Source organism: Mobula hypostoma, chromosome 28 (assembly GCF_963921235.1).
Source record: "Mobula hypostoma chromosome 28, sMobHyp1.1, whole genome shotgun sequence".
Taxonomy (NCBI): Eukaryota; Metazoa; Chordata; class Chondrichthyes; order Myliobatiformes; family Myliobatidae; genus Mobula; species Mobula hypostoma.
Genome location: NC_086124.1, coordinates 31,306,487 through 31,378,575, shown reverse-complemented (window position 1 = coordinate 31,378,575; position 72,089 = coordinate 31,306,487). Strand labels below are relative to the sequence as shown.

Below are 72,089 nucleotides of genomic sequence, written 5' to 3'. Positions count from 1 at the left end.
ACAATTCCATAAGAATATAGCCTGATATTGAGGGGTAATAACTGTTCCTAAACCTGGTGGTCTGAGTCACCAGGCTCTTGGTCATTCTTCCTGGTGGCAGCAGAGAAAAAAGAGCATATCCCGGGTGGTGGAGGTTCCCTGATGATGGATGCCCCTTTCCTGCGGCAAAGTTTCATATAGAAGTCCCCAGTGGTGGGGAGGGTCTGTGATAGACCGGAGCGTATCCATTACTTCTTGAATAATTTTCCGTTCAATGGAAGTGTTTATATACCAGGATGCGATGTAGGCAGTCAATATACTCTCGAATACAAATCTATTGTCGCTAGTCAAAGTTCTAGATGCCATGTCGAATCTCCACAAACTCCAAGGGAAGTAGAGGCGTCGCTGTGTTTTCTTCGTCATTCTACTTACGTGATGGGCCCAAGACAGGTCCTCCAAAACAATAATACCGGTGAACGTAAAGTTGTTAATCCTCTCCACCTCTGATCCATCGATGGGGACTGGCTGTTGGACCTCTGGTAACCTCCAAATGAAGTCAATAATCGGCTTCTTGGCCTTGCAGGCATTAGGTAAGCGGTTGTAGTTATGGCACCACTCAGCGAGATTTGCAATCTCCCTCGGACATGCTGATTCGTCACCACCTTTGATTCGGCCTATGGCAGTGGTGTTGTCAGCAAACTTGAATATGGCTTTGGTGTTGTGCTTTGGCACACACTCAGAGGAGTAACGCGAGTAGACTCGCGGGCTAAGCACACAGCCGTGTGGTGTATCTGCGCTGATAGAGATCGTGGAGGAGATGTTGTTGCAAATCTCAACTGAGGGATCGATATAAACGAGCCTTTTTCATAACAAGTCTCTTTCATTGCAGAAGAGTCAAGGGACCGACAGTTTTCCACTTTGATCAGTCCTTAGAACGTGATATATGAGCAGAATTTGGGCGATTTGGCTCATCGAATCTGCTCCGCCATTGCATCATGGCTGATCCATGTTGCCTCTCCTGCCCTCTCCCCGTAACTCTTCAGGCCCTGACCAATCAAGAATCTATCAGAATCGGTCTTACATATACGTAAGGACTTGACCTCCACAGATGCCTGTTGCAACTAATTCCACAAAATCCACTCTCTGACTAAGGAAATTCCTCTCCATCTTCGAACTAAAAGGACGCCCTTCTATTGTAAGACTGTACCCTCTGGTAGTAGACTCTCCCAATATAGGCAACATCCTCTTCACATGCACTCAATATTAGATAGGTTACAATGAGGTCACCCATCACTCTTCCCACTTCCAGTGAAACCAGGCACTGAGCCATCAAACGCTCTTCATATGACAAAGGGATGAATTCTGGAATAATTTTTACGAGCCTCCTTTGCACCCTCTCCAGTGTCAGCGCGTCCGTTCTAACATAGGGACCCCTAGAGTGCTCACAATACTCCAGGTGCGTTCTCACCAGTGCTTTATAAATCCTCAACATTAAACCCATGCTTTTATATTCTGGTTATCTTGAATTGATTACGATCATCGCATTTGCTTCCTCACCACCGACTCAGCCCGCAAATTAACAGTTTAGGGATCCTGCACAAGGATTCCCTTTTTCGAATTTTCTCTCCATTTAGTAAATAGTCTTCCCTTTTATTTCTTCTATCAAAGTCCATCTGTCACTTCTTTTCCCATTCTCCTTATCTAAGTCCTTCTGTAGCCTCTCCACTTCCTGGAAACTACCTGCCCTTACACCTATTTTCGTATCGTCCTCAAATTTTGCGAAAGAGCCTTCAATTCCGCCTTGCATGTCATTGACATGTAAAAAGAACAGGTCCCTACACAGGTGCATGTGGAACATGCGTAAGCAACGGCAGCCAAGCCGAAACAGCTCCCACTCTTTGTCTTCCACCAGTCAGCCACGGTTTTACCCATGCTGGGATGTTTTCAGTAATAGCATGGGCTCTTAACTTGTTAAGCGGCCTCATGTGTAGCATCTTGTTGAATATCTTTAGATGATCCAAGTTCACAACATGCACCTAATTCATCATTTGAACCCATGTATCCCAAAAACACATCCTTAGCAATCGATTCCAACATCTTCCTAACCACTGAGGTCAGACTCTCCGGCCCATAATTTCAGTTCTCCTGCCTCTCTCTCTTCTTGAAGAGTGGAGTGAAATTTGCAATTTTCTATTCTACCAAAACTATTCCACAATCTACTGATTCTTGAAAGATCATCACCAATGCATCCACAATCGCTTCAGACCCCTCTTTCAGTATCCTGGTTGGTCCGGGTGACGTGGCTACCTTCCGACCTTTGCATATCCCAAGACCCTACACCAGAGTAATGGCAACTTCACACATTTCTGACCCCTGGCACTCTCGAACTTCCGGGACGCTGCTGGTGTCTTCCACAGCGAAGGTTTGCAAGATACGCATTCAGATCGTCCGCCGTTTCCTTGTCTCTCATTACTACCTCTCTGGCATCGTAATCCAATGGTTCACTATCCAGTCCCGCAACTCTTTGAAACTATGTATCTGAAATAACATATAATCCTCTTGAATATTATTGTCTCCTTTACTTTCGGATTCCATATTTTCCTTCTTAATTACTTTTTAAGTTGCCTTACGACGGTGTTAATAGCTTCCCAATCCTCTAACTTCCTGCGAATATTTATATGCCCCGTCTTCGTGGAGAGAGGGGCATATAATAGGGTTTGATTTGACTTCTCTTGTTATCCATGTTGTATCAGCTCGCCATGAGAATACATCCTCTTCTTTGGGATGCATTTGTCTTGTGTCTTCCGAATTGCTTCCAGAATTTCCAGCCATTCCTGCTGTGTCGTCATCCCTGCCAGTGTTATCTTCCGATCATTTCTGGCCAACTCCTCTCTCATGGTTCTGTAATTCCATTTACTACACTGTAATACTGACGCACCTAACTTTTACTTCTCCTCATTATGATCACTTTCCCCGAAGGGTTCTTTTACCTCTAATCACTTCCCGTTAATTGCACAACACACAATTCAGAATAGTTGTCCCCTTGTGGTCTCAAACATGAGCTGGTCTAAAACGCCACCTTGCAGATATTTTCGAAATTTTGTTTCTTGGGATCCAACACCAATCAGATTTCCTCAATCTAGTTGCATATTGAAGTCCCCCTTGACTATGGTAACATTTCCATTCAGACATGTATTTTCTACCTCCTGTTGTAATTTTAGACCTCATCCTTCCTGCTGTTTGGAGGTCTGTATATCGCATCAGGATTTTTTTTTCCGTTGCAGTTCCTTAGCTCTATCCAAAGCGATTCAGCACCTTCTGACCCTACATCTCTTTCGATTGATGTGATTTCATTTTTTACCATTAGCGCCACGCCACCCCCTCTGCCTCTCCTGTCGATGAAACGATGAAATGGGGGTTAAGCTCCCAGATATAAGCTTTTATGAGTCACGAGTTAGGGATGGCCACAACGTTATACCTGACGATCTGCAACTGTGCTCCAAGTTCATCTACCTTATTTCCATATACTGCGCACATTCAAACATACCACCTTCAGTCCTTTATTCACCCTTTCTATTTTGTCTTTTTACATTGCAACTTGTCTTGTTGACTGCTATTTTGCTCTATCACCAGTCTCCCTTTGCGAGGAGTCCCACTGCCTTTCTTTGAAAATCAACTACCTCGTGCTAGGCAACATCACACTTGTTCTCATCCACTGCCAAATTAGTTGATTAACTCATTGATAAAAAAACTAATTAAATTTCCTTTACTAATTTAAGAATCGTGAAGGGCTGTGCCAACTGCTACAAATTATACTTCGTTGAAAGGGATAATAAAGTTAAAAATTGTCCCGATTAATTTTCCATATAAACATCTTACATGTTGTGTCATCGAGAAGGAATGTGTGAAAAGCGGCTTTGAAAGCTTGAAGAAAAGAGAAAAGAAAATGTATTTTGTGATGTCCTCGATGAGAGATTTCTATTGCGCTGTTACACAGTGTATAGAAATAGCTCACCTGAATTGTTTGTTCGCTGGGCTGTCTCTGATGTGACTAATAAGCTGGTAAGATTAGTTTGGAGAGCTAACTCCTTTATAAAAGCTTTCAAAGTAGTCAGCAGTAGTGTTGGGCAAGAAGAACAATATAACCTGATTGTCACGTCACACGGAAAATGGAATATCCAGCAATTTACTACATAGTGAGTGTTTATTATCCTGTATTGACTGCGATTGGAATCCCCAGTAAGTAACTGGAGTCTGTGAGCGAATTCTTCTTGCTCGATCTGCTTCTCTGCATTATATTCGGTCTGATCGGGTTTCAAACCTATGTTTCTTTGTTCTTCCGGCCCTTCCTTATGGCTGGTTTCTTTATCACCAGTAACAACCGAGTTAGCACTAATATTGATGTAGTTTCTGCAATTTACCTCGCCCGACCTTCCAAAGCAATGCCTGAGTTGGTATCAATGCCCCAAATGGAAGCTTTACAGCAACGAAAATAAAACTTCACCGTCACCACAACGTGTTCGGGAGCATTCCGGTTTATCCACTAAACGCAGTTAGAGCCATTGAAAAGTACAACACAGACACAGACTCTTCGGCCCATCTGCTCCATGCTGAAATTCTTTAAACTACCTACTCGCATCGACCTGCAGCGGAACCGAAGTTCATTTACACCAGTATGCAACGAAGGAGAACTCATTTTCAGTATAATTGCCTAAATATCTTCTCTATTGCAACAAAAACCAAAGAAAATATGACTCTTCCGTTTTCCGTTTTGGACGTGTTTTAATTCGTCTTAATTTTAATGCTGCTTGTTCCTGGACTCACACGTGTTTGGTCAGAACAAACAGTCTATCTGGGCCGACTCAACGTTTACCCGAATCCTCCCTGGAATCACAGGATAGTTTCCCTTCAGTCTGTACACAATTATTTGTATGCAAATCCGGTAACCTTGACCATATTTTGTGCACTTGAAACTAACACTGATATTCTTCCTCGCAGTTAATTTGATGGCGATTGTGATCCTGTGTCGTGAAAAATGCGGACTCTCCAAATGCATCACCCGTTACGATGGCATCAGCTGATCTATTGGGTGTTATCATTGGTGTTATATTGGAGCGGATCAATCAGATTTATGTTTTTGCGAGCTTTTTGCTCATCCGTCCGATGTGTGCTACGTCACTTGTCTGTAGGCTCGCAGCCACGGACTGTTCCGTCTGGCTGACGGTGGCTTTCACATTTGATCGATGTATTGCAATTTGTACTCAAAAGCTGCGGAAGCGAGTGTGCACCGAGAAGCCGGCAATTACAATGGCCGTGATAGTCGTCTTAGGGAAACAACAGGAATTCTGCAGATGCTGGAAATTCAAGCAACATACATCAAAGTTGCTGGTGAACGCAGCAGGCCAAGCAGCATCTCTAGGAAGAGGTGCAGTCGACATTTCAGGCCGAGACCCTTCGTCAGGACTAACTGAAGGAAGAATGAGTAAGGGATTTGAAAGTTGGAGGGGGAGGGGGAGATCCAAAATGATAGGAGAAGACAGGAGGGGGAGGGATAGAGCCGAGAGCTGGACAGGCATGAATTTCGACTTCTCTAACTTCCGCTAAGGCCCCACCTCCCCCTCGTACCCCATCTGTTACTCATTTTTATGCACACATTCTTTCTCTCACTCTCCTTTTTCTCCCTCTGTCCCTCTGAATATACCTCTTGCCGATCCTCTGGGTCACCCTCCCCCTTGTCTTTCTTCCCGGACCTCCTGTCCCATGATCCTCTCGTATCCCCTTTTGCCTATCACCTGTCCAGCTCTCGGCTCTATCCCTCCCCCTCCTGTCTTCTCCTATCATTTTGGATCTCCCCCTCCCCCTCCAGCTTTCAAATCCCTGACTCACTCTTCCTTCAGTTAGTCCTGACGAAGGGTCTCGGCCTGAAACGTCGACTGCACCTCTTCCTACAGATGCTGCTTGGCCTGCTGCGTTCACCAGCAACTTTGATGTATGTCGTCTTAGGGAGTTGTCTAAGGTGTTCTCCATTTCACTTTTCAGTAGACAATTTCGCGATTATTAACAACGTTCCACGGGGCTGCATTGACAACGCAGATTACTTTACTTCACCAGTGTGGAAAGCTTACCAGCTGTTTAATACTATCATGACCCCTTTATTGCCAATCGGTTTAATTGTATTGTTCAATGCTTTAACAGTCAGTCATATTATCGCTGCGAACAGAGTCCGCCGGGGACTCCGGAGCAGCAATGACAATAAGAAGGATTCAGAGGTGGAGAACCGGAGAAAGTCAACGATTTTGCTGTTCGCTCTATCAGCCAATTTCATTTTATTGTGGATTCCCTTTATAGTGTCTACTATGACCTGGCAGGCTCAAATTACTTTTATATAGACAGATATCTTAATTCGCCGTCGTTTATTCTGCAAGAGTTTGGGTTCATGTTGCAATTTCTGTGCACCTGCACCAACACGTGTATCTACACACTCTCCCAGAGGAAATTCAGGGAAGAGATGAAGAAAAGAGTGAAACATCTGGTCACATTGAATGGCCGACTTTGCAGATAAAACGTTAAATTGAATTGTATGTTTTGTTATGAGGTCACATACTTTCGCAAAGTCATCAGTTGGTCTGATAAATATACCATAAATCTGTCTAGTCAGGTGCATGAAGGTTAGAAGCCACTTTTTCCAACAAGGGAAGCAAACCTAATTTCCTCAAATGTTGCTAATGTGATCTTTATACGAGTAGAATTATATTTAAAATCATTGGATTTGCCTGATCGATATGGTTTCGTTCTACAAGTTTAGTCACGCCGAAGACAAGCTATATGTCCAAAATCATGATCCAATTTCGATGACTTTGAAACATGGACGTTTGTTTCCGTAGTTTAATCTCCTATTTTTCTTTATCTTTCCATTAAAATAATTTATGTTTTCAAATGTTAATTTTCACTGAACCTGTCAATAGATTAGGGTCACTTTAATTCGTACCGAAGTAAATTTTTTAATTGTTACCTCACCTTCTGTTCTTTTTCTTTGTGTTTTCGCTTTTGTCTCGGATTCCACTTTCTGCATATTTACTCGGTTGGTTTGTGTTTGCTCTGAATCTAGCTGTCTTTGTTTATTTCAGAGGAGTCCCCCTTTAATATTCTAACGAGAATCGTTCTTCCTTCTGCAGGGTGCCGAATCGTTTACTTTCACATATTTCGTGATATAAATGCATAAATGTACATTATGTGTCTTAGGATAATCTAACAGTTATTTCTGTGTTTCTGCACAAAAGAACCGCGCCGAGGAACAATCCTCCTATAAAACCGAAGCTTCATCACAGGAGAATTTACAATCCCAAATTAACCTCCTAACCCGTCGGCCGTTGGATTGTGGGAGGAAGCGAAGCACCAGGAGGAAACCTGTCTAACAATGGACACAAGACTCCGACGCCCTGAGGTGCGATGGTGTCGCGCGAACATCTACACTATCGTGTTGTCCAATTTCCGTGTGTATTTTCAAGAGTTCAAGATGTTAACATTGAATGAGGGTTTCCTCACAGCGTGCATGTGTTTCAAGTGCTTTCCCTTCCGAGAATGTCTGCAGTGCATATGCATTGGTGAAATATAGCTGGGCAGTGAAAAGAGTGTTCAGGATTTTATCAGTCATACGTAATGTACTTTGCTTCAAGCCAGACTTTAGTCCATTATAAAGTAGGAAAACTTGGTGACGACAGTTCAAATGAAATTGAAACAACAGGCGTATAATGAAACCTTACCCACCAGGAAGGGTTTATGGTCACGCGGAAGTAATTCACTCTGCCGCTCCAAGCTGTTTTGCCATTTCGCATGAATATGTGCGGTCTCTTACTTTCAATCTGGGACTCTAATCATTTCCTCTTCATGTTATCGCATATTTTCTGTTCTCAAATTTGTGGAAAACGTTCTATTACATTTTTTGTCTCATTTCACCACCTTCTTTTACTTTGTATCGAATAATATCTATTGCTGAATTACGAAATTGTCCAGCCCCAATTCTATTGCTTTTAAGGCAATATTTGTATTCATAGTCATAGTCATACTTTATTGATCCCGTTACAGTTGTACCATCAGTAATAAGTAGTAATAAAACCATAAATAGTTAAATAGTAATATGTAAATTATGCCAGTAAATTATGAAATAAGTCCAGGACCAGCCTATTGGCTCAGGGTGTCTGACCCTCCAAGGGAGGAGTTGTAAAGTTTGATGACCACAGGCAGGAATGACTTCCTATGACGCTCTGTGTTGCATCTCGGTAGAATGAGTCTCTGGCTGAATGTACTCCTGTGCCCAGCCAGTACATTATGTAGTGGATGGGAGACATTGTCCAAGATGGCATGCAACTTAGACAGCAACCTCTTTTCAGACACCACCGTGAGAGAGTCCAGTTCCATCCCCACAACATCACTGGCCTTACGAATGAGTTTGTTGATTCTGTTGGTGTCTGCTACCCTCAGCCTGCTGTCCCAGCACACAACAGCAAACATGATAGCACTGGCCACCACAGACCCGTAGAACATCCTCAACATCGTCCGACAGATGTTAAAGGACCTCAGTCTCCTCAGGAAATAGAGACGGCTCTGACCCTTCTTGTAGACAGCATCAGTGTTCTTTGACCAGTCCAGTTTATTGTCAATTCGCGTCCCCAGGTATTTGTAATCCTCCACCATGTCCACACTGAGCCCCTGGATGGAAACAGGGGTCACCGGTACCTTAGCAGTCCTCAGGTCTACCACCAGCTCCTTAGTCTTTTTCACATTATATTTAATTAAAAAAAGAGGATTTAATATGGAACGTAAAGCCAATTGTTGTTCGATAACTTGGAAAATTTAATAGCAACATTGTAGAATGTTTGTTCTGTTCCCACAGCTACGTTTTAAAATCAAAACGTATTGTACATTGCTTGCCTATTTTACGCTATTTACTTAAATCTGAATTATTTATAATTTAAATTCATATGCATGCTTTATATTGGATCATTGGGTCTTCTTCTGGGGGAGGTAAGATCTGTACAAAAAGGACGCGTTACACCTGAACCCAAAGGGGTCCAATATCCTAGCAGGCAGGTTGAATAGAGTTGTTAGGGAGGGTTTAAACTAATTTGGTAGAGGATGGGGACAGGAGTGATAGGGCTGAGGAAAGGGAAATCAAAAATAAATCAAAGATAGTGTGCAAAAGACATGATAGGAAGGACAGGCAGGAGATGAGGTATAATCACAGCCAGTGGGATGAGTTGCAGGCAATAGCGGCGTGGTGCAGTTTAAACAGAAAGCAACAAATACTCGACTGAAAATGTTATATTTGAATACACGCAGCATCAGAAATAAAATCGACGATCTTGAAATTCAGCTACAGATTGGCAAGTATGATGTTGTGGCCATCTCTGAAACTTGGCGAAAGGATGGCTGTCGTTAGGAGCCGAATGTTTAAGGATATACGGTATATCGGATAGATAGGTTCGTAGGCAGAGGGGGTGATGTGACCCTGTGTATAAGAAATAATATTAAATCATTAGAAAGGGATGACATCGGATCGGAAGGTGTAGAGTCTCCATGGGTTGAGTTGAGAAATGGAAAATGTAAAAGGACCTTAATGGCAGTTGTATACAGGCCTCCAAGCAGCAGCCGGATGTGGATTACAAACTACAGCTGGAGATAGAAAAAGCGTGTTAGAAGGGTAATGTCATGAGAATCGTTGGGAATTTTAACATGCAAGTAGATTGGTAAAAACCAGGCCAGTACTGGACCTCAAGAGAGAGAATTTATAGAATGTCTAAAGGATGGGTTTTTAAAACAGCTTGTGGTTCAGCCCACCAGGGGATCGGCTATGCTGGATTGGGCGTTGTGCAAAGAACCAGCGGTGATAAGAGACCTTCAGGTTAAGGAATCCTTAAGGAACAGTGATCACAATATGATCGAGTTCATTTTGAAATTTGCGAAAGAGACACTAAATTCCAATGTGTCAGTATTTCAGTGGAACAAAAGAAAATTACAATGGCATGAGAGGGGAGCTGGCCAAGGTTGACTGGACAGTGACACTAGCAGGAAGGACAACAGAGTAAGCAATGACTGGAGTGTTTGCGAAAAGTGAGGGAAGTGCAAGACAGATATATTCCAAATAAGAATAAATTTTCGAATGGAGGTAGGACACGACCGTGGCTGACAAGTGAAGTCAGAGCCAAAGTAAAAGCAAAAGAGAGGGCATACAAGGAAGCACGAGTTAGTGGGAAGATAGAGGATTGGGACGCTTTTAAAAACTTGCAGAAGGAAACTAAGAATGTCATTCGGAAGGAAAACATGAATTGTGAAAGGAAGCTGGCGACTAATATCAAAGAAGTTGCTAAAAGCTTTTTGAAGTATATAAAGGGTAAAAGAGAGTTGATGGTAGTATAGGGCCAATAGAAGATGACGCTGGAGATATTGTAATGAGAGACGCAGAGAAGGCAGAGGAACTGAATGCGTAGTTGGCATCAGTCTTCACAGTGGAAGACATCTGCAGTACACCGGACATTCAAGAATGTCGGGAAAGTGAAGTATGTGCAGTGAAAATTACGACTGAGAAAGTGCTCAAGAAGCTTAATGGATAAATCGCCTGGACCTGATGGGATGTAACCTCGGATTCTGAAGGAAGTAGCTGGAGAGATTGCGGAGGCATTAACAATGATCTTTCAAGAGTCAATAGATTTTGGCATTGTACCGGATGACTGGAAATTTCCAAATGTTAATCCGCTATTTAAGAAGGGTGGGAGGCAGCAGAAAGGAAACTATAGATCTGTTAGCCTGATATCAGTAGTTAGGAAGTTGTTGGAATCGATTGTTAGGGATGAAATTCCGGAGTACCCGGAGGAACATGACAAGATAGGTCAAAGCCAGCATGGTTTCCTGAAAGGAAGATTCTGCCTGACAAACCCACGGCAATTACCATAGAACATAGAACATAGAATTGTACAGCACAGTACAGGCCCTTCGGCCCACAATGTTGTGCCGACCCTCAAACCCTGCCTCTCATATAAGCCCCCACCTTAAATTCCTCCATATACCTGTCTAGTAGTCTCTTAAACTTCACTAGTGTATCTGCCTCCACCACTGACTCAGGCAGTGCATTCCACGCACCAACCACTCTCTGAGTAAAAAACCTTCCTCTAATATCCCCCTTGAACTTCCCACCCCTTACCTTAAAGCCATGTCCTCTTGTATTGAGCAGTGGTGCCCTGGGGAAGAGGCGCTGGCTATCCACTCTGTCTATTCCTCTTATTATCTTGTACCCCTCTATCATGTCTCCTCTCATCCTCCTTCTCTCCAAACAGTAAAGCCCTAGCTCTTTTGAGGAAATTACAATCAGGGTAGACATAGGAGATGCAGTAGACGTGGTGTACTTTGACTGGGTGTCGCACATCAGGCTGCTTAGAAAAATAGGATCCCATGGAATTACAGGGGAGTTACTAGCATGGGTGGAGTGTTGGCTGATTGGCAGAAAACAGATAGTGGGAATAAACGGATCCTATTCTGGACGTCTGCCAGTAACCAGTGGTGTTTCACAGGAGTCGGTGTTGGGACCGCTGCTTTTTACGATATATGTCAATGATTTGGACTATGGGATTAATAGATTTGTGGCTAGATTTGTGGCTAAATTTGTCGATGATACAAAGGTAGGTGGAGAAGCATGTAGTGTGGAGGAAACAGAGATCCTGCACAGAGATTTAGTGTCATGGTCCGGTCCGTGAAGTCCGCGTTCTGGTTCCCGGTCCGGTCAGTGGATTCCGGACTCCAGTTCTTCTGGCTGTCCCTTGTTTCAGTTGGGCTTAATCATAGGCACCTGATGCTCGTCTTGGGGCTGGGAATATAAATGGCCCTGGGTTCGAGTGTGGTGGCTGGTATGTTTCGTCAGTATCCTGTCCTCGCCTCCATGGGGTAAGGCAGATGTCTTTGCCGTTACCCTGCGGTTGGATCTGTCCCTTCCTGTCCTTGCCTCCGTTGGGTAATCCAGGCCGTCTTTGCCGTTACCCTGAGGCTGGACTGTTCCTTTTCCTTCCCCTTCCTTCTGAAGCCTTGCCTGCAACCTGTGTTGAAGCCTTGGCTACAACCTGTGTCTGAAGCCTTGCGTACAACCTGTGTGTCTGTGCCCACGCCTTCGCTAGGTAGTTCCGGCCGTTTGCTGCTACCTAGTGTTGAGAATCGTCTCCTCGTGTTCAACATTCTGTGTAGGTCCCCGGCCCCAAGTCCTGTTCCCAAGGAGGGTCCTGGTTCTGTATTACGTGTACGAGTACCGGCCCTAAGTCCTGTTCCTAAGGAGGTGTCCCGGCTCTGTCTTCCATGTCCCTGTGTTCTTGTCTGTCATGTCCAAGGCTCCGTGTTCCCGTGCTCTAGACCAAGGCTTTGTGTTCCTGTCCTCCCCAAGACCAAGGCTCTGTGTTCTGCGTTCCTGTCGTCCCAAGTCCTAGGTTCCGAGGTTCCTGTAGTCCCAAGTCCAAGGCTCGGCTTTTCCTAAGTACCAAGTCAATGCTTCGTGTTCTCGTCCTGTCCATGTGCTTCGTCCTGTGCTGCAGTTCCCTCGTCCTACCCAGGACTCTCTGGTTCTGTCCTGTAGCCTCGCCTTGTCCTGTCTCCCAAGACCATGTCATGTCTTCGCCTAGTTCCGGAGTCCGAGCCCGAGTCAAGACCCAGGTTCTGGGTCCTTGTCCAGTCTCTGGCTCGGAGTCCGAACCCAAGCCTCGTCATGTCCTCGCCTCGAGGAACCCAAGCCTTGTCCAGTCCTGTAGCCACGTCATGTCCTCGCCTAGATCCGGGGTCCAAGCCCGAGTTAAGATCCAGATTCTGGGTCCTTGTCCAGTCTCTGGCTCGGAGCCCAAGCCCAGGCCACTAGTTCCCAGTTCCTTGTCCTGGTCCCGCTTGCCGAGCCAATGTCCAAGCCCAAGTCTGTGTTCTTGTCCCAGTTCCTAGTCTGTGTCCTGTCCCGTCCCTAAACCGAGCCATGTCCAGTTCCTAGTACTTCGGTGTCTGTGTCTTGCATTTGGGTCTGCCATCAACGTCCATCTTATGACACTTAGATAGTTTAGGGGAATGGGCAAAGAAGTGGCAAATGAAATATAATGTTAGAAAGTGCATGGTCATGTACTTTGGTGGAAGAAATAAACGGACAGACTATTATTTATTTAGATTGGGAGAGAATTCAAAATGCAGAAATACAAAGGGACTTGGGAGTCCTTGTGCAGGATACACTAAAGGTTAACTTTCAGGTTGAGTCGGTGGTGAAGGAGGCAAATGCAATTTTGGCATTCATTTCTAGGGGTATAGAATACAAGAGAAGGGATGTGATGTTGAGGCTCTATAAGGCACTCGTGAGACCACACTTAGAGTATTGTGTGAGGTTTTGGGCTCCTTATATTACAAAGGATATACTGACATTGGAGCGGGTTCAGAGAAGATTCGGAATCAGAATCAGAATCAGCTTTATTATCACCGGCACGTGACGTGAAATTTGTTAACTTAGTAGCTGCAGTTCAAGGCAATACATAATTTAGTAAAGAAAAAAAAAGTAAGTAAATAAATAAATCAATTACTTACATTGAATAGATTTAAAAAATGTGCAGAAACAGAAATACTGTATATTAAAAAATGAAGGATTGTCCAAAGATTCAATGTCCATTTAGGAATCGGATGACAGAGGGGAAGAAGCTGTTCCTGAAGCGCTGAGTGTGTGCCTTTAGACTCTGTACCTCCTATCTGATGGTAACAGTGAGAAAAGGGCATGTCCTGGGTGCTGAAGGTCCTTAATAATGGACGCTGCCTTTCTGAGACACCGCTCCCTAAAGAGGTCCTGGGTACTTTGGAGGCTAGTGCCCAAGATGGAGCTGACTAGATTTGCAACCTTCTGCAGCTTCTTTCGGTCCTGTGTAGTAACCCTTCCATGGCAGACAGTGACGCAGCCTGTCAGAATGCTCTCCACGGTACAACTATAACAGAATGATTCCAGGAATGAAAGGGTAGCCGTATGAGGAACGCCCGGCAGATCTTCGGCTGTATTCCCTGGAGCTCAGGAGAATGAGGGGAGGATCTCATAGAAACATTCCGAATGTTAAAAGGCCTGAACAGATTAGACATGCAAAGTTATTTTCCATGGTAGGAGATTCTAGGACAAGCGGGCACGACTTCAGGATTGAAGAACGTCCTTTTAGAACTGAGATGCTTAGAAATTACTTTAGTCAGAGGGTGGTAAATCTGTGGAATTTGTTGCCACGAGCAGCTGTGGAGGCCAAGCCAATAAGTGTATTTAAGGCAGAGATAGATAGGTTCTTGATTAGCCAGGGTATCAAAGGGTATGGGGAGAAGGCAGGAGAGTGTGGATGACTAGAGGAATTGGATCAGCCCATGATTGAATGGCGGAGCAGACTCGATAGACCGAATGGCCTACTTCTGCACCTATATCTTGTGGTCTTATAGTCTTATATTGCCTTTAAAATTAGTTTTACTGTTCTCAAAGAACAAAGCAAATCACCTTCATTCACTGCCTGTAGAATTATCTCACATTGTGCTCACCTGTCTGAAAGGGGTTTTTCCTAAACCCAACGGCATCACCAATACTCTATCCAGAAAACAAACTTAATTACTTCCCCTTGCGGCGCCAGCGTGTAGGGGTCCTCTTGAGGGGTCCTGAATGAGAGGTCCTCTTTCTTCGTCTGTCCATATCCTGGTACACAAATACAGAAGGATTTTTCATTGCTGTTTCCGTAATTTTTAACCTGTCAGGGCTGTTAACGGTGAGCTGATCCTCCGAGCCTGCAAGACTGGTAGACCACTCTTAGACTGGCCTCTACTCTTTGACCTGTTTGCCATGTGTGGCCCTACCGAGAGCCAAAGCACAAGGCTGTGGATCCTGCCAACACAGCTTTCCGGGTTGTAGAGGCACGCCAGCCTCTAAACCTTACGACAAGGTGTGGTCGGCTTGGAGGATTTTTCAGCATTACTGGCTATAAGATAGTGGGTACTTCGATTTCTCTTAAAATGCTTTTTAAGTAGACCGCCCAACATTCATCTTCCATGCGGTCACACCAAACTTTGTTGCACTCTCTGTAAATTATTACATCACTATCGTCACACAGACCTGGATTTACCTAATTAATGCTACGTTGGCGGAACACATGTTGGACGATAAGTAGCGCTCACCAAACATCTCGCCACTTCATATTCCTTAGACCCATAAAAGATACGACTTTCTATTTAAGCACTTAAACGTTTCCCCTTATTTCCCAAGATCTGTTGCTCTTCAATGAAAAAAACCTGCTTTAGAATTTGGACCTTAACTCCTTAGCCCGCTGCAGTAGAAACTACATCTGTATATTCTTGCAATTGCACGCTCGTGGACATCATTATATTGGGTCTTACACGTCACAATCAAAATATATTCAGTACTGTGGAGCTGATTAAATTCATTGTGGTATAGAATAAATTATTGCCATATTGCCAGAATTTCCGATATTTCCACAACTTTCCTCGCTTGTTCCTCAAACTGAGTGGCTTATTTAAATATCTTGTGAATGTGTGGCTGCCGCACTGATTCGCCACCAGCATTTTAACGGAGGGCGAAATGAAGCCGGTAGCCACATCATGCGATAAGGGGCTTTCAATGCGATATTTCCACGGCATTGATGTTGGAAATAAACACAAAAATCCCGATTTCTGCACCGCCTCACAGCGCTAAGGTGTCTTTCTTTCTAGATTTGGTTCAGTCTCTCTTCTTGTTTCTACCAGCGGACGGTGCAGCATCCCTTATGCCCCACTCTGGCAGGTTTAGAAACTGTTATTATTCTACGACATCAGGGACATTACCAACGTGGATCACTCTGTGCAGTGATTCCATATTCTACGGACTCACTTTCAAGGAGCGACAACTCCATACACCAAGACTGTTCGTTGAGGGGTTATAACTGTCCTGAGCCTGGTGGTGTGAGTCCTGAGGCTGCTGTACCTTCTTTCTGATGACAGCAATGAAAGGGGATCATGTGCTGGATAGTGAAGTGTCCCCGACGATCGACGCTGTATTCCTATGGCAACGATTCGTATAGACGTGCTCAATGGTGTGATGGACTGGGCCGTATCCATCCATAAGACAGTTGTGTTCAAGGGCATTGGTTCTTCCGTACCAGGCTGTGATACATATTCTCCACCACAACTCTATAATCATTTGTCGAAGTTTTAGGTGGAGATGTTGAAGAAGTGGAGGCGCTCCCGTGCTTTCTTTGTAACTGCACAAGGACAGGTCCTCCGAAACAATAACAAAAACAGCCAGCAATCTAAAGTTTCCTATCCTCTTCACTTCTGATCGTTCGATGAGGACTAGCTCATGGACCTCTGGTTTCCTCCACATGAAGTAAATAATCGGTTCCTTGGTCTTGATGTCATTGAGTAACCGGGCGTTGTTGTGGCACCACTCAGCCAGATCTTCAATCTCCCTCGCACATGATGATTTGTCACCAATTTGTTTCGGCCTGCGATAGTGTTGCTGTCAGTAAACTAGTGTAAGGGGTTTCTTCTTTAATGTCACTGCTGAGGCTAATTAAAATGGCTTCTTTGTTAAGTTAGATTAAAATGGCTTGTTTGTTATGTTAACTGCTGAGAAAGTTCTCTCTCTAGCAGCTTGTTTGGGTTATATTACTCATAAGAGCCTTGTATTCATTTGCGAACCAATTGGGATAGATGTTATTCTTTCTTGTGTGTCTGTAAGCTATTGTGATGCGCGGGCTTTTGAGCAGAAGGCGTGATGGGGACAGAGAGAGGAGACGCGATGCTGTAAGCTGGCCGACGGGACGGCCCTGAGCGGGATTCCGAGGCCCAGGGTCTTTGGTGAAGAGAGGAGAGGAAGACAGACACGTGTGGAGCGTCTGGTCGACCACCGTGGTTGGTCCCAGCCGGCGGGTCGAGGGGGTCGGAGGGGATCGAATGGTGGAAAGAAGACTCCGTTAATAGAGCTCCAACTGTTGTGCACGAAGTGGTTGAGCTTTGATAAGTTTGGCACCTTTTACTTTCCTTTTATATTTTATCTCTATTAATTACATAGTTCCAGTAAGATCGAGAAGTGTAATTGTTTAATCGCATATGGTGTACTGTCTGTTATTTGGCGGGGTGGGGTACATCACACAGCATCCACCCAAACTTCATTACCAGTTTGGCGGGGCCGAAGACTGCTCCCCCTAGACGAAAGCTAGCTGAGCGAGCCTGAGGCTTCCCAGGGGCCTACACTTGAAAATTGCATTGGTGCTGTGCTTATCCTCACAGTCTAAACACACAGTCTCGTGGTACATATGTGCTGATGCTGATCGTGGAGGAGATGTTGCTGCAAAGCCGAACTTTGTGGGTTCGGTGCCAAATGACTATTTCATGGTAAGGGGGGAAGGGATCGAGATATTTCATTTTCATAAGACAAAAGAAATTTAGTTCGTCAATGTGGGATTGAAACCAGAATCCAGTTGTGCTTCATAGAGACATTAACAAGGTGAGGGGCGTAGTGCTCAAAATGTATATCAGACACAAGTTTGAAAAACAATTAAGCCGGTTTGTCGTCTGGAGATTAGAAGACTGTGTTTTATGGAGATGTAATGAGGCTGTGAGAAATCACGTACGGAAGAACAACTTATGATTTTATGGAGTTTTTTTCTTCTTATCAATCTATTAGATTGGACAGGTATATGGAGCTCAGGAAAAAAGAGGGCTATGGGTAACCCTAGGTAATTTCTCAGGTAAGGACATGTTCAGCAAAGCTTTGTGGGCCGAAGAACCTGTATTGTGCTGCAGGATTTCGATGTTTCTATGTTTTATTAGGTGCAACAACAAGGCGCCTTTAAGCCAAAATGGGAAATATGCCACTGATCTCAGAACTGATGGAGAGATCACTGTTTTTAGCCAGTACTTTACTAGAGACTTGAGAAAAATATACTAAATTCGGCGGCTTGTAAAGTATTTTAAAATATCAATGACTAACGCCTTAAAATATCATATTCAGAAGTAATGGTCATAGATATCAACGGTGAGAGGGGAGACGAACTGGTACTTCTCTGCTGATAAGGGTAGTACGCAACCTGTCGAACATGTTCAGGTAGTGTCATGAAAAAACACTCGTTACGCCCTTCACAGCTGACCCCATATCAGTAAGAACTTAAAGGTACATAAATACACTAACAATTTAACAAGTCAGTTTTTTTCCAAATGAACTATTACTTGTCGCCCTTAACCCACCCGAACGTAAAAAAGAGACGTGAATCTTCTCCATCCAGGAAACCGTTTAAAACCATAAGATATAGGTGCAGAAATAGGCCATTCGGCCCATCGAGTCTGCCCCGACTTTTCATCGTGGCTGTTCCATTTTCCCTTTCAGACCCAATCGTCTACCTTCTTCAGTATCCCTTCGTGTTCTGACTAATCAAGAATCTATCAACCTCTGGCATAAATATACTACGTAAATATACTCCACAGCCGTGGCCACGAGATCCACAATTTCAGCAGAATCTGGCCAAAGAAGTTCTTCATCATCTTCATTCTAAATGGACGTCCCTCTATTCCGATACTGGTCCTGGACTCTCTCATCATAGGAAACATCTTCTCCACGTCCACTCCATCAAGGTCTTTCAACATTGGTTTCAATTAGGTCACTCTCATTCTTCTGAATTCCAATAAATTCGGGTCCAGAGCCACCAAACGCTCTTCAATTAGGGGCAATTTTGAATGCTTGAAATCCAGAAAGAAAAAAGAAATTTCTTGAAGCTCTGTTTGTTCATGTTATAATCTTTATTTTATGCTCTGGAATGAAGACCAGATCTCTGCATTGAACAATCTATCAGAGAACTATTATATGTTCAGGTAATTTTGCAAAGTTTTCACCGATGAGTAAACAAACCTTTATTTCCTATGAAAATATGCACTGTGATGGTAATGACAAAATACTTTTGACATTGACAAACAATATTTTCAGTTTGACAATAACATCAATCAAACTAGAAGAAGCTACACTTACAATTAAAACACGTCCTTACAGTCTGACAGAACATTTCCCTCTACATATTTTTTGTCAGTAAGACATATGAAACATACAGATGTAGTAGTAGTTTCTCTGCCATGTTAACTGATAAGGTTAATAAAATGGCTTCTCTGTAATGTAAAGTAACATGGGGTCTCTGTTGTTCTCGGGTGCAGCTTGTTTTGGTTATAGTTAGTGATAACGGGTTTACTGTGCAATGGGGGAAGTTTTATTCTTTCTTATGTATGGGAACCTGGGTTTTCGCGCGCTTGGTCGGGGAGGCGAGCGAAGAGGACGGACATGTGGGGAGTGGACGGAGTCCCAGGACGGCGGATACCGGGATACGGCGGGTTGGAGGTTGTCGGAGGCCCGGAGGTCGTTGTGGAGCATCCGGACACATTGCACTTTCTTGTGCAAAAAACTGATAAATTAACTGATTTGGCGCCTTTACTTTATTTGTTTCTACTAACCCATCACCAAGAAATAACTATAAATTGTAATCATTTACTTGCATATTGTGTGCTGTCTGATATTTTGTGTTGTGGGTTTGTACCGCGGTGCATCACACAGTATCCACACCAACACAATTACAGTGCTGGCGGGGTCACCGCCAGTTTACCCCAGATGAACGGGAGTCAAGTAGGGCAAAGTCGCTACACAGAGATACCCCAGCCACTCTGAAGAAAGCAACAGTTGAAACTTAAAGCACCTTCTTATAAATTAACTCTTCCAGCCGAGCAGAGGCATCAATTATAACCGACGTTTCGATGACAAACTCTGCCATCTTCATCAGAGATGATGCCAGAGTTTGTCGTTGAAAGCTCGTTTATATTCGATACCTGTATCCGGCTAAGCCCGAGAAGAGCTTGTTCGCCATATACACAGGGAATGCCGGAGCCTTCGTCACCTTCTTATAGTCTCCAAATAGTGCATATGTGAAGCCTCAGGAAGATGGAGGTCATTCTGTTCTTGTTGCCGGCCTACTGGCGATTCTGCCCGTGTCTTCTCTGCTATAAAACTTTGCACTGCCTGTCGGTTCTCATCAGCGGCCCTTTTGTTTCTTTGATTAACTCTCCACTGTCGGCTCTTCTGTCACTCTTCGCACTTTGGTAATTGTGAAATGATCTTAAGTTTTCAGATTCTTATCTCCCATCTTTTATTGTATCTCTCTTTTTCTTTCAAGGAACTGCTTATATTTTACTGGGTCTTCTTTACTTGTGACTCTATTTCTTTATCTGTCTGCTGATGATTTTGAAGCCATTTTGTGAACTTCACCGCCCATTGTGAGATGGTAGAGACATGTGATGGTAATGACATTTCTCACTTTTTAAGGAAAAAAATTGGAAAGTCTCACAGTTGCTAACTGAACTGTATAGATAGCTTGTAAGTGTAATTTAAATATATAGAAATAAAGTAAAGTTAAGTGAATCCCATTTTGTGCGCTTGAATCTAATTTCTATTTTCTTCCTTGCAATTAATTTCATGGTTATTGTGATCCTGTGTCGTGGCAAATGCAGATTCTCCAAATGCATTCCCTGGTGCCAATACATTAACATGTCATTTAATGGCTGTCTTTTTTTTGCTTAGCATAGCAAAACTTTCAATTTACGGATACATTTACATTTACATTTCTTCCCCTCACAGATATCAGCTATCAGAACACTTCTATCAAAATATAGACATCACCCCAACATCCTATACAAAAGCCCTTATTTTGTATAGCAGACAGGTTTACATCTACATAATGCAGAAAAGCTTGCCATGTTTCATGAAAACTATTTGTTCTTGAGTGTACCATGCATGTCAAAAAGTCCAAAGGAATGTTTTCCATGATATATTTACGCCAACCAAAAAATCCAGGGGCCTTATCTGACATCCAAAAAAGTAATGTTAAGTAAATACTGGAATTTTAATCCACTGGTTTTGAACTTATCCCAAGGTTCAGGCAGTTTTGGGTGAAATGGAAAAGGTTCTGAAGTTGGAGTTTGGACTAGACCCAGTGTCTTTTCTCTTAGATACACTGGTGAAGTTTAAGAGACTACTAGACAGGTATATGGAGGAATTTAAGGTGGGGGCTTATATGGGAGGCAGGGTTTGAGGGTCGGCGCAACATTGTGGGCCGAAGGGCCTGTACCGTGCTGTACTATTCTATGTTCTATGTTCTATGTTAAAACAATCAAATAGTAGCTGGCTTGGTATTTACACGTAATAAACCTACTCTCAGATCAGGAATAGAAATATTTAAATTATTCACATTTCTGGACACCAAAATGTCAATTTTCTGCCAGAACGTCCACATGATCCCTTGTAAGTTTTCAATACCGTGGCAAACACAAAAGCAAGAGTTTGAAAAAACTTGATTGGTCTCTAAAACGTGTTGCGTGTTGGTAATGACAGAAGTGTTGGGGACAGCGCGCCCTTGTCATAAAAATTGCAGAACTTGTATCAAAAATAACCCACGTGAATTTGGCATATGTTTCACAAATTCTGGTGAGAAAGAACAATCTAAAACTTTCATGATTTTAATATATATACTACCTTTATCCTGAAGACAAAATTACAGGCTCTGCAAAGGAGACAAGGCCAAAACCACGACATTTTGGCACATTCAAGTTTTAAACTCATGTAAAAATTAAGAAAGTATTATTGATGAAATATACTGAAATGTTAGAGTTACTATCTTTGTGTACAAACTACTTCTTCTTGACAATCTACCCTAACTAAAAAATCGCGAATAAATGACAAGCAGGTCAATCCTGGTATAATTTTTCACAACCTCCTTTACACCCTCTCGCGTGTCGGCACATGCTGTCTAAGATAAGGGGCGCAAAACTGCTGACAACAATCCAAGTGAGGCCTCACCAGTGCTTATAAAGCCACGACATTACATCCTTGCTTTATCTTCTGGTCGCCATGAAGTGAATGCTAACATTGCATTTGCCCTTTTCACCACTGCATCAACCTGCAACTTAGCCTTTAGGGAATCCTGTACAAAAATTACCACGTCCCTTTGGGCCTCCGATTTTTTAATTTTTTCTCCATCTAGAAAATTGTCTAGTCTTTTATTTCTTCTACCAATGTGCATGACCATACACTTCCGACACTGCATTCCAACTACCACCTCACTACCCATTCTCCTAATCTATCTGCCATTCTGTAGCCTCTAAACTTCCTCAAAGCTACCTGCCCCTTCACCTGAACTGGTATCATGCGCAAACTTTGCAACAAAGTTATCAATTCCGTCAGCCAAGTCGCTAACTTTTAATGTAAAAAGTAGTCCCCAGAGCATCCCCGTGGAATACCACTAGTTACCGCAGCCAGACAGAAAAAAGGCAACCTTTACCCTGTGTCTTTGCCTGTTCCAATCTGCTCCTCCTTTAATCGTGTTAATATCTTTCCTGCAATTCTTAACTTGTTAAACAGCCTCATGGACGACACCTTGTCGAAGGCCTTCAGAGAACTCAAGTACACAACATCAAATAATTCTGTTTAGTCCATCCTGTTTGTTATTACTTGCAAAATTTCCAACAGGTTTGTGAAGCAAGATTTTCCCTTGGCGGATTCATGTTGACTGCTGCCTATTCCATCACTTGCCTCCAAGTACCCAGAACCCAACTCAATCATAAAGGAGTCTAACATCTTGCAACTGTTGAGCTCTGAAGAACTGACCTATAATTTTATTTCTCTGGCCTCTCTCCTTTCCTGAAGAGTGGGGTGACATTTGCAATTTTCCAGTCTTCTGGAAGAATTCTACAATCTTGTGATTCTTGAAAGATTATGACAAACGGACCAACAGTCTCCTCATCTACCTCTTTTAGAAGCCTGCGCTGTATACGATCTGGTCTTGGTGACTTATCTACCTTCGGACCTTTTAGTTTCCCAGCAGCCTTCTCCTAAATAATGGTAATTTCACACTTTTCTGACAAACTCGAACTTCTGGCATACTACTGGTGTCTTCCACAGTGAAGACTGATGCAGAATACTCCAGTCCGTCCGCATTTTCCTTGTCCCCATTAGTGCACCTCCACCATCGTTTCCCAGCAGTCCAAAATCCGCTCTTGCCTCGCTTTTACATTTTATGTACCTGAAAAAACACATGGTATCCTCTTGAATATTATTGGCTAGCGTACTTTCGGATTCAGTCATTTCCTTGATAATGGCTGTTTAGTTAGCTGCTGTTGGCTTTAAAAAGCTTCCATATCCTCTGCCTTCCCACTATTTTTTCCCGATTAAATAATCTCCATTTGGCTTTTATGTTGGCTTTGACTTATCGTGTTGGCCACGGTTGTGTCATTTTACCGTTAGGATGCTCCTTCCTCTTTGGGATCCTGTGCCTTCCCAATTCCTTCCGGAAATTGCAGCTATTGCTGATCTGCCGTCATCCCTGCTAGCGCTATTTTCCAACCAATTTTGGACAGCTTCTCTCTCATGCCTGCGGATTTCCCTTTACTCCAGTGCAATACCGATACATCTGAACTTAGCTTGTCCTTCTCAAATTTCAAGGTGATATATCATATTATTATCATCCTCCCCTAGGGGTTCCTCTGTCTTAAGATCTGTTATCAATTCCGTTTCATTGCACACCACCCATTCAGAACAGCTGATCCCCTAGTAAGGTCAACCGCGGTCTGCACTAAAAAGCCATCTCGGGGCAATGTAGAAATTTCCTGTCTTGGGATCCAGCACCTACTTGATTTTCCTAATCTGCCTGTTTATTGAAATTCCCCATGAGCAAGGTAACATTGCCGTTTTGACATGCACTTTCTATCTCCCGTTGCAATTTGTAGACCACGTCCTTATTAATTTTTGGGCGTCTGTACATACCACCTATCATGTTCATTTTACACTTGTAGTTCCTTAGTTTCTCCGCACCGATCCGTCTGACCTTATGACACCACTTTTGAATGAATTCATTTAATTTGGTTTTTTGCCAGCAGAGCCACACCACCCCCTCTGCCTACCTCCTGGTCCTTTCGATAGATTGCGTAGCTTCGGTCATAAAGCTGTCAGCTATAATTTTCCTAGAGCACGACTAAGACCCACAACGTCCCGCCTGCTAAACTGTGACTGTGCGACAATTCATCGATCTTATTCCATATACAGCATGCCCTTAAATAAAACCCCTTCAGGCCGGTGTTCACCCTTTTCAATTTTGTCTGCATTTTATATTGCGACATATTCTGTTGACTACAATTTTGCCCTATCATTAGCATCTCCTTGCTAGGAGTCTCACTATAGATTGTCTCTGTTTGTAAACCGACTGCCTGATGCTCAGCACAATCACTCCGGTTAACATTGCCCTGCCCAATTAGTTTACTTCATTTTAAGGACAATTTAAATTTAGTTTATTAATTTAGGAATCCTGAAGCGCCGCACCTAATTTTACGATTTCCATTTCGCTGTTACACAGTGTATAGGAATAGCTTACGTTAATTGTTCACTGGGCTGTCTCTGATGCGACTAATAATCCGGTAATGTTCTCCTTTATAAGCGTTTTTAAGGCCATCAGCAGTACTTTTCGGTAGCAGGAGCGCTATAACCCGATCGTCACGTTATACGGGAACATGGGATATGCAGCGATTTGCTACGTGGAGTGTGTTTATTATCCTGCACTGACTGCGATTGGTGTCCCCCGTAAGTAATTGGAGTATATGTGTGAGTTCTTCTTGCTCTTTCTTCTTACTGCAATATACCGGTATTCACCGTAAAGCGTGTTTTACAGATCATTCCTTATTGCTGTTTTTTTTGTCAAGAAGAGGGAGGGGAAGATGGCGGCGCGACGCCGTTCCGAATGCTTTTGTATGTGTTAACTAGGGGCCGTGCACAATCCTGATTTGACGGAGACAGCCGTGAGAAGCACGGAGGAACAGCTGGAGAAACTTCTGAAATGCCCGCTTCGCTGTCGCTGCTACTGTGCGATCGAGAATCTCCGGAGGGGAAGGCCCCAAATCCTCGGCTTTGCCTATTGCCTGTTGCCGGGGCCGGGGTCGAAGCGCTCGGCAGAGATAGTGCTCGGTGCTCGGTGTCGGAGGGCTGTTCGGAGGCTCGGAGTTTTCGGACGGACTCGGAGTCGGACTGTGGTCGGGTGCTTCCAGGATGCTACATTGGCAAGTTGGAGGCTCTGGAGGTTCAGCGGCTGCGTGAGATGATGGGACTTTCGAGAGACTTTGAGATTTTACTGTGCCCATAGTCTGTTCTTCATCAAATTACGTTATTGCTTTGCACTGTTGTAACTACATGTTATAATTATGTGGATTTTGTCGGTTTTTCAGTAGGGTTGTCATGTGTTTCTGTGATACCATTCTGGAGAAACATTGTATCATTTCATATTGCATGCGTTACTAAATGACAATAAAAGAGGACTGAGTGTCCTCATAATCTAAAAAAAAATAACAACTGAGTTAGCGCTAATACTGATCTTGTTCCAGCATTTTACCTTGCCTGACCTTCCAAAGCATGACGGGATACATCATACAAAGTCTGATTCGGTATCAAAACCCACAACATTTTCGCTGAGATTACCGGTTTATCCACGATACACGGTTCGAGACGTAGAGTCATAAAAAAGCACAGCATAGCACAGAACCGGGCTACTCGGCCAATCTAGTCCATGCCGAATCCATTTAAACTGCCACTCCCCGAGCTGTACCAGAGACACCGCTCTTTTACATCATAACGCAACAAATGAGACCTCATTTTCAATATAATTATCTAAAAGAACGCTCAATTGCATCAATAAACAAAACCAAAATACAAATATCCCGTTTCAGCTTTTGAATTTGTCGTCTTGGTTTTAATTTTAACTCTGCAGTTTCCTTTACTCACACGTGTTAGGTAAGAAGAAACAGTCTATCTTGGCCTATGATGTTACCACTATCAACGCTCTGTTCCGTGTTCTGCAACAATGTTCGATCTATTGGAGATGGCTGCGCCGATCAGCAGTCCTCTGCTAAATATGCCGTGGGCGGTAGAATCCCGTTGCAAACTGCTGGAAATTTGCCGACTCATCTGTTACTCCGATCTTCCCTTGGACTCCAGCATGAGGGGCAACCTGGGAACCCGGACGAACCGAATGAAAACATTACGAATCGAAGCTAGTTTAACCTGGGCTGAAATCTTAAGGATGGTTTCCATTCAGTCTGTTCACAGTTTTTTTTATGGTATGCAAATCAGGTAAAATGGATCGGGTTTTGTGCGCTTGAAACTGACTCTTATTTTCTTCCTTCTAGTTAATTTGTTGGCGGTTGTGATCCTCTGTCGTGGAAAATGCGGACTGTCCAAATGCATCACTCGTTACCTGGTGGCAATGGCAACAGCTGATTTAATGGGTGTTATCATTGGCGTTGCATTCGAGCGGATCAATAATATTTATATTTTTGCGAAATTTTTGTTCATCGCCCCGATTTGCGCTACGTTAGTTGTCTTCAGGCTGGCAGCCATGGACTGTTCTGTCTGGCTAACGGTGGCTTTCACATTTGATCGATGTATTGCAATTTGCAGCCAAAAGCTGCGGAAGCGAATTTGCACCGAGAGGACGGCGATTACAGTGGTGGTGATTGTGGGCATAGGGAGTTGTTTAAGGTGTTCTCCATTTTACTTGTCAGGGCACGAGGATTAATAACGTTGCATGGCGCTGTATTGGCAGGGCCGATTACTTTTCTTCACCAGTGTGGAAAACTTACCAGCTGTTTAATACTATCATGACCCCTTTATTGCCAATCGGTTTAATTATATTGTTCAATGCGTTAACAGTCAGACATATTATAGCGGCAAACAGAGTCCGCAGGGGACTCCGGAGCAGCAATGACAATAAGAAGGATTCAGAGGTGGAGAACCGGAGAAAGTGAATGATTTTGCTGTTCGCTCTATCAGCCAATTTCATTTTATTGTGGATCCCCTTTATAGTCTCTATTATGATCTGACAAGTTCAGAATTACTTTTATACAGACAGATATCTTAATTCTCTATCGTTTATCGCGCAAGAGTTTGGGGTCATGTTGCAATTTCTCTGCACCTGCACCAACACGTGTATCTACACACTGTCCCAGAGGAAATTCAGGGAAGAGATGAAGAAAGGAGTGAAACATCTGGTCACATTAAATGGCCGACTTTGTAGATAATAGGAAGTTTAACTGTTTGTTTTCTTATGAGTTCACAGAAATTTTCTGAATTATTGGTGAGTCTGAGATGTGAACCATAAATTGTGTCGCCAGGTGCTTGAAGTATAGAAGCCTGTTTTTTTTTCCGACAAGGGCAGCGAGCTGAATTTCTTCAAGCGTCTCAAACTGCTGCTGATGTGATTATAACAACCGCTGAATTACATTTACAATAATTGGATACATACCGCAGTCTTGGCCAACGAACCGCATGATGTAGTGGGAATCATACATTGGTAGAATTATATTCTAATTGTCTGGCTCACCGATCCACTGAACAGGCTTGTACATCTTCAGTGACTGGTGAGGAAACTTACTTTGGACAGAACAATTATGTTTTAGATAAAGCGAATCCGTTATATATGTCGTAACTGTTCTTTGTTTCAAGAATTGAGAAAACACGCTGTCCCGTGAAAATGGGAGGTATACACCGATGGCTGGATCTCTCGTCTGACAGTCAAGTTGTCCTTCCTTGTAGTCATACTAGAAGGTGTTGGTATCAAAAATGCAGATGAAACGTACCCTCACAAGTTTTTCAAGCGATGCTAAGATGCCATGATCAAAACCATGATCCAGCTTTGATGGAAAATCCGCGGGAAAGATTAGATTAGATTCGATTATGAGGGCACGCAGTCCTCTTTTATTGTCATTTAGTAATGCATGCATTAAGAAATCATACAATGTTCCTCCAGTGTGATATCACAGAAACACAAGACAAAAGAAGACTGAAAAACCGACAAAAAACACATAATTATAACATATAGTTATAACGGTGCAAGTAATACCGTACGAGCCGTCCGACACCGAGCAGCGAGCACCATCTCTGCCGAGCGCTTCGACCCCCAACCCCGGCCACCAACAACAGGCAAAGCCGAGGATTTGGGGCCTTCCCTGCGGAGATTCTCGATCGCACAGTAGCAGCGGCAGCGAACCGGGCATTTCAGAAGTTTCTCCAGATGTTCCTCCGTGCTCCTCACGTCCGTCTCCATCAAATCAGAATTGTGCACGGCCCCTATTTAACAAATACGATATCATTTCACCGGAGAGGCCGCGCGCGCTGCGTCGGGCTACCACCTTCTCCTCCCTGCCCTCCCTGGTAGGGTGCCGGAGGATGGAATAAGAGCAGACATGCATGAAATGGAAGAGATGCGTTTGAGGGCAGCACTGATGGTGGAGGAAGGGAAGCCCCATTCTTTGAAAAAGGAGGACTGCTCCTTCGTTCTAGATTAAAAAAAAGGCCTCATACAGAGAGCAGAGGCGGCGGAGATGGAGGAATTGAGAAACAGGGATGGTGATTTTACAAGTAGGAGGGTGAGATGAGGTGTAGTCCAGGTGAGAGTTCCGGCTGGGAGAGTCCGTGGGTTTGTAACAGACATCGGTGGATCAGCTGTATCCAGAGATAGAGACAGTGAAATCGAGAAGGGGAAGGGACGCGTCGGAAATGGATCAGGTGAATTGAGGGCAGTGCCGAAGTTGGAGGCAAATTGGATGAAGTCGACGAGTACAGCACATGTGCAGGAAGCAGCGCCACTGCAGTCATCGATGTAGCGTGGGAAAAGCGTGGGGCTGTCACCAACGTAGGCTTGGAACATAGACTATTCCACACAGCAGACAAACAGGCGGGCATAGCTTGGACTCAAGCGAGTGCCCATGGCTACCTGTTTATTTTGAATAAAGTGGGAAAAGCCAAAGGAGAAATGATTGAGAGTGAGAACAAGTTCGGTAGGCGGAGGAGGGTGGTGGTGGAGGGAAACTGGCTCGGTCCAGTGTCCAGAAAAAGACGGAAAACTTTGAGGCCTTCCTGATAGAGGATGGAGGTATATAGGGACTGGACAGCCATAGTAAAAATGAGATGATGGGGGCCAGGGAACTTGAAATCTTTGAAAAGATCAAGAGCGTGTGAAATGTCACGGACGTAGGCAGGAAGGGACTGAATGGGGGGGGGGTGGTGGAATAAAAACAGGGTCAAGGTAAGCCGATATGAGTTCAGTGGGGCAGGAATAAGCTGAAACAAGGGTCCACCTGGGCAAGCGGTTTTGTGGATCTTGCGTAGAAGGTAGAAGAGGTGGTGCGGTGTGCGGGAACTATGAGTTTGGTGGCGGTGGATGGGAGATCCCCAGAGTCAATAAGGTTGGTGATGGTGTGGGAGACGATGTCTTGGTGTTCCTTAGTCAGGTCCCGATCGAGGGGTAAGTAAGAAGACGTGTCTGAGAGTTGGTGCTGGGCCTCGGCAAGGTAGTGGTCAGTACGCCAGACTACTACAGCACCTCCCTTTTCTGCGGGTTCTTTATATTACCATCTGAACACCACCCTCCACCCCACCGGGCCTGGTTTCCTTGGCTGTGTGTTCAGGGAATACACACTCCTCTACCACCAAACCGTGAGATTGAGACGGGTCTCCCAACACAAACCCTGGTTTGTGTAGATGATGTGTAATATGGTACCCAGTTACAACTCAGTGCCAAGAAATAACAGACAGCAGACTGCATACGATTAAAGGAATTATATTTATAAATCTTAACTTAACTAAAAGGGTAGTATAGAAAAGAAAAAGAAAAAACAAAGAAAGCCCATTATGATTAAACAGTCAAATGTGCACGAGTTGGAGTTCAACTTTTCCCAAACGTAATATTCACCGATCCTCAGCAGAGCTCGGCACCTTCGATTCACAGTCCCGCACCAGGCCGAATCCTACTCCCGCTTCTCTCCAGCGTCTTTTCCTCTCGCAGCTCACACCGGTGTCAGGCAAACAACACAAAAACCCGCTCCGCTGACTGGATGGCTCAAATTCCAAAGCACCCGTTATATCCAACCATAACCCATGCTTCTACAGAAAGACCATTACGCTAGCAGCGAAACATTTCCCAGGGTGTTACACACAAAAATAATAGCATTTTAATTAGTCACTTATCACGCACTCTGTCAACAGATTACAATCTCTGTAATTCGAACCGAGGTGATCCTTGGAATTTCAGGACTATTGTCCCCATTAGAATAGGCGAATATGGAAAGCTGTGTCAAAGAGTTAAAGTCTGAGACCTGTCGACGAATCTTCGACCAGATCTGTTAATCTCCTCTATCTCTTCATAGTTGTTAGCCCATCTTCCGTTTTTTTTTTCGTTGTGTTTTTTTTTTCTGTTTCAATTTCCACTTTGGGTTTACTCGGTTAGATTGGGTGTGCTGGGAGACTAACCATTTTGTTTATTTCAGAGGAGTTTCGCTCCACTAGAAACGTTTCTGCACGTCCAGTGTGAAGAATCTTGTAGTTTCACATATTTCGTGATAAAATTGCACGTCATTTGCCTGTAGGATAATATAGCAGTTATATGTTTTTCCGCACAGCCCCGTAAAGATAGTGTTGTTCAATGTATGAGCAACACCCCCGCAGAAGCCCCACAGATCAGAGATACAGATTATTTAGAGATAAAGCGCAGATTAGGCCCTTTCGGTTCAGCGAACCGCACCGGCCAGCAATCCACCTGTTTAGCCTCACCACAGAATAATTTAAAATGACCAATTAACCTGCTAACATTGAGGGCTTTAGACAGTGGGAGGAAAGCAAAGCGCCCAGAGGCAACCCATGCGTACAAATTTTCTTATGAAGGATGCCGGACTCCGATGCCCTGAGCTGTCATAGGTGTCGTGCTAACATTTACGTATTTGTCTTGTCAAATTTATGCGTGTATTTTCAAGAGCTTATGGTGTTAACAACGAATCAGGGGCCCTTCAAAGTGCGAACGTGTTTCAATTACTTTGCCTTTCGAGAATATTTAGAGTGCATATGCGTACAAATTCAACAAAAGGATGTTGAAGGTTTTTATGCAAACGTGATGTTCTTTGTTTCATGCAACACGTTCATGCTCTTCGTTCTCGGAGTCCAGTATAAAGTAAGAAATCTTGGCGAGGATAATTGAAATAAAATTGAAACAAGAAGAATATAATTAAAACTTACCAACATGAAAACGTTTATATTCAAGCAGATGTATTTTCCGTTGTCGCTCAATACAGCACTTTCAAAATGGGACTCTGGTTTTACCATTTCCTCTCAGGCTGCAAATGACCTTTATGACTCCATCCTACAGCTCATGTTCTCTTTGTGAATTTGTGGAAAACATTGCAAGAGGCTGTAACATTTCTTCTCATTTCACCACCTTCTTTTACTTTTTATAGAACAATATCTATTGCTGAATTGCAAAATTTCACCAGCCACCAATCCCATTGCTTTCAAGACAACATGTTTATTCGATCATACTTAACTTAAAACGGAGAGATAAAAATGGAACGTAAAGCCTACGAGAAGGTTGTGGTCCGTTTGGAGGATTTTCCACAACATTGGATATTAAATAGTTGGTACCGCGTTTTCTCTTAAGATGTTTTGATCGACCATCCAAAAATTTTCCACCACTCAGTTACAGCTAACTTTCAAAGGTTCAAAGGTTAATTTATTAACGAGTACACAACTCTGAAATCATTCTTCTCCAGATAGCTATGAAACTAAGAAAGATAAGAACGGCAGCACGATCGTCAAACCCCAAACCACTCCTACCCGTACGAAAAAAGGATCAAAAACGGAACAAACACATCGATCCAAAATCCCCGTCTCCCACACACAAAATACCGAGAAAGATCGGGCGAAAATCACAGAAAATAAAATAAGCTATAAGACTGTAAAAAGGTCCATACTTCAAGTCACTCTCCAAAACGCAGAAAACCTGATTAACATTCTCCAGGCACAGCGGCAGACCTTTCATTCTCGGGCAGCGAACGATCCCACCAGCGATGACAAGACAGTGTCCCCTCTCTGGTAGCGGGGCGATGCCCCAGCGATCAAAAAACAGTCTCCCCTCTCCGTAGCAGAGCAATTTCACCAGCGATCAAAACGCAGGCAGCCTGTGTTCACCTGCGCCTGCGTACAACGCCTCTTCGGTCGGTATCTCTGTACAGATCCTAAAACCATACATTTCGCTTCTTTCGTGTCTTTTACGTTTGCTTTTGGTCCTGAATGAGATTCCGGAACTGTTGGAGCCTGTGAATTGGAGGTTGGAGATCCTCTGAGTGTTTGAACGCTCTGGAGTCTCCAATAGGATTTCTGGAGACTGTATCAGCTTGTGGGAAACTCGTGGCGTGACGGGTGCGGGACGGGATGCGAGCCGATGTTTGACTGCATTTCGCCGATTTAAACTTCCATTGTTCGCCGATTGAAGCGACGAGTGAGTTTGAAGCATCGAGGCGAATGCGCCATCATGACCGGAAGAGTGCACTTTCTATCGATTATTACATCACAATCATTATACAGTCTTCGAATTACCCAATTTGTGCTATATTAACACAACCCTCTCGGACTATAAGTAGACGCACCAATGTCCTCGTCACTCATACAAGCTGAACTCTTCGTGTTCAAATGTTTTTTCTCATTTCCGCTGAACTGCATTCAGTGCCTCTTCAATCAAGAAAAGAACTTCGACTTTATAATTTTGATCTTAACTCCTTAGCCTGCTGCAGTAGAAACTACATCTCCACATTCTTCCAACTGCTTCTACTGCGGCTGGATCTGACCCCTTACAATCAAAATACATTCAATGTTGTGGAGCTGTTGCAACACCAGCGAAAGGGTAGGTAAATTGTCCGATTCTGTTGAAATTAGTTGTTGAATAGAATAGTTTCTTCCTCTCTTGCCATCATTTCCGATATTTCCACTACATTTCTCACTTTTTCCTCAACCTGACTGGCCAATTTAAAAGTTTTGTTAATGTATACTTGCTGCCCTCAATCGCCGCCAGCATTTTGATGCTGAGCCATGTGAAGCTGGTTGTCACATCACACACCAAAGGCCTTTCAGTGTACTATATCATGGCATTTCTGCTGGAAACAACCTCCCAAATCCCGCTATATAGATCCGCCACACAGCTCAGCAAGGTACGTCTCCCCTTGTACTGCATTTCATTTTCGCTCTCTTCTCGCATCTGTAACCGAGAAGAAGGTGCAACATCCTTCGGTCCCACTCGAGCAGTTTCAGAACAGTTATTGCTATACAGCCGCCAGCAACATTACCAGCGTGGATAAGGTCAAGCACCTCAAATCTGTCCATATTCCGTATCTGCGATCATTCTTCCAAGGATGCTACAACTCCGTAGGACTATAGCCTGATGTTGAAGGGTAATACGTGCTCCTGAACCTAGTGGTATTAGGCATGAGATCCTGTATCTTCTTCCTGGTGGCTTCAGAGAAAGGAGAGGATGTTATGGGTGCTGAAAGTAGTCTGGTGGTGGATGCCGCGTTTCTGCGGCAAAGCTCCGTATAGAAGTGGGAGGACTGTTCACGGACTGGCCCGTATCCATTACTTTTTGAAGGATTTTCCGTTCTAGGACATTAATCCTCCATTGAATATAGTCTCCATTACAAATCTAGAATCTCTAGTCAAAGTTTTAGGTGCCATACAGAGCCTCTGCAAACTCCCAAGGAAGAAGAGCCCTGCCGTGCTTTCTTCGTAATTGAACTTACGTGCTGGGCAGAGGTATTGTTCGCCGAAGCAACAAAAGCGTGGAAGGTAAAGTTGCTGATCTTCTCCACCTCTGATCCTTCAGTAGGTCTGTCTCATGGACCTGTGGGTTTCCCCCTTCGGCTTTATTATCAGCTCCTCGGTCTTGATATCATTGAAGAAGAGGTTGTAGTTATGGCACCTTTCTGCCAGATTTTCAATCTCCCTCCGGCATGCAGATTCTTTACCACCTTTGATTCGGCCTACGACGGCGGTGTTGTCAGCAAACTTGAATATGGCTTTGGTCCCGTGCTTTGCCGCACAGTCTCAAGTGTAACACGTATAGCGCCGGGCTCCAAGCACACAGCCTTGTGGCGCATCTGTGCTGTTGGAGATCGTGGAGGAGAAGTTGTTGCAAATCCGAACTGATCGGGCTCGATATGAATGGTAAGAGGAGAAAAGGCCCGAGATGTTTCACTTTTATAAGACTTTAGAACGTGACATATGAGCAGAATTCGTCGATTTGGCTCATTGAAACTGTTCTGCCATTTCATCATAGCTGATCCCTTTTCCCTCAACGCCAATCTCCCGCATTCTCCCCGTATCTCGTCCTGCCCTCTCCAATCAAGGATCTACCAACATCTGCCTTACATATACGTAATGACAAGCAACACACATAAAAGTTGCTGGTGAACGCAGCAGGCCAGGCAGCATCTCTAGGAAGAGGTACAGTCGACGTTTCGGGCCGAGACCCTTCGTCAGGGATTTCCAGCACCTGCAGATTTCCTCGTGTTCGCGTGTATATACGTAAAGACTTCGCCTGCCCAGACGCCTGTGGCAACGTATTCCACAACTTCCGCTCTTCCGCGAACGAAATTCCTTTCCATGTCCATCCTATTCTGAGGCTGTGTCCTCTGTTCCAGACTCTCCCAACTTGGGTAATACCAGGTTTACATCCACTCTGTCGAGGGCTTTCAGCATTAGAAGGGTTTCAGTGAAGTTATTCTTCTGAATTCCAGTGAATACAGGTCCAGAGCCATCAAACGATCTTCCTATAAAAAGCCGTTCAATCCTTGAATCATTTTCTTGAACTTCCCTTGAACCTTCTCCAGTGTCAGCACATCCGTTCTAAGGGGTAGAAACCTACTCACAATACTCCAAGTGAGGCCTCACCAATACTTTCCGAAGCCTCAACATTACATAATTGCTTTTATATTCCAGTCATAGAAATTAGAACACAGAACATAGATATCTACAACACATTACAGGCCCTTCGGCCCACAGTGTTGTGTTGACCATGTAACCTACTCTAGAAACTGCCTATAATTTCCCTACCGCGATGCACTATATTTTTCTAAGCTCCATGTACCTTTCTAAGTGTCTGTTAAAAAACCCTGTTGTCTCCGCCTCCACAACCGTCGCCGGCAATGCATTCTACGCACCCACCACTCTCTGTGTGAAAAACTTATCCCTCACATCCGCTATCTACCTACTTCCAAGCACCTTAAAACTATGCCGCATCATCAGTCTCTCCTTGTTAGGAGACTCACTTCACAGTGCCTTTCTTTATAAACCAGTCACCTCATGGTCAACACGATCACGCTGGTTCCCATTCAGCGATCAAATTAATTTACTTCTATTAAAAGGCGAACTAAATTTATTTTATTAATTTTGGAATCATAAAGCCCTGCACCTACTGTTGCTAATGGTACTTATTTGAAAGTGATAATAAAGTTAAAAACGCCAACTTATATTTTGTGTCATAGAGAAGGAACGTGCGACATTCTCCTTTGAAAGCGTGAACAAAAATAAAAGAAAATGTAATGTGTTGTGATTTTCTCCATGAGCTATTTCCATTGCGCTGTGACACAATGTATAGAAGTACCTCAAGTGAATTGTTTATTCACTGGGCTGTCTCTGATGTGACTAATGAGCTGCTAAGGTTAGTTGGGAGACTGCATTATCCTCTCCCTTTTAAGCGCGTACAAAACAAACACCGGTAGTTTTCGGCAGTAGGAACAGTATGAACCGATCGTCACGTCACACGGAAAATGGACTATCCAGCAATTTACTACATAGAGAGTGTTTATTATCCTGTACTGACTGCGATTGGTATCCCCAGTAAGCAACTGGAGAATGCTTGCGACTTGTTCATGGTCTATCTGCTGTACTGAATTTGACTCGTCGTAAAATCCATAGTACTAAGTGTTTTGTCTGACGAGGGATTTGGGTCTATTCAGGTTTCAAACATTTGTTTCCCCCCCCCCCCCCCCTCAGGCCGTATAGTTCTTTCCTTGTTGCTGGTTTCTTTGTCAACTGTAATAACTGATCTTGCTCCACCATTTTACGTTGCTCGACCTTCCAAAGCATTAACGGTTCTTTTCCTTTTAAACTTGAGTTGGTACCAATGCCCAAAACTGAAGCTTTACAGCACTTTGCCGTCACCACGACATGTTCACGGTTTATGCAGTCGTGGAAACAGACTATTCGGCTCATCTATTCAATTCTGAAGCCATTTAAACTGCTACTCCCATCTACCTGCGCCGGGGCCATAGTTCGTTTACACCATAATGCAAACAATAAGAGTGATGAAAGGGTCTAAAACTACTCACAATACTCATGATTACATCTTTGTTTATACAAAATAGTCCTCTTGAAGTGAATGATAACAGCGCATTTGCCCTTCTCACCACTGACTCAACCTGCAAATTAATAGTTTGGGAAACCTGCAGAAGGACTCCTTTGCGCCTCCCTTTTGAATTTTCCTTTCCATTTAGAAACCCTTTTATTTCTTCTATCAAAGTGCATGACGATAAAATTCCAGATATTGTATTCCATCTGCCACCTCTTTGCTCATTCTCCTAATCTGTCTAACTCCTTCTGTAGCGTCTCTATTTCCTCAAAACTACCTGCTCCTCCACCAACCTTCGTATCGCCCGCAAGCTTTGCAAAACAACATCAATTCCGTCACCCAAGTTAATGACATATGAGATACGCAAAAAGAAGCGGTCCTAACACAACCATATGTGGAACACCACTAAGCAACAGCAGCCAAGCAGAAAGTGTTGTTCCCTCCTATCCTTTGTTTCCCACCATTCAACCACTAGTTTATCCATGCTGTTATATTTTCTGTTAAGCAGCCCTGTGTGTGGTACCTTGCTATCTATCTTCAGGAAATCCAGCACACCGATTCTTCCTTGTCTATTCGGCCCGTTATCCCTTCAAAGAATTGCAACAGTTTTGACGGGCATGATTTCCCTTGGGGAATCAGTGCTGACTACGGCCTCTTGTGACTCCAAGTATCCCGATAGCACATTCTTAACAATCGACTCCTGGATGTTCTCAAACGCTGAAGTCCGACTTACTGGCCTATAATTTCTAGTATTTTGCCTCTCTCCCTTCTTGAAGAGAGGAGTGACATTTGCAATTTTTTATTCTACTGAAAACATTCCAGAATCCAGTAATCCTTGAAAGATCATTACTATTGCGTCCGCAGTCTCTTCAGACACCTCTTTCAGAGCGTGGGCTTCGCACCATCTGGACCAGGTGATGCATCTAACTTCAGACCCTTAATTATCGCAAGATACTTCTCTCTGGTAATGGCAACTGCACACATTTCAGAACCCTGGCACTCTTGAACTTTCAGCACGCTGCTAGTGTCTTTCATAGTGAAGGCATCCAAAATGCTCATACAGTTCATCCGCCATTTCACTGTCTCCAATTACTACCTCTCTAGCTTCAATTTACCTGCGGTCCAATAACTACTTTCGTGTCTTTTATAAACTTTATGTATTCGAGAAATAAAATGGTATCCTCTTTAATATTATCAGCTAACGTAATTTCGTAATCCTTGGTTTCCTTCTTAACTATTTTTTGCTGCACTTTGGTGGTTTAAAATAGCTTACCAATCCTCTAACTTCCCTCTAATTTTTGCTCGATTAATGGCCCTGTCTTTGGGTTTTATGTTGGCATTGACTTCTGTTATTTACGGTTGTGTCAGCTCGCCACTAGAATACTTCTTATCTTTGGAATGCATCTATCCCGTGGCTTCCGAATAACTTCCTGAAATTCCAGCCTTTGCTACTCTGCCGTCATCCCTGCCAGTGTTCTTTTCCAATCAGTTTTGGCCACTCCTCTCTCATGCCTTTTTAAATTCCATTACTCCACTGTAATGCCGACACATCTGTGTGAATTCTGTCATATTAGGATTACTTTCCCTGAAGTTTTCTTTTTCCTTAATTCTGTAATCAACTTGCATTCATTACGCAAAATCCAATCCAGAATAGCTGGTCCCCTAGAGGGCCCAAACATGAGCTGCTTTAAAAAGGCTCCTTCAGGCATTACTGAAATAAGTTCTATTGCGATCCAACATCAATCTGTTCTTCCCAGTCTACCTGCATATTGAAATCCCCATGACTATTGTAACATTGTTCTTTCAGCATGTATTTTCGCTATCCTTTTGTAATTAGTTGACCTCATTCGGACTACTGTTTCGAAGTCTGCGTATAACTCCCAACAGCGTCCATTTATCCTTGTTGTTTTACCCACAACGATTCAACAACTTCCGACACTACGTCACGCCTTTCTAATGATGCGGTTTCATTTTAACACTCTCGCCATGCCATCCGTCTGCCTCTCATTTCGATAAAATGTGTATCCGTGGACGTTAAGCTCCCAGCTATATACTTTTTTTCAGTCACAATTTAGTGATCCTCACAATACCATACCTGCCAACCTGCAACTCTGCTGCAGGTTAATCTATATAATTCCATCTGCAGCGTGCTTTCAGACAAAACACCTTTAATTCTGTATACACTCTTTTCGATTTTGGCCGCCTTTTACACCACAACTTAACCTATTGACTGCAGTATCGCTCTATCATCTGCCTCTCCTTGTTAGGAGTAACCCTAGTCAAGTTCCTGTCTTTGTAAACCAACTACCTCATGCTCAGCCGCTATCACTCATGTTCTCATCCACTGCGAATTTAGTTTACCCGATGTACAAAACAAATTAAATTTCCTTTATTAATTTAAGAGTCATAAAGGACTGCGCCAACGGTTACAAATTATGATTTGAAAGTGATTATAAAGTTAACAATGTTGCCCCAGTTATATTTTCATATAAGCATATAACATGTTGTGTCATAGAGAAGGAATGTGCGATATTCTCCTTCAGAAGAGTGAACAAAAAATAGATAAAATTGTCACACGGGAAGTGTAATATGCAGCAATTTACTACAAAGAGAGTGTTGGTTATCCTGTACTGACTGCGATTGTTATCCCTCGTAAGTAACTGGAACATGAGTGCGATTTCTTCTTGGTCTATCAGCGGCTCTGTATTATGTTCGCCTGAAAGAACCATTGCACAGAGTACTTTGTCTGATGAGGGATTTCCGTCTGATCAGATTTCAAGCAAATGCTTCCTTTTTCTTCTGGCTGTTCCTTATAGCTGGTTCCTTTGTTAACTGTGACAACCGCGTTAGCACCAATATTGATGTAGTTCCAGCAATTTACCTTGCCTGACCCTCCAAAGCATGAATGTTATACAGTGCTTATAAGAAGTATTCAGCCCTCCTGGAAGCTTCAATGTTTTATTGTTTTACAGCATTAAATTTTACTTGGCTTTTTTGACACTGAATAACTGAAAAATACTCTTTGCCGTCAAAGTGAAAATAGATCTCTGCAAAGTGAACTAAATTAATTACACATACAAAACACAAAATAATAGATTGCATAAGTATTCACCCCATTCAAGTCAGTATTTAGTAGATGAACCTTCGGCAGGAATTACAGCCTTGAGTCTATGTGGATACGACTCAATCAGCTTTGGACATTCGGACACTGCAAATTTTCCTAGTTCTTCTCTACTAAGCTGCTCAAGCTCTGTCAGATTGCATGGAGGTCTGAACTCTGACTTGGCCACTCCAGGACATTAACCTTGTTGTTTTTAAGCCATTCCTGTGTAGATTTGGCTTTATGCTTGGGGTTATTGTCTTGCTGGAAATCAAATCTTCTCTCAAGTCGCCGTTCTCTTGCAGACTGCATCAGGTTTTCCTCCAGATTTCCCTGTATTTTGCTGCGGTCATTTTAAACTCTACCTTCACAAGCCTTCCAGGACCTGCTGCAGTGAAGCATCCCCACAGCATGATGCAGCCCCCACCATGCTTTACAGTAGGAGTGGGAGGCTGAGGGGCGATATACTGGAGGAATACACAATTTGGAGGGCAAATGCAAGCAAGCTTTTCCCCTTCCAGGTGGGTGAGACAACAACTAGGAGTCATTGCTCTGGGTGAACAGTGGAAGCTGAAGGGGAGCTTCTTCACTCAGAGGGCGGCGTGAGTACGGAACGAGCTGCCGCTGCCACCGGTGGGCGTTAACTCGATTTCAATGCCTAAGAGAAGTTTGGATAGGGACAGGGATGGGAGGGCTATGGTTCCAGTGCTGGTCCATGGGAGCAGGCAGAAGATGAAGTCGGCGTGGTCTAGATCGTTCCTGCCCTAGTGCCCAGTGACTCTGAGATCCACATATTCCCCAGCTATACACTCCTCTGCGTATATCCAAAATCGATCCACACATCTCGATCCTGTTCCCATGCAGCACCACTCCCCCCCCCCAACCCATTTACGGAAGTCCGAAACCAGACATCTGCACCCTTCTATTCCCGACCCACACGTTGGGATCACTACACCCAGCATCTTTTAGAATCCAATCTGAACATTGTTACGTACCCCGTAACTGGGTTGCCAAAACCAGCAGAAATGGACCACTTCGTTGGAGTCTGGATTACTGGAACTAAGAAAGTTTTATTAAAGAAATAAGTAACATAGTACTCTAATAGTAAGGATATAAATGCAACAGGTTAGCAATGATAAAACACACATGTACACAGAACTAGGAACAGAACTAGGATAATAGGATCAATCAAGCTCTATCGCAGTCTAGGAGTAAAATGATCAGTCTCAAGTGACACAGAGTTCAGTTCAGTTTAGTTCAGTTCGCAATAATCGCTGTTGTGCCGTTGGGGAGAGAGAGAGAGCGAATGATGATATTCAAATCGGATTCAAACAGACCTTTGATATTCCTCACCGTTAGCCTTCGGCGAGCCCTTCGTAATGTCTTCTGAGGTCACCGACTGTGACCCCTCCGTTCCGGATACGATCGTTCTTCTGCGGTGAACCCGGCACCCAGGCAAGGGTGGACACACACACCAGGTTCCCGCCGATCGTACCTTTCCACCCTGTGCGTCTATGGTGGGTCCCGCGACCAGACCTCCAAAACTTCCACCAACTTGTTGGGGCGGGGGGGGGGGGGGGTGCACAACGCACTTCCAGGGTCTCGTTATCTCGTGGTGTCGTGGTGTGTTCTTGCCTTAACGAACCTGTTCCTTTTATCCCCCTGTTGGGGTGTCGCCTGTCCATCACACTTCAAACAGTTCAGATTCAAAGCAACCGGTCTGACAATACTCGGAACTGTGTCTCCTTTTCGTTAATCCCTCTCGTCTCTCTCTTATTAGCATTTTGAATGTTTCCCCCATTTGTCTCTCTCTTATCGGCATCAACCTTCTGATAACTTGGTCTTTTGTCACACCCCTACCCTTCAACGGATTTTTATCGGGGTAAAAATTATAGGCATGAATACATTATTAGATACACACAATTATACATGTTCATCAGCTATTTGGCTAATACAGAGCACTTTATGTTGTTAACACCTTGACAGACAGTCAGCAATCACATTTTCCGTTCCTTTTATATGTGTTATTTTAATAATCCTCTAAGACCAGGCTCCAATTTACAAACTTCATAGTGGCCAAAAACACTAATGAGTTGTGATCAGTGTAACTTCTCAGTGGTTTTCGTCCCGGACCAAGATAACAAGGGTCGTCCCGCACAAACTTAGCATTCTTTGGCAAGGGCTTAGTAAGAGGGTGGGTAATATCCGCATAATTTTTGCCAAACTTCCGATAGTACCCCACCATCTCCAAGAACCTTCTCAGGGCTCTCTTCTCTGTCGGGGTGGGGACTTCAGTGATAGCCCGTACCTTAGCTTGCATCGGAGCCAGCTGCCCCTGTCCTACCACAAATCCCAGATAAGTGATTTTTCCGTGGCCGAATTCACTTTTTGCGAGGTTCACTGTCAGGCTGGCTTCAAACAGCCGTTTAAACAATGCCACAATGAGCTCCTCCCACGTGTCACTCCAGACCACTACATCGCCAATATACGCTTCTGCGTTCTTTAGCCCTTTTGTCACTGATTTAATCATCCTATAGGGGAGTTGCTCACTAGGCTGACCTGATGTGACAACAATACCGTGTCTCGGCTCTTTGCATCGCCTCGGGACTTTCGGACATACGTGCGCGTGCCGTTTAATTAGCTTTGGCGGCAGCTGGCTTTGTTCGGGGGTTAAGTGAGAGAACTCATCAGCAAAGTTGGTCAACACAATAGAGTTCTCCCATCTGGTCGGCACCACACTTACCTTTTCAAAATGGGTCCTCCGCTTATCAGGTGGCACCCTAGCCTCATTAATTTTCGCGATAACACCGACTAGGTTTGTTCGCCTATCGTGGCAAGCTGTTAGCATATCAAAAGCCTGTGACTGTGTTAGCTCACGTCTACAATAGTCAATAACATCCTTCCCTATGTGTGGCCAGTAAAACTCTTTCATGATTCCGCCGACTGTTTTCCTCCCCCCAAAATGTCCACCGAGGGGTCTCTTGTGGGCCAGGTTAAGAATCTCATCCCCATAAATTTTTGGCACCATCCCCCATTCCTCATCTGCGGGCACGGCATTTGGTCTCCCTTTATTCCTTAGCACTTCCTCCTCCACACAATAGCCCACTGGTTCCCTTTTTAATTCTTCTTCGGAGAGAGCTGTCTCCATCAAAACCATCAGCTCCTCGTCTCGCTCCTGTGCCTGTACAAATTCCTTCATTGCTAATGATAAATCTACCTTAATTTCCGTTTCACTACGCTGCTCCTCACTTTCTAACCCCTTCTGATACAAGGCTGGTAAAAACGTCTCAGCCAAAGCTATATTTACTTCGGCAGTCTTTCTAGACATGCCCCGAGTCACTGCGCAAACGGGATAAACCTGTGAGTCCATGGGCGGGGCCTCAATCCTGGCAGGCTGGCTTGTCAATCTTACTGCTGGGTACACCTTGCCGCCGGCGAGGTCATTACCGAGTAAGACCTCCACGTCTTTCATCGGTAGTTCGGGCCTCACTCCGATCGTGACCGGTCCAGAGACCAAGTCGCTTTTTAGGTGTATCTGGTGCAAAGGTACTGCTTCAGTCCCTTTTCCAATGCCTTTTATCACCCTGACCTCCCCAGTCTGGGTCTCTGAACTAAAGTCTAACACACTCTTTAATATCAATGACTGACAAGCTCCAGTGTCTCTCCAGATCCGTACTGGAACTGGGTTTAACCCCTCCTTCACCGACACCAATCCGGCCGAGATAAACCTCTCGCGCCCTTCCTGAACTTTATCAGACTTCTTCTCTCCTAGCGGTTTGTTTACCAGCTCAATACAGCCAGTCGGAACCGTCGTTTTCCCTTTCCCCGTCTCCTTCTTTGGGGCAAAGCACCTGGGCGCAAAGTGACCGGTCTTCCCACAATTATAGCACACGACCCCAGGAGACTTCCTACCAAACTGCTCCCGGTCTTCCTTATCCTTCTCACTAGTCCCCGGCTTACTTTCTGACTTTTCTGGCGGACTCTCCCCGCCTTCTTGACTAGCCTTCTGGTAGCCTTTACTCGGGGCAAACTTCGTTTTATGCGTCAACGCTTACTCATCCGCTAACTTAGCAGTTGCGGCTAAAGTGTTTGCCTCTTTCTCATCTAGGTAGGGTCTCATACCTTCAGGGACACAACCTTTAAACTGCTCAATCAGGATGAGCTGTAGCAGTCTGTCATAATCCCCATTGACCCCTTTCGAGGCGCACCAACGCTCACAATATGTCTGCAGCTCACGGGCAAACTCTAAATACGTGCGGCCCCACTGCTTCCTCGCATTCCGGAACCTCTGCCGGTATGCCTCCGGGACCAACTCATAAATCCTGATTATGGCCTCTTTCACCACCTCATACCTCTGGGCATCTTCTGCGGACAAAGCCGAGTAAGCTTGTTGGGCTTTTCCTTTAAGTACACTCTGAAGCAAAACAGCTCACTTATCCCTCGGCCAGTCCTGACTTGCAGCAACTTTTTCAAAATGGAGGAAGTACTGATCAACATCGGTCTCGTCAAATGGGGGAACCAGCCTAACCTCCTGGGTCACCCTGAAACCTCCACCTTGGTTCGGCATGGGCCCCTGCGCTGCCGTCATCTTTAACCTCTCCAGCTCAAATTCCCTTTCCCTCTGTTTCTCCAACTGCTTCTCTTCTCGCTCCAACTGTTTTATCCTCTCCTTGCGTTGTAACTGCCTCTCTCTCTCTTGCCGTTCTAACTGTTTCTCTTCATGTTCTAGCTGCCTTACCCGGAACTCGTGCTCGAGTCTCAATTTTTCAATCTGCACCTGTACTGCGTCTCCACCAGGTTTTCCAATAGATATCACCTCCAGCTCCCCTTGGGGAAACACACCTTTAGGTACATAATGCTCAGTGATAGATCTGTGCATCTCCTCTCTCCTCATTGTCGACTTCCCCTTAAAAAGATTCAACCGTTTGGCCACAGCTGCCAATTCCGCTTTCCTGGCATCCTCTAATGCCTCCAAGGTCGGTTCCTTTAGAAATTCCTCAATCTCCATTTCTGCTGTTTGCCTTTTCTTTCTTTCGGGAATTTTAACCCAGTCAATTTACCCAGTCCCCAACTTTAGCGTTCAAAATCCCGGACGAGCCCCCACTTACGTTACGTACCCCATAACTGGGTTGCCAAAACCAGCAGAAATCGACCACTTCGTTGGAGTCTGGATTACTGGAACTAAGAAAGTTTTACTAAAGAAATAAGTAACACAGTACTCTGATAGTAAGGATATAAATGCAACAGGTTAGCAATGAATAGACACACATGTACACAGAACTAAGATAATAGGATCAATCAAGCTCTATCGCAGTCTAGGGGTAAAATGATCAGTCTCAAGTGACACAGAGTTCAGTTCAGATTAGTTCAGTTCGCAGTAATCGCTGTTGTGCCGTTGGGGGGATAGAGAGAGAGAGAGAGAGCGAATGATGATATTCAAATCGGATTCAAACAGACCTTTGATATTCCTCGCAGTTAGCTTTCGGGCGAGCCCTTTGTAATGTCTTCTGAGGTCACCGACTGTGACCCCTCCGTTCCGGATACGATCGTTCCTCTGCAGTGAACCCGGCACCCAGGCAAGGGTGGACACACACATCAGGTTCCGGCCTTTCCACCCTGTGCGTCTATGGTCAGTCCCGCGACCAGACTTCCAAAACTTCCACCAACTTGTGGAGGGGGGGGGCACAACGCACTTCCAAGGTCTCGTTATCTCGTGGTGTCGTGGTGTGTTCTTGCCTCAGCGAACCTGTTCCTTTTATCCCCCTGCTGGGGTATCGCCTGTCCATCACACTTCAAACAGTTCAGGTTCAAAGCAACCGGTCTCACAATACTCGAAACTGTGTCTCTTTTCGTTAATCTCTCTCGTCTCTCTCTTATTAGCATTTTGAATGTTTCCCCCATTTGTCTCTCTCTTATCTCTCTTATCGGCATCAATCTTCTGATAACTTGGTCTTTTGTCACAACAGACACTCATTGGAACTAGATTCCCATATTCCTCATCCTGTCTGCTTATTTAGGACCACACATTCCCATTCGCAACCTCAGATTCTGATCCTCACATTCCAATATTCCCTTTCCCACATTCCAATTCCCATCTCCACATTCCAATATTCCCATTTCGAACCCCATATTCCCATTCCCAGTCCCACATTTTCAATCCCATCCCCCATTCTCATCCCCACATTATAATTCCCAACCTCACATTCTCATTTGCATTCCCACCTTCCCATTCTCGCATTCACATTCCTATCCCCACATTCACACACACGCATTCCCTTTTCAACATTCTCATTCCCATCCCCACATCCCCATTCCACATCCCATTCTCATCCCCCATTCCCATTCCCATTCTCACATTCACATTCCCATCCCCACATTCCCATGCATTCCCTTTTCAATTTTCTCATTCCCATCCACACATTCCCATTCTCACATTTCCATTCCCATTCCTATCCCCATATTTCCACGCACGCATTCCCTTTTCAACATTCTCATTCCTATCCTCGCATTCCCACTCTCATTCTCATTCCCATGCACGCATTCACTTTTCCACATTCCCATTCACACATTCAGTTCACCAGATTCCCATTTCCTCCCAGACATTCTACACCCGACTATTCCAGTCTGGAGATTCCCATCCACGCAAACATTCCGGTCCAGGCGATCGCATCAACACATCCCAGTGCCTGTGTTCCATCAATACATACCAGTGCATACGCCCCAATTCCACCTTTCCACGTTTACGTCTTCCAGTCCCAACTTTCACATCCAGAATCTGTGTTCGGCATTCCGCGGTGCATACATCCCAATCCATACATTCTGATCCACATCCCCATTTCAATCCAGATAGCAAAATCTAGAACCAGGTTTAATATCACTGCCATATGTCATGAAATTTGTTAACTCTGCGGCGGCAGTACAATGCAGTGCATGATAAATATATAAAAAAATGAATTACTGCAAGTATACACAGTGCCTATAAAAAGTATTCACCCCCTCACAAACAACCCCCCCCACAGAAGTTTTCATGTTTTATTGTTTTACAACATTGAATCACACTGGATTTAATTTGGCTTTTTTGACACTGATCAACAACAAAAGACTGTTTCGTGTCAAAGTGAAAACAGATCTTTGCAAAGTAATCTAAGTTAGTTACAAATACAAAACACAAAATAATTGATTGCATAAGTATTCACCCCCTTCAAGTCAATATTTAGTAGATGCACCTTTGGCAGCAAATACAGCCTCGAGTCTGTGTCGATGGGTCTCTATCAGCTTTGCACATCTGGACACTGCAATTTTTCCCCATTCTTCTTTACAAAACTGCTCAAGCTCTGTCAGATTGCATGGGGATTGTGAGTGAACAGCCCTTTTCAAGTCCAGCCAGAAATTTTGAATTCGATTAAGGTCTGGACTCTGACTTGGCTACTCCAGCTCATGAACTTAGTTGTTTTCAAGTCTTTCCTGTACAGCCTTGGCATCAGAAGGACGGTTTCCCTTCCATTGGTAAACAATTCTTTGTATGCAAATCAAATAAAAAGGATCGGATTTTGTGCGCTCGAAACTAACTCTTATTTGCAGTTAATGTAATGGCTATTGTGATCATGTGTCGGGGAAAGTGCGGACTTTCCAAATGCATCACCCGTTAACTGGTGGCAACGGCAACAGCTGATTTAATGGGTGTTCTTATTGGAGTTGTATTGGAGCTGAGCAATAATATTTATGTTTTTGAGAGATTTTTGCACATAACTCCGATTTTCGCTACATCAGTTGTATAAAGCCTCGCAGCCATGGACTGTTCTGTTTGGATGATGGTAGCTTTCACAAAATATATTGCAATTTCTAGTCAAAAGCTGCGGAAACGATATTGTACCCAGAGGGCGCCAATTATGGTGCTAGTGACTGTTGGCATAGGGAGTTGTTTAAAGTTGTTCCATTTTACTTTTCAGTAGACCATTACGCGATTATTGACAACCCACCATTGCATTGTATTGTCAGGGCAGATTACTTTACTTCACCAGTGTGGAAAGCTTACCAGATGATCAATAGTATCATTACACCTTTATCGCCAATCGGTTTAATTCTATTATTCAAAGCTTTAACAGTCAGTCATATTATTGCGGCAAACAGAGTCCGCCGGGGACTCCGGGGCAGCAATGACAATAAGAAGGATTCTGAGGTGGAGAACCGGAGAAAGTCAATGATTTTGCTGTTCGCTCTATCAGCCAATTTAATTTTATTGTGGATCCACTTTATAATCTCTACTATGATCAAGCAAGCTCAGAATTACTTTTATATAGACAGATATTTCAATTCACCGTCGTTGATCCTGCAAGAGTTTGGGTTCATGTTGCAATTTATCTCCACCTTCAGCAACACGTGTATCTACACACTGTGACAGAAGAAATTCAGGGAAAAGATGAAGAAGGGAGTGAAACGTCTGGTCATATTGAATGACCAACTTCGTAGATAAAACGTAAGTTTAATTGTATGTTTCGTTATGAATTCACAGAAATTTTCTGAATTATCAGTGGGTCTGAGAATACACCATAAATGCGCAACGCTGGCTTTTTGAAACGTAGAAATCTATTTTTGCAACAAGGGCAGCGAACTGTATTCCCTCAAGTGTCCCGAAGAATAAACTGTTGCTGATGTGATTTTTTTCATCGACTGAATTACATTTAAATTGATTGGATTAATTGGGCAGAGCTACGTGATGCTAGTGTGATCCATACATTGAGATAATTACTTTCTAGTTGATTGATATTTCGGTCCTTTAAACACGCTTACACATTCTCCATAACTGGTGGAGAAATTTAAAATAATGATGAATATAATTGAAATAAACTTGAAACAACAGGCAAATAAAGAAATCTTCTTCCACTTTCTTCAGGTTTACTCGGTTAGACTGGGTTTGTCAGAGATGAACTGCTTTTGTTTATTTCATAGGAGATTCCCTTCAATATTATGGCTAGAAACGTTTTTCCATCTTCAGGTTGACGAGTCTCGTGCTTAACATCCTGTATCTTAAAAGACTGTTGAAGTGTTTTTCAGGCATACGTAATATTCTTTCCTTCAAGCATCACGTTAATGCTATTTATTCTCGGCGTCCACTGTAAAGTAAGAAATCTTGGCGAAGAAGATCAAAGTAAAATTGAAACTACAGGCATGTACTGAAACCTTACCAACAAAAAAGTTTATGTTCAAGCAGAAATAGTTTCCTTTGCCGCTCAATACTGTTCCGTCGTTCAGCATGTCAGAAAATCTCTTACTTTCAATCTCTTACCATTTCCTCTCAGACTGCAAATGACTTTCATTACTCCCTCTTAACACTTATTTTCATTGTGCAAATTTATGGAAAGCGTTGCAAGCGGCTATACCATTTTTGTCTCATTAAATCACGTTCTTTTACTTTTAATTGAAGGACATCGATTGCGACATATCTCCAGCGCCAATCACATTGCTTTCAAGGCAACATTTTATTTTGATTATATTTAGCTAAAAAATAAGAGCTTAAAGAGGAACATAAAACCACTTGCTGTCCGTTAACCTAGAAGATATAACAGCAACATTGTGGAATGTATTTCCGGTTTGGACAGCCATAAACGTTTCTTCTTCTCTTTAATTTTATCAAAACATAGCTTGCCATCATTTTCGATATTTACACGACAGTTCTCATGTTTCCCTCAGCCTGACTGGCCAATTTTAATGTCTTGCGACCGTATGCTTGCTGCCCCCAGTCGCCGCCAGCATTTTGATGGTGAACTATGTGAAGCTGGATGTGACATAACCCACCAAAGGCCTTTCAGCGCACTATATACATGGCAATCCTGTTGGAAGTAACTGTCCTATTCCCGCTATCCGCATCCGCCTCACAGCCCAGCAAGGCATGTTTCCTCTTGTATTTGGCTCTCGCTCGCTTCTCGCTACTACCATCGGGCAGACGGTGTAGCGTCCTTAGTTCCCACTCGCGCCAGTTTTGGAACAGTTATCACTGTACGACTATCAGGATCATTACCAGCGTGGATGACGTCATGGACTCTTAGGCATTGGACCAGTCAATATACTCTCCACTACAAATCTATAGTCTCTTGTCGACGTTTTAGATGCCTTACCGAATCTTTGCAAACTCCCAGGGAAGTAGAGACGCTGATGTGCTTTCTTCGTAATTGCACTGACGTGCTGTGCCCAGGCGACGCAGCGCGAAACAATAACAGCGACTAATGTAAAATTGCTGATTCTTTCCACCTCTGATCCTTCGATGAGGACTGGCTCTTAGACCTCTGGTTTCCTTTCACTGAAGTCAATATTAGCTTCTTGGTCTTCATGTCATTGAGTAAGAGGTTGTTGGTATGGCACCACTTAGTCAGATTTTCAATCTCCTCTGACATGCTAATTGGCCACCACGTTTGATTCGGCCTGCAAGAAACTTCAATAGGGCGTTGATCCCGTGTTTCTCCGCACAGTTACAAATGTAACGCCCGTAGAGCTCGAGGCTAAGTATCTGCCCTGATGGAGATCGTGAGGAGATGCTGTTGCAAATCCAAACGGTGTGAATTCGACTTAGACGATCCTTTTTGGTGGTAAAAGGGGAAAGGCATCGGGAGTTTTCACTTTTTATGACCACAGAACTTTAGAGTGTAATGTATGAGCAGTATTAGGTCATGTGGCTCATCGAGCCTGCTACGCCATTTCATCATAGCTGATCTATTTTTCCTCTAGAAAATAGAAACTATAGAAAAACTGCAGCACAGAAACAGGCCTTTTGGCCCTTCTTGGCTGTGCTGAACCATTTTCTGCCTTGTCCCACTGACCTGTACACGGACCATATCCCTCCATACACCTCCCATCTATGTATCTGTCCAATTTATTCTTAAATGTTAAAAAAGAACCTCGTCTGGCAGCTCATTCCACATTCCCACCACTCTCTGTGAAGAAGCCCCCCCTCCCAATGTTCCCTTTAAACTTTTCCCCCCTCACCCTTAACCCATATACTCTAGTTTTTTTCTCCCCTTGCCTCGGCGGAAAAAGCCTGCTTGCATTCGCTGTATCTATACCCATCATAATTTTATATACCTCTATCAAATCTCCCTTCATTCTTCTACACTCCAGGGAATGAAGTCCGAACCTATTCAACCTTTCTCTGTAACTGAGTTTCTCAAGTCCCGGCAACATCCTTGCAAACCTTCTCTGCACTCTTTCAACCTTATCAATATCCTTCCTGTAATTTGGTGACCAAAACTGAACCCAATACTCCAGATCTGGCCTCACCAATGCCTTATAAAACCTCATCATAACATTCCAGCTCTTATACTCAATACTTTGATTAATAAAGGCTAATGTACCAAAAGCTCTCATTACGGCCCTATCTATCTATGACGCCACTTTTAGGGAATTTTGTATCTGTATTCCCAGATCCCTCTGTTTTACCGCACTCCTCAGTGCCTTACCATTTACCCTGTATGTTCTAGCAGCACACATCAAAGTTGCTGCTGAACGCAGCAGGCCAGGCAGCATCTCTAGGAAGAGGTACAGTCGACGTTTCAGGCCGAGACCTTGCAGCAATTCTAGGAAGAGGTACAGTCGACGTTTCAGGCTGAGACTCTTCGTCAGGACTGACGAAGGGTCTCGGCCTGAAACGTCGACTGTAGCTCTTCCTAGAGCTGCTGCCTGGCCTGCTGCGTTCACCAGCAACTTTGATGTGTGTTGCTTGAATTTCCAGCATCTGCAGAATTCCTCTTGTTTCCCTGTATGTTGTACCTTGGTTTGTCCTTCCAAAGTGCAATACCTCACACTTGTCTGTATTAAACTCCATCTACCATTTTCCCGCCCATTTTTCCAGCTGTTCCAAATCCCTCTGCAAGCTATGAAATCCTTCCTCACTGTCCACTACAGCTCCAACCTTTGTATCATCAGCAAATTTGCTGATTCAATTTACCACATTATCATCCAGATCATTGATATAGATGTGTCATAAGCGCACGGCTGGGAACGGACCCAAGTGCAAGACACAGACACTGAAGTACTAGGGACAGGACTAGGATACAGGGCGATGGCAAGGACATGGACAGGAAAACCAGGAACCTGGAACAGGACTGGACAAAAGAGCTAGGAGCACGGGCTTGGACTCCGAGCCAGAGACTGGAGAAGGACCCAGTACCTGGGTCTTGCCTCTGGCTCGGACCCCATGACTAGGCAAGGACGAGGCTTGGCAGGCAGGCAGGACAAGACAGAAATCTACAGGCTTGAAGCTTGAGGCTAGAGGCAAGAGACTTGGCTTGGCTTGGCAACAGGCTACAGGCTAGAGGCTGGAGTCTTCAGGCTCGGGGCTAAGCAGGAGGCTGGAGTCTTCAGTCTAGAGGCTAGGCAAGAGACTAGGCGAGGCTGGAAGCTGGAAGCAGGAGGCAGGAGGCTGGAGGCTGGAGACGTGAGGCAGGAGGGAGGAGGCTGGAGGATGGAGACGTGAGGCAGGAGGCAGGAGGCTGGAGGCTGGAGACGTGAGGCAGGAGGCAGGAGGCTGGAGGCTGGAGACGTGAGGCAGGAGGCTGGAGGCTGGAGGCTGGAGACGTGAGGCAGGAGGCTGGAGGCTGGAGACGTGAGGCAGGAGACGCTGGAGGCGAAGCTGGAGGCTGGAGACGTGAGGCGAAGCTGGAGGCTGGAGACGTGAGGCGAGGCTGGAGGCTGGAGACGTGAGGCGAGGCTGGAGGCTGGAGACGTGAGGCGAAGCTGGAGGCTGGAGACGTGAGGCGAGGCTGGAGGCTGGAGACGTGAGGCGAGGCTGGAGGCTGGAGACCTGAGGCGAGGCTGGAGGCTGGAGACGTGAGGCGAGGCTGGAGGCTGGAGACGTGAGGCGAGGCTGGAGGCTGGAGACGTAAGGCGAGGCTGGAGGCTGGAGACGTGAGGCGAGGCTGGAGGCTGGAGACGTGAGGCAGGAGGCTGGAGGCTGGAGACGTGAGGCAGAAGGCTGGAGGCTGGAGACGTAAGGCAGGGGAGGCAGGAGGCTGGAGGCTGGAGACGTGAGGCAGGAGGCAGGAGAGTGGAGGCTGGAGACGTGAGGCAGGAGGCAGGAGGCAGGAGGCTGGAGGCTGGAGACGTGAGGCAGGAGGCTGGAGGCTGGAGGCTGGAGACGTGAGGCAGGAGGCAGGAGGCAGGAGGCAGGAGGCAGGAGGCAGGAGGCAGGAGGCTGGAGGCTGGAGGCTGGAGGCTGGAGGCTGGAGGCTGTAGTCGAGGCTGGAGGCTGGAGACGTGAGGCAGGAGGCTGGAGGCTAGAGACGTGAGGCAGGAGGCAGGAGGCTGGAGGATGGAGACGTGAGGCAGGAGGCAGGAGGCTGGAGGCTGGAGACGTGAGGCAGGAGGCAGGAGGCTGGAGGCTGGAGACGTGAGGCAGGAGACGCTGGAGGCGAAGCTGGAGGCTGGAGACGTGAGGCGAGGCTGGAGGCTGGAGACGTGAGGCGAGGCTGGAGGCTGGAGACGTGAGGCGAGGCTGGAGGCTGGAGACGTGAGGCAGGAGGCAGGAGGCAGGAGGCAGGAGGCAGGAGGCTGGAGGCTGGAGGCTGGAGGCTGGAGGCTGGAGGCTGTAGTCGAGGCTGGAGGCTGGAGACGTGAGGCAGGAGGCTGGAGGCTAGAGACGTGAGGCAGGAGGCAGGAGGCTGGAGGATGGAGACGTGAGGCAGGAGGCAGGAGGCTGGAGGCTGGAGACGTGAGGCAGGAGGCAGGAGGCTGGAGGCTGGAGACGTGAGGCGAGGCTGGAGGCTGGAGACGTGAGGCGAGGCTGGAGGCTGGAGACGTGAGGCAGGAGGCTGGAGGCTGGAGACGTGAGGCAGGAGGCTGGAGGCTGGAGACGTGAGGCAGAAGGTTGGAGGCTGGAGACGTAAGGCAGGGGAGGCAGGAGGCTGGAGGCTGGAGACGTGAGGCAGGAGGCAGGAGACTGGAGGCTGGAGACGTGAGGCAGGAGGCAGGAGGCAGGAGGCAGGAGGCTGGAGGCTGGAGACGTGAGGCAGGAGGCTGGAGGCTGGAGGCTGGAGGCTGGAGACGTGAGGCAGGAGACAGGAGGCAGGAGGCAGGAGGCTGGAGGCGAGGCTGGAGGCTGGAGACGTGAGGCGAGGCTGGAGGCTGGAGACGTGAGGCGAAGCTGGAGGCTGGAGACGTGAGGCGAGGCTGGAGGCTGGAGACGTGAGGCGAGGCTGGAGGCTGGAGACGTGAGGCGAGGCTGGAGGCTGGAGACGCGAGGCGAGGCTGGAGGCTGGAGACGCGAGGCGAGGCTGGAGGCTGGAGACACGAGGCGAGGCTGGAGGCTGGAGACGTGAGGCGAGGCTGGAGGCTGGAGACGTGAGGCGAGGCTGGAGGCTGGAGACGTGAGGCGAGGCTGGAGGCTGGAGACGTGAGGCGTGGCTGGAGGCTGGAGACGTGAGGCGAGGCTGGAGGCTGGAGACGTGAGGCGAGGCTGGAGGCTGGAGACGTGAGGCGTGGCTGGAGGCTGGAGACTTGAGGCATGGCTGGAGGCTGCAGACTTGAGGCGAGGCTGGAGGCTGGAGACGTGAGGCGAGGCTGGAGGCTGGAGACGTGAGGCGAGGCTGGAGGCTGGAGACGTGAGGCAGGAGGCAGGAGGCAGGAGGCAGGAGGCAGGAGGCAGGAGGCAGGAGGCTGGAGGCTGGAGGCTGGAGGCTGGAGGCTGGAGGCTGTAGTCGAGGCTGGAGGCTGGAGACGTGAGGCAGGAGGCTGGAGGCTAGAGACGTGAGGCAGGAGGCAGGAGGCTGGAGGATGGAGACGTGAGGCAGGAGGCAGGAGGCTGGAGGCTGGAGACGTGAGGCAGGAGGCAGGAGGCTGGAGGCTGGAGACGTGAGGCGAGGCTGGAGGCTGGAGACGTGAGGCGAGGCTGGAGGCTGGAGACGTGAGGCGAGGCTGGAGGCTGGAGACGTGAGGCAGGAGGCTGGAGGCTGGAGACGTGAGGCAGGAGGCTGGAGGCTGGAGACGTGAGGCAGAAGGCTGGAGGCTGGAGACGTAAGGCAGGGGAGGCAGGAGGCTGGAGGCTGGAGACGTGTGGCAGGAGGCAGGAGACTGGAGGCTGGAGACGTGAGGCAGGAGGCAGGAGGCAGGAGGCAGGAGGCTGGAGGCTGGAGACGTGAGGCAGGAGGCTGGAGGCTGGAGGCTGGAGGCTGGAGACGTGAGGCAGGAGACAGGAGGCAGGAGGCAGGAGGCTGGAGGCGAGGCTGGAGGCTGGAGACGTGAGGCGAGGCTGGAGGCTGGAGACGTGAGGCGAAGCTGGAGGCTGGAGACGTGAGGCGAGGCTGGAGGCTGGAGACGTGAGGCGAGGCTGGAGGCTGGAGACGTGAGGCGAGGCTGGAGGCTGGAGACGCGAGGCGAGGCTGGAGGCTGGAGACGCGAGGCGAGGCTGGAGGCTGGAGACGCGAGGCGAGGCTGGAGGCTGGAGACGTGAGGCGAGGCTGGAGGCTGGAGACGTGAGGCGAGGCTGGAGGCTGGAGACGTGAGGCGTGGCTGGAGGCTGGAGACTTGAGGCGAGGCTGGAGGCTGTAGACGTGAGGCGAGGCTGGAGGCTGGAGACGTGAGGCGAGGCTGGAGGCTGGAGACGTGAGGCGTGGCTGGAGGCTGGAGACTTGAGGCATGGCTGGAGGCTGCAGACTTGAGGCGAGGCTGGAGGCTGCAGACTTGAGGCGAGGCTGGAGGCTGCAGACTTGAGGCGAGGCTGGAGGCTGCAGACTTGAGGCGAGGCTGGAGGCTGCAGACTTGAGGCGAGGCTGGAGGCTGCAGACTTGAGGCGAGGCTGGAGGATGCAGACTTGAGGCGAGGCGAGGCTGGAGACTGGAGACTTGAGGCGAGGTTTGGCAGGCTCCTCCTGGGCAGGGCGCGAATTGCCACACGACAGAGTCAAGGGACAGGAAGGGACAGATCCATCCCCAGGTAACGGCAAGACGGCCTGGCTTACCTCGGCGGAGGCAAGGGACAGGAAGGGACAGAACCAACCCCAGGTAATGGCAAGACGGCCTGACTTACCTGGGCAGAGGCAAGTGACGGGAAGGGACAGAACCAACCACAGGTAACGGCAAGACGGCCTGGCTTACCTGGGCGGAGGCAAGGGACAGGAAAGGAGCTAGGTACAGGGTAGCTCCAGGACCAGACAGCAAGACAAGGCAAGGCTACTGGCAAAGCAAGGCGAGACAGAACTTCAGGCGAGGCGAGAGTTACCGGCAAGACAAGGCAGGGCTTCTGGCAAAGCAAGGCGAGACAGAACTTCAGGCGAGGCGAGAGTTACCGGCAAGACAAGGCAGGGTTTCAGGCGAGGAAACAGAAGGCAGAGGAAGGGATCCAAGGAGTAAAGACAAGAACAATCCAGCAGCCATGCCCTGGTCTCTGGATGTATTTATGCAGCCAGCCCCAACTAGCATCAGCTGACTCATTTAGAGCTCAACAAGACAGAAACAGGGTAGATAGGAAAACCTGGAGCAAGGGTCGATGGACTGGACCGTGAACCGGAATACGGACTTCACGGACCGGACTATGACAAGATGACAAGTAACAATGGACCCACATTGATCCCTGTGGTACACCACTAGTCACAGGCCTCCACTCTCTGAAACAATCCTCTACCACCACTCTTTGGCTTCTTCCATTGAGCCAATGTCTAATCCAATTTACCACCTCTCCATGTATACCTAGCGTCTGAATTTTCCTAACTAACCTCCCATGCGGGACCTTGTCAAAGGCCTTACTGAAGTCCATGTAGACAGCACCCACTGCCTTCCCTTCATCCACTTTCCTGGTAACCTCCTCGAAAAACTCCAATAGATTGGTCAAATATGACCTACCACGCACAAAGCCATGTTGACTCTCCCTAATAAGTCCCTGCCTATCCAAATGCTTGTAGATTCTGTCTCTGAGTACTCCCTCCAATAACTTACCCACTACCGACGTCAAACTTACCGGCCTATGATTTCCCGGATTACTTTTCGATCCTTTTTTAAACAACGGAACAACATGAGCCATTTTCAAATCCGCCGGCACCTCACTCGTAGACACCGACATTTTAAATATATCTGCCAGGGCCCCTGCAATTTCAACACTAGTCTCCTTCAAGGTCCGAGGGAATACCCTGTCAGGTTCTGGGGATTTATCCACTTTAATTTTCCTCAAGACAGCAAGCACCTCCTCCATTTCAATCTGTACAGTTTCCATGATCTCACTACTCGTTTCCCGTAATTCCCTAGACTTCATGCCAGTTTCCTTAGTAAATACGGACGCAAAAAACCCATTTAAGATCTCCCCCATTTCTTTTGGTTCCGCACATAGCCGACCACTCTGATCTTCAAGAGGATAAATTTTATCCCTTACAATCCTTTTACTGTTCATATACCTGTAAAAGCTCTTTGGATTATCCTTCACTTTGACTGCCAAGGCAACCCCGTGTTTTCTTTTAGCCCTCCTGATTTCCTTCTTTAGTATTTTCTTGCACTTTTTATACTCCTCAAGCACCTTATTTACTCCCTGTTTCCTGTACATGTCATTCAACTCTCTCTTATTCTTTATTAGTTCATAATTTACTGGCATAATTTACATATTACTATTTAACTATTTATGGTTCTATTACTATTTATTATTTATGGTGCAACTGGAACGAAAACCAATTTCCCCCGGGATCAATAAAGTATGACTACTACTACTACTACTATCAGAGTTGAAATATCCCTTGAGAACCAAAGTTCCTTATTCCTATTCACTTTGCCTTTAATCCTGACGGGAATGTACAAGCTCTGTACTCTCAAAATTACTCTTTTGAAGGCTTCCCACCTACCGATCACATCCCTGCCAGAGAACAACCTGTCCCAATCCACGCTTTTTAGATCTTTTCTCATTTCCTCACATTTGGTCTTCTTCCAGTTTAGTCATAGTCATAGTCATAGTCATACTTTATCGATCTCGAGGGAAAGTGGGTTTCGTTACAGTTGCAGCAACCAAGAATAGAGTATAAATATAGCAATACAAAACCATAAATAACTAAATAACAATATGTAAATTATGCAAGGTGGAAATAAGTCCAGGACCTCAACCCTAGGACCAGATCTATCTTTATCCATGATCAAGTTGAAACTAATGGTGTTTTGATCACTGGAACCAAAGTGCTCCCCTAAACATACATCCGTCACTTGTCCTAACTCGTTTCCTAACAGGAGATCTAATATTGCATCCCCTCTAGTTGGTCCCTCTATATGTTGATTGAGAAAACTTTCCTGAACACATTTTACAAACTCTAACCCATCTAGACTCCTAACAGTATGGGAGTCCCAGTCAATATATGGAAAATTAAAATCCCCTACCACCACAACTTTATGTTTCCTGCAGTTTCCTACTATCTCTCTGCAGGTTTGCTCCTCCAATTCTCTCTGACTATTGGGTGGTCTATCATACAACCCCACTAATGTGGCCATACCTTTCCTGTTTCTCAGCTCCACCCATGACTCAGTAGACAAGCCTTCTAATCTGTCCTGCCTGAGCACTGCTGTAACATTTTCCCTGACAAGCAATGCTACCCCCCCACCTTTCATTCCTCTGCCTCGATCACATCTGAAACATCGGAACCCTGGAATATTAAGTCCTGCCCCTCCTGTAGCCAAGTTTCACTAATTGCTATAACGTCATAATTCCACGTGTCAATCCACGCCCTCAACTCGTCTGCCTTCCCCGCAATACCCCTAGCATTGAAATATATACACCTCAGAAGATTTTTACCACCACTCACAACCTTTCTATTTGCAGCTTTGCTTGAACTTTTAACATCATTTATTTTCACCCCAGCCCCACTGTCAGCTCTAAGCGCCAATTTCCGGCCTTCTCCCCATATCCCTTCATGCCGTGAGCAATCAAGAAAATGTCAACCTGGAACTTACATATACGCAAAGACATGACCTCCACTGACGCCTGGGGAAACGAATTCAACAAGTTCTGCTCTCTTGAAAACGAATTCCTCTTCATCTCCATTCCAAAAGGTAGCCCTTCCATTCTGAGACTGTGACCTCTGGCCGTAGACTCTCCCAATATATGTAATATTCTTTTCTCATCCTCTCATCCACGTTGTCGAGGCCTTTCAACATTAGATAGCTTTCGATGAATTACTCCTTCATTCTTAATTCCAGTAAACACAGGCCCAGCGAATACTGTTCATGTGACAAGCCGGTGAATCCTGGAATCATTTTCCTTAACCTCCTTTGAACCCTCTCCGGTGTCAGCACATCCAGTTTAAGATAAGGAGCCCAAAACTACTCACAACTCTCAAGGTGAAGCCTCACTAGTACTTTATAAAGCTTCAACATTACATCCTTGCCTTTATATGCTGGCCCTCTTGAAATAAATACTAACATGGAATTTACTTTCCTTACCACCGACTCAGCCTGCAAAGTAACGTTTTGGGAATCCTGCATAAGGGCTTCCAAGTCCATTGGCGTCTCTGCTTTTTGAAATTTCTCTCAATTTAGAAAACAGTCTGCCCATTTATTTCATTTACCACAGTGCATGACCATACACTTTTCAACATTGTATTCGATCTGACCCTTCCTTGCCCATTCTCTTAACCTCTCTAAGTCATTCCGCAGCCTCTTCCCTTCCTAGAAACCTCCTGCCCCTCCAGTTATCTTCGTATTGTCCGCAATCGTTGCAACAAAGCAATCGCTTCCATTACCCAAGTCATTGACATATAAAGGAAAAACAAGAGTTCCAAACGCAGAGCCATGTAGAGCACTCTAGTCACCGGCAGCCAAGCAGAAATCGTTCTCTGGTTTCCTAGTCTTTGCGTCCTGCCAGTCAGCCACTGCTTTAGCCATGCTAGTATATTTCCTGTAATAACATGGACTCTTACCTTATTAAACAGCATCATGTGTGCTATCTTGTGTGCTGCCTTTAGAAATTCCAAGTGCCCAACATCCACCGGTCTTCCATTGTGTATCCAGCCTGAGCATTTCCATCCCTACGGGAACTATTCTAGAATCTAGTGATTCTTGAAAAGCCATTACCAGTTCATTCACAATCTCTTCAGACACCTCTTTCAGAACCCCCTGGGCAGAGCACAATCTGATCCAGGTGACATATCTATCTTTAGATCTTGCAGTTTCTGAAGAAACGTCTCCTAGTAATGGCAACGTCATAAATTCCTAACAGCTGACTCTCTCGAACTTTCGACGCACTACTAGTGTCTTCCAGTGTGAAATTAATGCAAAATACAAATTTAGTTCGTTCGCTATTTTCTTGTATCGAATTACTACCTCTGATTTATCGTTTACCAGCAGTCCGATATCCATTTACGCGTCTATTTTAAACTTTATGTATCTGAAGAAACACGTGGTATTTTCTTTAATATTGGCTGCTAACTTGGGTATTCCATCTTTACCTTAGAAACATAAAAAAACAGAGAAAACATACAGCACAATACAGGCCTTTCGGCCCACAAAGCTGTGCCGAACATGTCCCTACTTTAGAACTACCTAGGGTTACCCATAGCCCTCTATTTTTCTAAGCTCCATGCGTAAAAAACTTACCCCTGAAACCTACTTCAAAGCACCTGAAAACTATGCCCTCTTGTGCTAGCCATTTCAGTCCCGGGGAAAAGCCTCTGACTATCCACACGATCAATGCCTCTCATTATCTTGTACACCTCTATCATGTCACTTCTCATCCTCCGTCGCTCCAAGGAGAAAAGGCCGAGTTCACTCAACCTATTCTCATAAAGCATGCTCCCCAATCCAGGCAACATCCTTATAAATCTCCTCTGCACCATTTCTATGGTTTTCACGTCCTTCCTATAGTGAGGCGAACAGTTTTGAGCACAGTACTCCAAGTGGGGCCTGACCAAGGTCCTATATAGCTGTAACGTTACCTGTCGGCTCTTAAACTCAATCCCACGATTGATGAAGGCCAATGCACTGTATGCCTTCTCAATCACAGAGTCAACCTGCGTAGTACCTTTGAGTGTCCTATGGACTCGAACCCCAAGATCCCTCTGATGCTCCACACTGCCAAGCGTCTTACCATTAATACTACATTCTGCTATCATATTTGACCTACCTAAATGAACCACCTCACACTTATCTGGATTGAACTCCATCTGCCACTTCTCAGCCAAATTTTGCATCCTATCTATGTCCAGTTGTAATCTGTGACAGCCCTCTACACTATCCACAACACAAACAACATTTGTTTCGTCAGCAAAATTTACTAACACATACCTCCAGTTCCTCATCCAGGTCATTTATAAAAGTCAAAAAGAGTAGGGGTTCCAGAACAGATCCCTGAGGCACACCACAGGTCACCGGCCTCCATGCAGAATATAACCTGTCTACAACCACTCTTTGTCTTCTGTGGGCCAGTCAGTTCTGGATCCACAAAGCAATGACCCCTTGGATCCCATGCCCCTTTACTTTCTCAATGAGCCTTGCATAGGGTAGCTTATCAAATGCCTCGCTAAAATCCGCATACACGACATCTATGGCTCTACCTTCATCAATGTGCTTAGTAACATCCTTAAAAAATTAATCAGGCTCTTAAGGCACGACCTGCCTTTGATAAAACCATGCTGACTATTCCTAACCATATTTTGACTCTCCAAGTGTTCAGAAATATTGCCTTTCAGGAAGTTCTCCATCAATTTACCAACCACCAAAGCAAGACTGACTGGCCTATAATTTCCTTGGCTATCTCTACTCCCTTTCTTGAATAAGGGAACCACATTCGCAAACCTCCAATCCTCCGTAACTTCTCCTGTCTTCATTGATGATGCAAAAATCATTACCAGAGACTCAGCAATCTCCTCCCTCGCGTCCCACAGTAGCCTGGAGTGCATCCCGTACGGTCCCGGTGACTTATCCAACTTGATGCTTTCCAAAAGCTCCAGCACATTCTGTTTCTTAATATCTACATTCTCAAGCTTTTCGGTCCACTGCAAGTCATCCCTACAATTGCCAAGACCCTTTTCCGCAGTGAATACTGAAGCAAAGTATTCGTTAAGTACCTCGGCTATTTCTTCCCGTTCCATACACACTTTTCAAATGTCACACTTGATTGGTCCAGTTCTGTCACGTCTTATCCTCTTCCTCTTCACATACTTGTAGAATGTCTTGGGGTTTTCCTTAATCCTATCCATCAAGGCCTTCTCATGGCCCCTTCTGGCTCTCCTAATTTCATTGTTTAGCTCCTTCCTGCTAGCCTTATAATCTTCTAGATTCCTATCATTACCTAGTTTTTTAAACCTTTCGTGAGCTCTTCTTTTCTTCTTGACTAGATATACAACAGTTTTTGTGCTCCACGAATCTTGTACCCTACCATCCTTTCCATGTCTCATTGGAACGTACCCATTCAGAACCCCACGCAAATATCCCCTGAACATTTGCCACATTTCTTCGGTACGTTTCCGTGAAAACATCTGTTTACAGTTTATGCTTCCATGTTCCTGCCTGATAACCTCATTGTTCTCCTTACTCCAATTAAAGGTTTCCCTAACTTGTCTGTTCCTATCTTTCTCCAATGCTCTGGTAAAGGAGATAGAATTGTAATCACTATCTCCAAAATGCTCTCCCAGTGAGAGACCTGATAGCTGACCGGGATTATTTCCCTATACCAGATCAAGTACAGCCGCTCCTCTTGCAGGCTTATCTACATATTGCGTCAAGAAACCTTCTTGAGCACACCTATCAAACTCCGCCCCATCTAAACCCCTCATTCCAGGGAGATGCCAATCAATATTTGGGAAATTAAAATCTCCCACCACAGCAACCCTGTTATTATTACTCCTTTCCAGAATCTGTCTCCTTATCTTCTCCTCGATGTCCCTGTTAATATTGGGTGGTCTATAAAAACACGTAGTAGAGTTATTGACACCTTCTTATTCCTAACTTCCACCCACAGAGACTACGGAGACAACCCCTCCATGACTTGCTCCTTTTCTGCAGCCGTGACACTATCTCTGATCAATAGTGCCACACCTCCACCTCTTTTGCCTCTCTCCCTATGCTTTCTGAAGCATCTAAAGCCTGGCACTTGAAGTAGCCATTCCTGTCCCTGCACCATCCAAGTCTCTGTAATGGCCACAACATCATAGCTCCAAGTGCTGATCCACGCACTCTCATCCACTTTATTCATGATACTCCTCGCGTCAAAACAGACACATCTCAAACCATCGGACTGAATGCGTCCCTTCTCTATCAGCTGCCTATCCTCCCTTTCACACTCTCTCCAAACTTTCTTTATTTGTGAGCCAACCTCCCTTTCCTCTGTCACTTCAGTTCGATTCGCAGCCCCCAGCAATTCAAGTTTAATCTCTCCCCAATAGCCTTAGCAAACCTTCTCGCCAGGATAATGGACCCCTCGGATTCAAGCACAACCCGTCCTTTTCGTACAGGTCACACCTGCCCCAGCAGAGGTCCTAATGATCCAGAATTCTGAATCCTTGCCCCCTGCTCCAATCCCTCAGCCCCGCAGGTGGAGACCTCACTCTATTCTTATACTCACTGTCACGTGGCACAGGCAGTAATCCGGAGATTATTACTTTGAGGTCCTGCTTCTCAACTTCTTTCTTTACTCCCTGTTGTCCTTTTTCAGGGTCTCCTCCCTTTTCCTACCTATGTCGTTGGTACCAATATACACCACGACCTCCAGCTGTTCTCCTTCCCACTTCAAGACATCGTAGACGCGATCAGAAACATCCCGGACCCTGGCACCTGGGAGGCAAACTACCATCTGTGCTTCTTTCCTGCGTCCACAGAATCGCCTATCTTACCCCCTAACTATAGAGACCCCTGTCACTACCGCCATCCTCTTCCTTTCCCTACCCATCTGAGCCACAGGTCAGACTCTGTGCCAGAGGCGCGACCAGTGTTGCTTCCCTAGGTAGGCCGTCCCACCAACAGTATTCAAACAGAAATACTTATTGTTAAGGGGTACAGCCACTGAGGTACTCTCCAGTACCAGCCCTTCCCTCTCCTGACTGTTACCCACTTCTGTGTCTCCTGTGGTCTCGGGGTGACTACCTGTCTATAGCTCCTCTCTATCACCTCCTCACTCTCCCTGACCAGACGCGGTCTCTAAGGATCTCTAACGCGGTCTCTAAGGATCTGCAGCTCGACGCACCTGGTGCAGATGTGCTCGTTCGAGTGGCCGGGAGTTTCAAGGACCTCCCACATCTGACACCGACAACAGAAAACTGGGCTCACACACACACTCTCTGTCTTTATTTTAAACAGATAATCTACTTGGCCTCGACACTTTATCGCCGAAGCCCCGTTGAGCCAAAGCCTTCCTACTCTGTCTCTCGTAACTCCGTCGCCCGCTCCTCCGACGCCCGTTCTGTAAATCTGTCTTCCTTTTAAACTCTCTCCGCTGTTCTCACTGGCCGACCTCCACGCCCTTGCACAGTCGTGCCCCGGTCAAACTGCCGAAGAAATATCATCGATGATATTTTGCTAGCCCTCTGTCGGTTTTTAATAGGAAACTAATCCACTAACTTTCCACTAATTGTTGCTCTTTTTTGCTTTCTGCTTGGCTTTTATGTTGGCTTTGACTTCTTTTGTTATCCACAGATGTGTCAGCTTTCTTTAGAGTACATTTTCCCCTTTGGGATGTATATAGCTTGTGGCTTTTGAATTGCGTCCTGATTTTCCAGCCATTGCTGCTCCACCGTCAACCCTGCCAATGAGTTCAGATCAGCTCCTCTCTCATGCCTCTATAACTCCCTTTACCCCAGGGTAATGCTGACACACATTTTTTTAGTTTCTGCTTCTCAAATTTCAGTGTGAGCTCCATCATGTTATTATCACCTGCAGCAAAGGATTCTTTCACCTTATGCTCTCTGCTCAATTCCCGATCATGGTACAATGCCCAATTCAGAATAGCTTGAGGGCATCTTGAGGGCGTTCTAGAAATTTCCCTCTTGAGATCCAGCACCAAGTTGATTTTCCCAATATATCTGGAGATACTATATTGTAACATTGCCCTTTTGTGCATGTATTTTCTATCTCTTGTTTTAATTTCTTGACCTGATCTTTACTACTGCTTGAGGGTGTGTATATAAATCCCAACAGGGTCTTTTCTCTCTTGCGGTTTCTTTGCTCTACAGACAAGAATTCAACATCTTCCAACCTTATTTCACCTCTTTCTAATGATTTGATTTAATTTTATACCAACAGCGCCACGCCACCCCTTCCGCCTGTCTTTTCGAGATAATGTGTATCTTTGGACGTTCAGTTTCCAGCTATAAACTTCTTTAAGTCACCATTTAGTGACGGCCACAACGCCGTAACTTTCAATCTATAACGTGCCTCCAGTTCATCTCTCTTATTCCGTAACATGCATTGGAACAAAACAACTTCAGTCCTGCATTCACCGTCTTCGATTTTGTCCACCTTTTACATTTCAGTTGATCCTGTTCATTGATATTTTGCCCTGTCGTCAATCTTTCCTTGCTGAGAGTCTCACTACACACTGCCTTTGTTTGTAAACCAGTTAAATCATGCTCAACACCATAACGCTGGTACCCATTTCCCTGTCAAATTCGTTTACTTCTAATAAAAGACAGATTAATTTTCCTTTATTAAATTAAGGAATCATAAAGTCCTGCACTTACTGCTACAAATGGTACAGTTGATAGAGATAATGAAGTTAAAATGGGCTTCTTAAATTTTGTGTCGCAGAGAAAGAATGTGTGACATTCACCTTTAAAAATGTGAACAAAAATAAAAGAAAATGTATTTTGTTGTGATTCCCTCGGTGAGAGATTTCAATTGCACTGTGACGCAATGTATAGAAATAGCTCGCCTGAATTGGTTGTTCACTGGGTTGTCTCTGATGTGACTAATAAGCTGGTAAGGTTTGCTTGGAGATGACAGTATCTTCACCTTTATAAGCGCTTTCAGATCAATCACCAGTAGTTTTCAGCGGTAGGAGCATTAAAACTTGATCGTCACATCACGCGGAACATGGAATATCCAGCAATTTACTACATAGAGAGTATTTATTATCCTTTACTGACTGCGATTGGTATCCCTCGTAAGTAACTGGAGTATGTGTGAAATTTCAGAGACTGCAAGACAGGTATATGGAGGAATTTAAGGTGAGGGGTTATATAGGAGGCAGGGTTTGAGGGTCGGCACAACATTGTGGGTCGAAGGGCCTGTACTGCGCTGTACTATTCTATGTTCTATTTTCTATGTTTATATTTCTTCTTGCTCCATCCGCTTCTCTGCATCACATTCGCCGTAAAATCCATTACACATGGTGCTTTTTCTGACGAGGAATTTCGGTCTGATCAGGTTTCAAAGAGATGTTTCTTTCTTCTTCTGGCTGTTTGTTATTGCTGGTTTCTTTGTTAACTATAACAACCGAGTTCGCACTGATATTAATTAGTTCCAGCAACTTACCTCGCTCGACCTTCGAAAGCATGAATGTCCTAAGACTGAGTTTAGAAGATATCAATAGTCATAGTCATAGTCATAGTCATACTTTATTGATCTCGGGGGAAATTGGTTTTCGTTACAGTTGCACCATAAATAATAAATAGTAATAAAACCATAAATAGTTAAATACTAATATGTAAATTATGCCAGGAAATAAGTCCAGGACCAGCCTATTGGCTCAGGGTGTCTGACCCTCCAAGGGAGGAGTTGTAAAGTTTGATGGCCACAGGCAGGAATGACTTCCTATGACGCTCTGTGCTGCATCTCGGTGGAATGAGTCTCTGGCTGAATGTACTCCTGTGCCTACCCAGTACATTATGTAGTGGATGGGAGACATTGTCCAAGATGGCATGCAACTTGGACAGCATCCTCTGTTCAATGCCCAAAACTGAAGCTTTGCAGCAACGAAAAGAAAGCTTTACCGTCACCACAGCATTAATTGACTTTTCCGGTTTATCACGAAACGTAATTAGTGTCATAGGAAACTACAGCACAGATACAGGCCCTTCGGCTGGTCTAGTGTATGCTGAAACCATTTAAACTGCCTCCACCTGCAGCCGGACTGTGGTTATTGTACACCATCATGCAACAAATGAGAACTCATTTTCAGTATAATTGTCTAAATATCTTTTCAATTGCAACAATGATCAAAGAAAATATGACTGACCCGTTTTCCCTTTTGGACTTGTTTTTTTTTCTGGTCTTATATTTAACGCTGCAGGTTCCTGGACTCACATGTGCTACGTCAGGGAAAGATCCATCTGAATCCCATTATATTCCCAATATCAATGTTCCGTTCAGCTTTATCAGGTACAATGATGGACCTGTTCGAATTTGATACGTCGAACAGCATTCCTCTGTTGAATATACCGTGGAATGCAGAATCCCATTGCAAACTGCTGGAAATTTGCAGACGCATCTCTTACTCAAATCCTTCCATTGACCTCAAGCATGAGTGCAAGCCCGGACAAACGGTGTAAGCATTTTGTGGATCGGAGCCTGTTTAACCAGGGATGCCATCAGAGTGATGGTTTCCCTTCAGGCTGTAAACAATTCTTTGTATGCAAATGAATTAAAATGCATCGGATTTTGTTCTCTGGGAAATAACTCTTTATTTTCTACCTTGCAGTTAATTTGACGGCAATTGTGATCCTGTGTCGTGGAAAATGCGGACTCTCCAAATGCATCACCCGTTACCTGGTGGCGATGGCAACAGCTGATCTAATGGGTGTTATCATTGGCGTTGCACTGGAACGGATCAATAATATTTATGTTTTTGCGACATATTTGCTCATCACTCCGATTTGCGCAACGTTGCTTGTGTTTCGGCTAGCTGCCATGGAATGTTCTGTCTGGCTGACGGTCGTTTTCACATTTGATCGATGTATTGCCATTTGTAGTCAAAAACTGCGGAAACGATATTGTACCGCGAGGGCAGCGACTACAGTGGTGGTGATTGTGTGCATAGGGAGTTGTTTAAGGTGTGTTCCGTTTTACTTTTCAGTGGATGCTTTCGCGATTATTGACAACGTTCCATGGCGCTGTATTGGCAGGGCAGATTACTTTACTTTACCAGTGTGGAAAGCTTACCAGGTGTTTAATAGTATCATTACCCCCTCATTGCCAATTGGTTTAATTATATTGTTCAATGCTTTAACAGTCAGTCATATTATCGCTGCAAACAGAGTCCGCCGGGGACTCCGGAGCAGCAATGACAATAAGAAGGATTCAGAGGTGGAAAACCGGAGAAAGTCAATGATTTTACTGTTCGCTCTATCGGCGAATTTCATTTTATTGTGGATCCCCTTTATAGTCTCTGCTATGTTCTGGCAGGCTCAAAATTACTTTTATACAGACAGATATCTTAATTCGCCGTCGTTTATCCTGCAAGAGTTTGGGTTCATGTTGCAATTTCTCTGCACCTGCACCAACACGTGTATCTACACACTGTCCCAGAGGAAATTCAGGGAAGAGATGAAGAAAGGAGTGAAACATCTGGTCACATTGAGTGGCCGACTTTGTAGATAAAACGTTAAGTTGAACTGTATGTTTTCCTATGAGGTCGCATAAATTTTCTCAATCAGTAGCAGGTCTGATAAATTTACCAAAAGTGAGTAACGAGATACGTGAGGGTTAGAAGCCCGGTTTTCCCCAACAAGGGCAGCAAACTTAATTTCCTCGAGTGTGTCAACGAACAAACTGTTGCTTATGAGATCTTACATTGGGCGAATTATGTTTAAAATCAGTGGACTAATACCGGAGTCTTGGCCAACGAACCACTTACGTGGTGTGATTCTTACATTGGTAGAATTCAGTTCTAACTTACTGAATCCTCGATCCACTGAACGCGCGTGTGCACCCTCTGTGACTGGTGGAGAAATTTACCTTGGATACAATAATCCTCTGTCAGATATTGAGAGTCCGGATGTAAGTGTTGGATCTCCGTTGGAGAAGTCAAACATGCAAATAAAAACACGTCTTTTACAAAAATAGTTTAAAGCATATTCAGAAAATAGTTTTCAGCTATATTTTCGTATGCTTGTCAATATTTCTCTTTGCCTTATAACGAAACATTTGTTCAGTAATTAGACTTGGAATTTCAAGAAAATGATGATATTGGCATCAAAGCACTTGACTCCAGCAAACTCCTTCACACTGGTTGGCAGTGTGAAATGTGAGGAGGATGTTATGAGAATGCAGGGTGACTTGGACGGGCTGGGTGAGTGGGCAGATGCCTGGAAGATGCAGTTTAATGTGAGGTTATCCACTTTGGTGGTAAGAACAGGAAGGCAGATTATTATCTAAATGGAGTCAAGTTAGGAAAAGGGGAAGTAAAACGAGATCTAGGTGTTCTTGTACATCAGTCACTGAAAGCAAGCATGCAAGTACAGCAGGCAGTGAAAAAAGCTAATGGCATGCTGGCCTTCATAACAAGGGGAATTGAGTATAAGAACAAAGAGGTCCTTCTGCAGCTGTGCAGGGCCCCGGTGAGACCACACCTGGAGTACTGTGTGCAGTTTTGGTCTCCAAATTTGAGGAAGGACATTCTTGCTATTGACAGGAATTCTGCAGATGCTGGAAATTCAAGCAACACACATCAAAGCTGCTGGTGAACGCAGCAGGCCAGGCAGCATCTCTAGGAATAGGTACAGTCGACGTTTCAGGCCGAGACCCTTCGTCAGGACTAACTGAAGGAAGAGTGGGTAAGGGATTTGAAAGCTGGAGGGGGAGGGGGAGATGCAAAATGATAGGAGAAGACAGGAGGGGGAGGGATAGAGTCGAGAGCTGGACAGGTGATAGGCAAAAGGGGATACGAGAGGATCATGGGACAGGAGGTCCGGGAAGAAAGACGGGGGGGGGGGTGGTGACCCAGAGGATGGGCAAGAGGTATATTCAGAGGGACAGAGGGAGAAAAAGGAGAGTGAGAGAAAGAATGTGTGCATAAAAATGAGTAACAGCTGGGGTACGAGGGGGAGGTGGGGCCTAGCGGAAGTTAGAGAAGTCAATGTTTATGCCATCAGGTTGGAGGCTACCCAGACGGAATATAAGGTGTTGTTCCTCCAACCTGAGTGTGGCTTCATCTTTACAGTAGAGGAGGCCGTGGATAGACATGTCAGAATGGGAATGGGATGTGGAATTAAAATGTGTGGCCACTGGGAGATCCTGCTTTCTCTGGCGGACAGAGCGTAGATGTTCAGCAAAGCGGTCTCCCAGTCTGCGTCGGGTCTCACCAATATATAAAAGGCCACATCGGGAGCACCGGACGCAGTATATCACCCCCGTCGACTCACAGGTGAAGTGATGCCTTGTCCATTCGTCCCCCCCATCCCTCCCCACTGATCTCCCTCCTGGCACTTATCCGTGTAAGCGGAACAAGTGCTACACATGCCCTTACACTTCCTCCCTTACCACCATTCAGGGCCCCAAACAGTCCTTCCAGGTGAGGCATCACTTCACCTGTGAGTCGACAGGGGTGATATACTGCGTCCGGTGCTCCCGATGTGGTCTTTTATATATTGGTGAGACCCGACGCAGACTGGGAGACCGCTTTGCTGAACATCTACGCTCTGTCCGCCAGAGAAAGCAGGATCTCCCAGTGGCCACACATTTTAATTCCACATCATATTCCCATTCTGACATGTCTATCCACGGCCTCCTCTACTGTAAAGATGAAGCCACATTCAGGTTGGAGGAACAACACCTTATATTCCGTCTGGGTAGCCTCCAACCTGATGGCATAAACATTGACTTCTCTGACTTCCGCTAGGCCCCACCTCCCCCTCGTACCCCAGCTGTTACTCATTTTTATGCACACATTCTTTCTCTCACTCTCCTTTTTCTCCCTCTGTCCCTCTGAATATCTCTCTTGCCCATCCTCTGGGTCACCCCCCCCGTCTTTCTTCCCGGACCTCCTGTCCCATGATCCTCTCGTATCCCCTTTTGCCTATCACCTGTCCAGCTCTCGGCTCTATCCCTCCCCCTCCTGTCTTCTCCTATCATTTTGCATCTCCCCCTCCCCCTCCAGCTTTCAAATCCCTTACTCACTCTTCCTTCAGTTAGTCCTGACGAAGGGTCTCGGCCTGAAACGTCGACTGTACCTCTTCCTAGAGATGCTGCCTGGCCTGCTGCGTTCACCAGCGGCTTTGATGTGTGTTTCTTGCTATTGAGGGAGTGCAGCGTAGGTTCACAAGGTTAATTCCCGGGCTGGCGGTACTGTCATACGTCGAAAGATTGGAGCGACTGGGCTTGTATACTCTGGAATTTAGAAGACTGAGAGGGGATCTTATTGAAACATATAAGATTATTAAGGGATTGGACATGCTGGAGGCAGGAAGCATGTTCCCTCTGATGGGTGAGTCCAGAACCAAAGGCCACAGTTTAAGAATAAGAGGCAGGCCATTTAGAATAGAGTTGAGGAAAACCTTTTTCACCCAGCGAGTGGTGGATGTTTGGAATGCTCTGCCCCAGAAGTCTGTGGAGGCCAAGTCTCTGGATGCTTTCAAGAAAGAGATGGATAGAGCTCTTAAAGATAGCGGAATCAAAGGTTATGGGGATAAGGCAGGAACTGGATACTGATTGTGGATGATCAGCCATGATCACAGTGAATGGCGGTGCTGGCTTAAGGGGCCGAATGGCCTACTCCTGCACCTATTGTCTATTGTCTATTGGCTAAATGAGTTCAGGCCAATATTGCTGAACAAAACTTTATTTCCGCATCAAAATATGCACTGTGATGGTAATGGCAAAATACTTTGGACATTGATAAACAATGGTATTAGTTTAACATTAACTGACAAAACATCTGGCCAACCAGAAGAAGCAAGACTTGGAATTAAAAACAGATCCTTACAGTCTGCACTATTTATCAAAATCCCATAAGAGGTCACATTCTTGAGCAAGCACCTCGAAACTTTGTGAAAACATCCATGGGAAGCGTGAACCTAGTAGCCCAGCTAAACTAGGGATTGTCTAGTCTTGTAAAACACTTACCGAACTCTCTGAACTCTGGAGTAAGCAGCAATTCAAACTTCAAGCAGAGTACACAGATCAATATTCTTCAACTACCCATAAGGGAGAACACTTTTTAACACGAACAAAAAATTTACTAAACCCGTTACACTTTTTTTTTATCATTAAGACTTCTGAAGTATTCACAGAAATCTTAACAACTGCGAAACTGGCGCTCGAAATTTAAAGCCCCTTCTGATAAACTGTTCCAGCTAGGTACGGATATCCATTTTAACCGTCGTTTCCATGACGAGCTCTGCCATCTTCATCAGGATTGATGCCCGAGTTTGCTTATAATCGAAGCCCGAGAATGCTCTGCTCTTATAGTGTCCATTAATGCATAGGTGAAGCCTCAGGAAGATGGAGGTAATTCTGTTCTCGTTGCCGGCCTACTGGCGATTCTGGCTGTGCTTTTCTATGCTATAAAAGTTTGTACTGCTTTTGTATTCTTATCAGCAGCCCCTTTGTTTCTTTGAGTAATTCTCCACTGTCGGCACTTCAGTGTTTGTAATTGTGAGAATATCTTAAGTACTCTTGTCTCCCTTCTTTTATTGTATCTCTTTTTTCTCTTTCAAGATACTGCTGATATCACCCGGGTCTTGTTTCATTGCGTCTCTGTATTTTATCGATCGCTCTGCTGAAGATTTTGAGAATATGTAGACAGCTTCAGCGCCAGTTGTGAGATGTAAAGACATGTGATGGTAATGACAATTCTCACTTTTTAAAGAAAATCTCGTTAAGTTTCGCACATGCTAACTCGAC

At 45.2% G+C, this 72,089-nt stretch overlaps 1 protein-coding gene across 1 annotated transcript; it reads left to right on the top strand.

Moving 5' to 3' along the window:
• Positions 1-24,573: 24,573 nt before the first annotated feature.
• On the top strand, positions 24,574-67,847 carry LOC134338983 (probable G-protein coupled receptor 139). Its single transcript, XM_063035204.1, has 3 exons — positions 24,574-24,643; positions 26,239-26,493; positions 66,949-67,847. The coding sequence occupies exons 1-3, from the start codon at positions 24,574-24,576 to the stop codon at positions 67,845-67,847; spliced, it is 1,224 nt and encodes a 407-aa protein (XP_062891274.1).
• Positions 67,848-72,089: the final 4,242 nt, after the last annotated feature.

Bases quoted from the DNA above. Each gene is read 5' to 3' on its own strand.
- LOC134338983 (XM_063035204.1), top strand. From the start codon at position 24,574: ATGGGATATGCAGCGATTTGCTACGTGGAGTGTGTTTATTATCCTGCA. The intron at 24,644-26,238 runs GTAAGTAATTGG...TCTTCCTTCTAG, and splicing joins GACTGCGATTGGTGTCCCCC to TTAATTTGTTGGCGGTTGTG. The intron at 26,494-66,948 runs GTATTGCAATTT...TCTACCTTGCAG, and splicing joins GGCTTTCACATTTGATCGAT to TTAATTTGACGGCAATTGTG.